Source organism: Rhineura floridana, chromosome 3, assembly GCF_030035675.1.
Source record: "Rhineura floridana isolate rRhiFlo1 chromosome 3, rRhiFlo1.hap2, whole genome shotgun sequence".
In the NCBI taxonomy this organism is placed as follows: Eukaryota; Metazoa; Chordata; class Lepidosauria; order Squamata; family Rhineuridae; genus Rhineura; species Rhineura floridana.
This window is the reverse complement of record NC_084482.1, coordinates 229622492-229692819: the sequence shown is the minus strand read 5'-3', so window position 1 is coordinate 229692819 and position 70328 is coordinate 229622492. Positions and strand designations below refer to the sequence as shown.

At 48.2% G+C, this 70328-nt stretch overlaps 2 protein-coding genes across 5 annotated transcripts; one reads left to right on the top strand and one right to left on the bottom strand.

The window, feature by feature from the left end:
• Nucleotides 1-13908: 13908 nt before the first annotated feature.
• LOC133381890 (H-2 class II histocompatibility antigen, E-S beta chain-like) lies at nt 13909-45733 on the bottom strand. Of its 2 annotated transcripts, XR_009761745.1 has the most exons (7): nt 45591-45733; nt 31627-31908; nt 17051-17329; nt 16771-16881; nt 16387-16669; nt 16051-16074; nt 13909-15185 (listed from the first exon to the last, which is right to left on the bottom strand). XR_009761745.1 is itself a non-coding variant. In XM_061621456.1 (6 exons), the coding sequence occupies exons 1-6, from the start codon at nt 45694-45696 to the stop codon at nt 15172-15174; spliced, it is 816 nt and encodes a 271-aa protein (XP_061477440.1). In that variant the 5' UTR covers nt 45697-45733; the 3' UTR covers nt 13909-15171. The 2 variants fall into 2 exon arrangements, 1 of the variants encoding a protein (XP_061477440.1); XM_061621456.1 differs by lacking the exon at nt 16387-16669.
• LOC133381889 (HLA class II histocompatibility antigen, DR alpha chain-like) lies at nt 32757-53773 on the top strand. 3 transcript variants are annotated; one of them, XM_061621453.1, is made up of 6 exons: nt 32757-32815; nt 46818-46921; nt 48565-48822; nt 51636-51920; nt 52272-52422; nt 52802-53773. In XM_061621453.1, the coding sequence occupies exons 1-6, from the start codon at nt 32772-32774 to the stop codon at nt 52803-52805; spliced, it is 846 nt and encodes a 281-aa protein (XP_061477437.1). In that variant the 5' UTR covers nt 32757-32771; the 3' UTR covers nt 52806-53773. The 3 variants fall into 3 exon arrangements, with proteins under 3 accessions (XP_061477437.1, XP_061477439.1, XP_061477438.1); XM_061621455.1 differs by lacking the exon at nt 32757-32815 and adding an exon at nt 38987-39061; XM_061621454.1 differs by lacking the exon at nt 32757-32815 and adding an exon at nt 45841-45927.
• Nucleotides 53774-70328: the final 16555 nt, after the last annotated feature.

Genomic DNA, 70328 nt, shown 5'->3' with positions numbered 1-70328 from the left:
GGCGTTACATTATTAAACCAGAAATATGTATTTAAATAAAAAAATACAGAAACTGTTCTAAAAACCTAAATGGGATGTGTGCTATTGATTTTAAAGTATGCAAGGGCAGCCCTAGAAAACACAACACCCTGACCGAGGAGTGCTTTCGGTGCCACAACCCCCGTGGTCAGGTTTGCAGCACCACACAGAGGGTTTATGGGGCCCAGAACACGCATGATGTTGAGGACTCTGCTGTTGCCCCTCCAAGGGCCCCACGTATGAATTGCTGCATGCACGGGCTACACGTGAGAATTCTCACCCACAGCTCCTCCTTGCCTTGGATCAGGCAGAATGAGAGGCGTGCTTTGTTTTATCTCTTACATTGGGGATGAGGGATCAGGGATCAGGTTCTGCTTCTCCCGAGTACCTCCTCCAACTCCAGACCCGTTCTGGCACAGCTGCTTCCTGCTTCCTGGGATTCAGCCTTGCAGGTTGTCTGCTGCTGGCCTCCTCCACTACCCACTCGCTTGGGATTCCTCCCTCAAGCCTGGCCTCCCACCACTCCTATGCCTTTCCCTGGGGTAACCAGGGTGCCAAACTGCCAAGAGGATTTCCTGGGAATGGTCCACTGGATGTGGATCACACCCTCTGCTGCACTCACAGATGATGACACCACTATACATCCCCTTTACGTCATGAGCAAATGTGCACCCTCTTTTGCAGATAGAGCCCAAAGATCAATCGGGATCACACACAAGTAACAAGATGCCTGACAAATACAGTATCAAACTCGTGAAGCTTTCCCATAATTTTAGTTCCGGACTAGGAAAGGCTTACTCTGTTTAATATCTACCTGCCACTCAGCTGTTAAAGGCATGACAGCCCTGCTCCCCTTCAGCGCCAACCAGAACCCATGCAAAGAGCTCCAATTTCGTGAGCTATACATGAGTTATGTATTGCTTTGTATCTTAGCTGGGGGATTGTTTTATCCTCTTGAAATGGTAACCCCGGGACCTCCTGGTGAAGTGTGGATAAGAAACACTCGTGAGAATTCTGCTTTCAGGTACCATCTTCAAGCACACTTAGGAAGCAGCAGGATTCAACCCTCTCATCTCTTTATTGAGCATTTGTTCTGATTTCTTCATGGGCAGGTAATGCGACCACAAGGGAGCAGTCCTCCTGATTTGCTTGCAGGATGTTCACAGGTCTTAGGAGTGCACTGTCGGTGCTCACCACAGTAACACGAGAGTCCCAGAAGGAAGGCATTAGGCAGGAGATCTGTCTCTGGCTGGAGTCTGTCACTTCAGATTGCAGGAGGGAAGTAGCAGAGGGGGATGTTCCTCCATACAAGTCTGCACAAAAAGTCCCTGCACAGAGAAATCTAACAGGTAAAGGAAAGCAGGGTTCCCTCGAAGCCTTTTTTTAAAAATGCCTGGCATTTTTATTTGGAATATGGAGAAGGGTCACCGGCCAGAAAGGGGCTTCCCACCTCCCCGCGCTCTCCGTGCGAACCAGCTGAGGAGCTACAGCCAGTGGCGTGACTACGAGGGTGCGGGGAGTGCGCACCATGAGGGGGGTGACACCCAGAGCCGCCTGCCCCGTCGCTCGGGGCGAGGGAGGCGCGCCGGCGTTCCCAGGCCTGCTTCCCCTCCAGGCGCGCCGGTCCTCGCTCGGCTGCAGCGGGCTAGCAGACCTCCCTCGGCGGCGGCGCAACGGCTTCTGCCCTGACGCCCACCGACCGCCTTGGCCACCCTCCCCTCCAGGGCTTCCTCCGATGAGAGCGCGGGCGGAGAGCGGGTGTGCGGGGGAAGGAGAGGGGTCGCCAGAGGAGCCGCTGCCTTCTCCACGTGCGCCCTGCTGCCCGCCTGGCCCCGCGCCCGCCTCCCGCCCCCATCATCGCCTCTCGCGCACCGCGTGGCCAAGCGTCGTCCAAAACGTCCTTTTTTAAAAAAGAGAAAAGCTCTACAAAGATCTTAAACGGCAATTCCAACACAGAGACAGGCTGGCATAAAGTCTCTATTTAAAAGGCTTGTTGAAATAGGAAGGTCTTCAGTTGGTGGCAAAAAGATAACAAGAGATGGCGCCTGTCTGATATGCAGTCGGGTTGAGTTCTATGGGAGGGAGTGTAGGATCCCGCAGCCCTGTGGCTCTCAGGGGGGAAGCCCAAGGCGACCAGTTCATTTTGTTTATTGCAGGTTGCATCCCACTCTCCTTTCCAAGCAGCTCAGGATCACACGCACGAGGTTCTTCTCTCCCACCGGCTCCCCCCCTATTTTATCCTCACAACAACCCCGCAAAGTAGGTTAGCCTGAGAGACACAAAGAGTGACTGAGGGACTAACCGACCCAAGGTCACCAAGCCAAGCTGAGTGCCCAACTTTGAAACCATGGATACTTAATACTGTGCATCCGGGCGAAGGTGAATCTGTCACTCTGAATACGGACATCTCTGCCTCCATATTTGTGGCTCCCTCTGTTTCCGGTGCTCAGAGGTGAGCGCGGCACCATCCTCACGCAACAGGGAGATATTCGCAGGCTCAGGGAAACCCCAAAGTTTGGAGAAGTACAAAAATATTTTTGGGGTGGGTGATTTAAAGAGGTTCCCACCTACCCACCCACCAGCCCAAGGAGGACTGTGGGTGCTCAGTGGCTGCAGAACAGGGCTGGGGCAGGGAAAAGGGGATGGAATGGAGCATCCGGAAGAGAAGCACTTCACACTGCAACATTTTGTTGCCAGCTCCCTGGCTTTCATTTTCACAGTCGGTATAAACATTTCCCAAGGGAGTTTACCAGATCATAGAGACAGCAAAGGTGCATCACACTAATTAGCTCCTCAGCACCAAAGGCCCTAGAAAGTCCTCTCTGGTGTTCTTAAAAATAGTTCATTTTTAGTGTATTTTTAAAATTCCAAACCGCCTGGTGTGCATCTGTAGAAAGGCGGTCTATGAGTCAAGGGGTTGTAAGGAGGGAGCTTAGCTGGACAGGGAGCTCTGCTGGAGTGTGGTGTGCCGAAGGTGAGGACAAAAGCAAGGGGCGAGAAGAGGGGGTACCTGTCTCGTCCTAGATAAGGGTGGGGTAGCTAAAGGATGTGGACTGCAGGATGCACAGAGACTGTGTGGGGTAGTGGTTAGAGTGGTGGGCCAGGACCCCTACATTCTTCTCCACTTGGGGAATAAAACTAGAGTCTTCCTGTTTATGCTGGAAGCAAGATTGATTTTAATACACATGAGCTCAGACTGCTTAATAAAACAACATCTCACTCTTCTGAAGTGCATTTCCATGTGCGATGACTTAGCAACAACAATGTAAGTTGGTGGCAGAAGAATTTGGAAAGGGGTTCAGGAAAAGACAGATGAAGTAAATCTTTTCCTGTTAGATCTAATTTTTTTAACAGCCCTATGATTGCCAGTTTATGGTTTTAATTTGATGAAGGACTATTTACATTCTGTTTAACAGCTCTTGTTGCAACAATTCCACAGGTTTTAGATTCATCTCCCCTCCCCATTTATTTCATTTTCCCACATGTAATTAATGACTTGGACATTTTTCCAGATTCTGTCATCCAGTGGTGAAGAACTTGCCAATTGCCTGTTGTTGTTTTATTCCTCTCTGTAAAAATGTTTCAGAAAATGATGATTAAGACTAGCTTGCTAAATCTCTTGAGTGACATATATTGTAAATCAGAAGAGCATTTCAGGTATGGCTTTCCAGAGACGAGGAGTAGTTTGAGAAACACTAGAATGCAGAACTAATCCTCAACCTTGGCCAGGATTGACAACTAACTAAAAAAGCTACCTGGCCTGCTCTTATTTGCAACTGTTGAGAAACAATGGAAATATCTCAATATGTGTAGCCTGGAGAAGAGACTGTTAAAGGGAGATGTGACAGTTAGTTGTCTTCAAGGGCTGTGATGTAGAAGATGGAGCATGTCCTCTGTCACTCAAGAGGACAGGAGTAGAGGCAATGTGTGGAAATTGCAAGGAAACTGACTGCATCTAAACCTTGGGACTGCTATGGGGAACCTCCCATCATCCGTGGCCATGGGTTGTGCTTGCTGAGGCTAATAGGGGTTGGAGTCCAGGGATATCTGCAGGGACAAAGGAGCGCCTTTCAGCATAAATTTCCAAGGGGGCCCGAGGCGCTTTGCTATTGGGCAGGGACGGATTTGGGCCCTCTCTGACCATTGGCCATTCTGGCTGGGGCTCATGGGAGCTGGGGGTCTGACAACATCCGGAGAACCACAGACCTCTCCTGTCCTGTTGCAGGGAACAGCATGTATTTCCAAAATGGATGAAAGTGTATGTCAGAAATGGTTCACTTCTAGCACATGAGTTGTGACTTTTGTTTACGAAATGGATGTTTTTGGAACTGTCCCCTTTCCAAGGTGTAAATTTCATAGAATCATAGGATGGCAGAGAGTTGGGAGGGCCTTACAAGTCGGAATCTGGCTTCCTGCAACTCGAGCCCATTATTCTCCTTCTCCATGTCCCAATGCATAGGGAGGCACGGAGAATGATAACTAGAGCTAGGGCCTTCTCAGTGGTGGCCTCCGAACTATGGAACGCCCTCCCTGACGAAATACGCCTGGCGCCTTCTCTGTTATCTTTTCGGCGCCAGGTAAAGACCTACCTCTTCGCCCAGGCATTTTAAATATTTTTAAAAATTGAATTTAAAATTGAAAATTTTTAATTATGTTTTATTGTGTATTGTATTTACATTCACTTGTATTTTAACTTGTTTTAGTATGTTGTACACCGCCCTGGGAGCTTATTGCTACAGGGCGGTCTAAAAATGCAATGCAATAAAATAAAAATAAATAAAATTATGTGTCCTGCACTCTGGGACGATCGAGAAGAGATCCCAGCCCACCTTTCAACTACTTGAAGAATGCTATCATAACTTGTACGGGAGGAGGTCCATGGGGGTGACACCATGAGTTACCGCACCAGGTGGCACCAACCCTAATGATGCCACTGAAGAGACAGAGGGTCTCTGAGCACTTAAATGCTCAGGAATCATCTGTAATCTTTTTACAGGAAACATATAAAGCTGGTTGTAATAATAGACTGCTTTTCCATTCATATCTTGGTCAGCAATTTGTGACGAAGCAGTCTTCCCACTCTCAATATTGGCAAGCTCTGTGGATTTTCAGTTACCTGCTATCTGTAGAGACCCTGATGGAAGATATAGTATTGCTAGTGGATTGTTGGAGGGGAGGTTATTCACAGTGGCATCACTATATGCTCCAAATACACGTCCATTCTCTTTTTTATGTAGAATTCTTTAAAAATTAACCAAATTTGCAAAAGAAACCAGTGTTATTACAGGGGGAGATTTGAACATGGTCTGCGATGCTAATATAGATCTATCCACAAGGGGGCAGAGTGGACCTATAAGAGAGAGAAATCAATTATTACAACTAATAACAAGATTTAATTTGTCTGATGCCTGGAGACAGGCCAACCTGGGGGTCAGTGATGATTCATAATTTTCTTCAAGGTATAAATCTCTTTCCCGGCTGGATCATATATTAATATCTGCCCCCCTGCTCTCAAATTTGTGGTCAGCAGACATAATGCCAAGGACAGTGTCACACCATGCAGTGGTTGTAGTGGTACTTTGACGTTTGCAATTCACTCCCGCTCATCCAATCTGGAGGTTAAATCCAAATTTAATGGCCTCTCAAGACTCAGTTCAAAATATAACAACAGCATTAAAGGAATATTTTGAAGTTAACATAACTCCAGATATAGCACTTACCACAGTTTGGGATCCTATGAAAGCAAAATCAGAGGAGTATGCATAGCAGAAGAAGCAAAGGAGAAGACAAATGGCAGATCCTATTAGGTCTCAATTATTAAAAGATATATTGAGTCTGGCACAGTGTTATAAACAAAGGGGTTCTAGAAGGATCTTGCATATATTAGAGCTCAAACGTGAAGAACTTGAAGCCTTGGAAATTAATAAAATTACAATTTCTTCACTGTATGTTTGACAACGGTATTATGAAGCAGAGAATAAACATTCTAAACTATTATCAAATGCATTAAAAAGAAACAAAATTTAAATAAAAATATATTCTTTAACAAACAAATCAGGCAAAGTGATACGTGGTTGGGAAAAGATTACTTTAAGATTAAATTTTTACAAAGAATTATATAACTCTACAAATCCATTAAAATACAGTATAATGGATTATTTATCAGGATTTGTTAAAAAAAATTAAACCCTGATCAGCTGTCCCCCTTGAACTCTCCTATCTCTGGGTTTGGGAGTATATTTCATAAAAAATTTAGAGATACCTTGATCCCCAATTTTGTTCGATTATTTAATGCAATTTGGACTAAGGGTCAAATACCAAACACATGGCATGAATGACAAAAAAATGTAATACCCAACCCAGGGAAAGAGCACCCAAGTGGAAGCAAATTGTCCGACTACCCTCTTGAACCACGATCACAATTTTCTTACGTCCATTCAGGCCTTTAGGTTAAACAGAATAGCTTTGCATATCGTCCATTTAGACCAAACAGGTTTTATACCTGGAAGGCATATTTCAGACCCTATGCGCAGAGTTTTAAATGTGGCCTATCACTCTGTACAACATGATCATCCCCTTGCTTTGTTATCATTAGATGTTTTTAGAGGGTTTGATTGTTTGGAATGGCCATATTTATTACATGTCTTACACCGCTTTGAATTAGGAAAATAAGTATTGCGGCAGTTACCACATTATATTCTGAAAACGAAGCAATTGTTCATACGATTAATATCAATGCTTCACCAATTTGTATAGGAAGAGGAACAAAACAGGGCTGCCCATTGTCACTGTTGCTCTTCGCCCTCTCCCTGGAACCTTTGGCGGATAGATTATGTGCAAATCCGAATATAACTGGATACTGGGAAGAGGACGAGGAACACCTTATCAATATGTATGCAGATGATATGATATTGATGTTGGGCGCACTTCAGGACTCCATGGTAGCACTTAAAAGGGAATTGGATACCTTCACACAAATACCAGGATTAAAGGTGAATTTTGAAAAATCTACTATTATGTTCCATAGATGTCATCCTAAGATTCAACTGAAAGTCTGTAATTTTTTTTAATTACGCATGTGCAGGACATCATTTAAATACCTGGGGATTCAGATTCTCAGGAAACTCTGAGTTGTTTTAACTGAATTATTAATCATTAATTAGGAATCTGAAAAGAGATATTAATGAATGGAGTAAATTAAACTTATCAATCTTAGGGAGAATTGTGGCTCTTCAAATGAAAATCATACCTAGATTTTTATACTCATTTCAAACTCCCCCTGTCACTCCCCATCAGGATGTCTTTCGGAAATGGCAAAAGATTTTAAACTCATTTGTGTTTCAAAAAATAAATAAATCCTAGAATAGCAATGAAAGTATTTTACAGGAAATCAGATGGAGAAGGCTTGGGGCTGCTGTACCTGCAAACGTATTATGAGGCATTCCAGCTTCAGCAATTGGCCTTTATGATTATTAAATCAAATAAAAGTTAGATATTGTTTGAAGAAAAGATGTTGGCTAATAGACACTTATTGGGATTTCCTTTTCTGCCCCACAGGAAATCAGTAATAGCTCAGATAAACAACCCTTTTACTCGCTGGCGTTTCTTGTGTGGCAGAGATGGCGGTCTAAATTTGCCCCTACGTTCTCACCATTGATCCCGATAAATTCATATCCTGGTTTGACTGACAGCACCCTGCAGGGTGAAATTAAGCAATGGGAAACAAGTGGATATTATGGAATAAAAGATATCCCAGACTGGAATCTAAATTGGTTCCAAGAAAAACAAATGGTACACTTTCTTCAGGATGCTAATCTTAAATGAGATCCTACATGGCCACTTGCACAATTTGAAATGGTGGTCCTGAATCAGGGTTTGACAAGAAGGGGATAGAAAGCTTTTAAATAAAATCTTAGTGGATACTCAAACAGGACCTTCTCTTTTTCCCAAACAAATGGGAGGATGATATTAAAATATTAATAGAGGATAGAAAGTGGGAGGCATTATGGATGTCGAAATCATTTGAGTCGGTCTCCGCTAATTTGAAAGAAATGAGTGAAAAGTACATCATAGATGGTACAGAACTCCAGTTCAGATTGCTCCATTTACATCTGTAATGAATCCTGCCTGTCAGGAAAATGGTACATATTTTCATCTCTGGTGCACCTGCCCCCGAATTCAGATTTTTGGGGGGGGAAGTCCACAGAGAACTTCTATAAATTACAGGGGGAAAGTTGGTATGTTCTGCTGAGTAATTTCTCTTATCGATATTTGAAGATCAGAATGTGAATATTAAATTTAAAGAATTGATATCTTTACTGCTTGTGGCGGCACGTCAGACTGTGGTTCAAAGATGGAAAGAATTAAAAGACTTGAGCATATTGGCATGGATAAACAATGTATGGAAGATTGCCTTACTAGGGAACATTGCTTGTTCACTTCACCTCTCTCGAGGATTGGAAAAGACAGACAACTTCAATGCTATATGGTGGAACTTTATTACATATGCCTCAGAACATGATTTACAAGGACATTTGTTGGCCGCAGCAAAAGTTATATGGTTAAGCTAAGAACTCTTCCTTTTCATGGAATGGTGAATCATGGAATTAGTTCTGCCCTTCTCAGGGGGATTGAGGGTGGGAGGGAGGAGGGGTAGTTTATATTTTGAAGGGGGTTGTTAAAACATAAAACATATAATGTATAGGGCTACTACGACGTAAGGTGAATTATGTTGTAATGTTTTAAATGGAAAGGTTGGTATATGTAAAGTGTAAAGAATTGTTCTTTAATAAAACCCTATTATGAAAAGAATCATTTGCACCATTGGGTGGAGGTCTAAAACTGTTGCAGCTAAGGCTCTAGCCACGTTACACTTTTCAAAACCATTTTGAAATGGAACCAGACTGAAAGGAATGAAAGGATATCTTCTTCAACTTTTTAACCATCTAGGGAAGAAATGCCCCCCAGGCACGCACACACACACAATTTTCCAGCTCCCCATTGCCTGGGCTGAGTTAGTAAGGGGTCTCATTCGGCTTCCTGGGCCTTGGGGAGCCAGCTCACTCCCCTCTCTGCTTCTTCCCAGGTGCTGCCCTGGACCAGGTTGGGCTGCTGCACAGCTGAGGCCCAAAGGCCCAGGGACACTCACCAGATGCATTAATAGCCCCCAACCCCTACAGGGGCTGCTTGAGCTTTATAGGGGAGGCGGATATCAGTGTTGCCAACGAGAACTGTTTTTCTCACCAGACCCACGCCCCAAATCCACCAGAATATGACCTTGACCCACTGGACACCATGTTTGATAACACATTTGACACCGTTGTGAGGAATTGCTTAACAAGGTACATAAGAGAATTTTTAAGTCCTAGCAGTCATTGGTGTGTTGTATTTAGGTTTGGAACTGCAGGTAGAAATGTGTATGTGTGGCTTTTAGATCTGAGAGATGTATAGAGATTTTGCATTCCTAGTTTTTTTTAAGTGTGTGTGTGTGTGTGTTTGGTTGGCTACTCTGAGAACAGGATGCTGGACTAGGTGGGCCTTTGCCCAGGTGCATCACTAGGGTGGTGTGGTGGGTGCGGGCCACACCGGGTGACACCACAAGATGGGGGTGATACCACGAGCTGCCCCCCCACCCTAGGCACCACCGCTGGGAAGCAGCAGGCACAGCCAAGGAGGAGAGAGAGAGATCAGGAGCGAGCATGGTGACTGCCCTCTTCCCTCAGCGCCCGCCCTGCCACCTCACTTGCTGGCTCCTTGGCACTCCCTCCAGCTAGATCTGCTCTCAAATTGAGTGAAATATATCTGGGAATGTCATTTGGGGGTGAGTGTTGCTGTTGCCCTTGAGGCCTGCTTTCAGGCTTCCCAGTGGGGCCTCTGGTTGGCCACTGAGGGCACGATGCTGGGCTCTTGACCTGACCAAGCAGCCAGGCTCCTGTGATGTCAGGAGAGGGGTTGGTCTAGGGCTGGCAACAGATTTTTGGGGGGCTGTGAGCCCAGGGCCAGTAATGCCCCCCACGAACACCTGCCTCCAAGAAGGCCAAGGCCCGCCCTTTCTCTGCCCCTGCTTTGACATCAAGGCTGCTCACCCCCTTCCACCCCCTGGATACACTTCAGCAGTGGACAGGTGGTGGCTCTTTTGAAGGGGGGCTCACCATTTGGGGAACGAAACGAAGCTCATTAGAAGAGAACCTCCTTGGATGTAGAAGGGCCAGGTTCGATTGCCGACATTTCTGGGAAAGACCCCCTGCCTGGAATCTTGGAGAGCTGCTGCCAATCAGGGCAGATGGGGGTTGGAGGAAAGATGGCCACCTAACAAGATGTACTTTTGGAGCTCCTCAGTTTGATCGTAAGAAACAACCTTACCCTTTATATTATCCTTGCCCCAGCCACCCAGTTGATGCTTAAAACAGCTCATATCTGTCTGGCGATGAGCCCAAGAATGTAAAAGACTCCCAAGCTTTGATGTTCCTGAACAGAGTGCTTTTTGATAAGCAAACCCCACTAACTGCAGTAGAGTCCCTATTTGTTTTGGCTATTTAGGCTCTTTTATCATCTTTGTATTATTCTGACTGAGTGTGGGCTGGCCCGTAAGTTTGCCCCAAGTTGTTCCCAGTTGGCAAAAGAATTGGAATTTACCCTTATATTTATATTCTGAACTTTAAAACCTGTTAATGATAAAGGCCACGGAAAGCTGAATGTAATCTATTGTGTCGCATCAACAGGATCAGCAGACTTAAAGTGGCAGGGTTGAGCTATTTTAATTAACTCTTGGGTTCCCAACCAGCAACTCTCTAGGATCCTCTCACCACCAAATGTGATGGTACTTACTAGGGAGGGATATAAACAACTTGGACTGGCTCCTGTACAGGAGGATATCCCAACAGTTAGCAAAAGACATGATCAATGCAAGATTACAGACTTCTATGGTGTAAGGCAGAATGCCCGGCTTGATACGAACCTCTTGGATGTGAGGCCGATAGAATAAAATGGAATTTGTTTAGATTGGTCCTTGGGTCCATACTGCCCAATGGATCCCCTGATTGGGGATGCTATGAGGGCAGGTGAGTGCACCTTGGCAGAAGAACCATACAACCACAGACTCTAGGCAGGAGTCTCAACTTGCCCAGCCACAATTATGTGGGAACTTTGCGAATACCTATTTATCCTGCCCTGTAGAGAATGTGAAAGTAAATAATATGGATAACAGCACTCTTCCCTCAGCTCAGTCCCCCCTGCCCGCACTTAATCAATCCTCAAAGCATACAGGAGTTCTTTACGAGGACTCTGAGCCTGATATGGTGGCCAAACTCCTTAACGCGCAACTCGAGCTAATCAAAAATTTGTTTTTAAACTGGATGGATGATTTGACGCAAATCAAGAATCTACTCATCGAATGTGTGACCCATCTGTCACTACTAACGGCTCCTGCTCAGCCATGCTTGGGAGGATCCCTTCAGTCTCCTTGCAGTGATGTGTTTAACCCAGAGTTGGAATCCAAGCTTGGGATTAACAGGGATTCTAGTTCCCCGTGAGATCTTCACCCTTCAACGGAAAACCTGGCATGTGAAATACAACTGTCGGATGTAAGGAGCCCCAGCCTAGCAAGTTCTCACCATTCCCATACAAAGTGTAAAAAAAAGCCATGATCTCCTTAAAAAAGGTCCTTAAATGGAAGAACATCAAGACTGAAACTAAGAGATAAACCAACCAAAGGGGGAAAAAAACCAACATCAAAGCACCTGGTAACTCCAGGAAGGGATCTAAAATGAATTTCAAAAAACTTTTCAAGGTATTGGACTCAAAAGAGAATGGACAAGTAACATCAGCCACAGTACGACAAGTAACTAAAAATAATAGGAATAAAACAAAATTTAAGAAGATTGAACGAAAACAGACCCTCACGATGCAAAGCGTTGAAGCTATATGCTTAGACGAGATAGCATCAGTCCCCCCGGAGCACCTGACAAATCTGAATCCATTAACTAGGGGTGTTGTCTCCCCAACTGGATTTGAGGCTAGCAAGAACTCAGAGAACTCCGAGCTAATACCCACAGATAAAGTGAAGTGGCACCTTCTTTTACAGGACCGGATCTTAGTATTTTTCAACTAGCCTAAACTACGTGGCTGGTTGTCACAGAGGAACTATGGTGCGGCCGCATTTGGAATACTGTGCACAGTTCTGGTCGCCTCATCTCAAAAAGGATATTATAGAGTTGGAAAAGGTTCAGAAGAGGGCAACCAGAATGATCAAGGGGATGGAGCGACTCCCTTACGAGGAAAGGTTGCAGCATTTGGGGCTTTTTAGTTTAGAGAAAAGGCGGGTCAGAGGAGCCATGATAGAAGTGTATAAAATTATGCATGGCATTGAGAAAGTGGATAGAGAAAAGTTCTTCTCCCTCTCTCATAATACTAGAACTCGTGGACATTCAAAGAAGCTGAATGTTGGAAGATTCAGGACAGACAAAAGGAAGTACTTCTTTACTCAGCGCATAGTTAAACTATGGAATTTGCTCCCACAAGATGCAGTAATGGCCACCAGCTTGGATGGCTTTAAAAGAAGATTAGACAAATTCATGGAGGACAGGGCTATCAATGACTACTAGCCATGATGGCTGTGCTCTGCCACCCTAGTCAGAGGCAGCATGCTTCTGAAAACCAGTTGCCGGAAGCCTCAGGAGGGGAGAGTGTTCTTGCACTCGGGTCCTGCTTGCGGGCTTCCCCCAGGCACCTGGTTGGCCACTGTGACAACAGGATGCTGGACTAGATGGGCCACTGACCTGATCCAGCAGGCTCTTCTTATGTCCTTATGTTCTTAACAGCTGCAGTGACAGGCAGCCATTCAATGGGTGAAGATTTAGTGCAATTTGTATGCTGGGTGAAAGCTTAACCTGTTGAATATATATAAATATATAGAGAGAGAAAGAATGGGGGGGGCAACTATGCTTTTGCCCTGGGCCCCACACATGCTAAGGCCAGGCCTGCCGACTCCGACTCCACAACTCGGACTCCACATCCCTGCTCCGCACTTCCCTCAGAAGTGGCACACGGAGAAGGGCCTCCGATGAAGAACAGAGTCCAGGTTGGTTCATGTGGGGCGGGGCAGTCCTTCAGGTATTGGGGTCCTGTACCAATCAAGGCTTAATAGGTCAAAACCAGCTCTTTAAACTGAGCCTGGAAACTAATTTGTAGCCAGAGCAAAGGTCCTGGTCCTCTCTTTGTGGGGCTGCACCTTACGTTGGGTCCAGCAGCCGTGGCTTGTGCAAAAGGCCACGCTTTGCTTGCTGGCTGGAGGCACCAGCTGCAGACATGTCACACCACAACTCCGAGATCCACACCCACAGGCTGCGAATTGGCTACCAGCCCCGAGGGCCAAGTTCTCTTGCTGGCCCAGAAAGTCCTCAACAAGTTGGGACGTGGTTGCACAAAGGGGTCCTTTTGCCCATAGAAGCAGATCTCCCAATGGGGACAAATGGGGGCAGGGCCTTTTCTGTTGTGGCACCTACTTGGTGGAAACATCCAACCACACAATCAAAGTAAGGCTGAGTTTTTAATGCCTCCTGGAAAGATGTTTGTTCACTCTCAGGCCTTTGCTGGGCACTGATGCATTGAGCAGCCCATGGAGAGACTGTCCAACTGCTATGATCCGTGCCGTATTGATTGACTTTTAATGGCATGTTGTGCTGCCTTGGCATTTTGAATGAAGGGTGGCATGAAATTGTTTGACAGAAGTAACCAATCAAAGCTGGGAAGACACTATAGGTATGACAGAAAGTAACATTTATACAGATAGAGAAGTTGTATCGAAATGGGCAGATTTAGTCCCCACTACTGATAAAAGTGGCACTCCTTTGAGCCCTAACTTTTAGGGAAGAAAACGGTTTAAAGACTGAGGGAGGTTCAAAATATTTTTATTGGTACAACTCAGAAGAAATCATGTCAAGGCTGTGAAATCTGCTGCTAGACTGAAGTGGGTCAGGGGCAGAGTGGTTAGTGGTTGCCATAAAATAGCTGGATATTTACAGAGCAATTAACAAATTACCAGCTGTCAGCAGAGGGGGGAGGAGGAGGTCTGTCTCTGGAAATTGGGCTCATCCTCGGGGTCTGGGGGAGGAATGCAGAGTCCTTCCCCCACAATCATCTAGAAAGTGGGAGCTTCAGACTTGCAGCATTTGTCCAGGAGTGGGTGGCCAGACATTGACTCCGGATCCGAAGGGGAGGGAGGCGGCCAGGCAGAAAGAGGGCTGACCCACAAGCGTCCCCTGGCCCCCCTCAGATGCTGCCGATCAGTGCAGACATTAAAGTAAAGGCAACATCGAACTAGGCTGATCGTGAGGCAATTTCCTTGTAACCCAGAGAACTGGTGGCAGCCGTATCAGTCCGCAAGAGCAGCCAAGCCTTTTGCAGCCCTTGAAAGTGAACTTTTTGCAACTCAAGGGCCGCTTCCCTTCTGGGTAACCTTCCAGGGGCCAGATGCTAGAGGTGGGCGTGGCCAGAGGCAAAAGTGGGTGGAGCACAGAATGCAAATTTAACCTTTGAATAGGAGGATGGTTTGCCCCTCCCCCTCCCTCCTCCAAAGAAAGAGTAGCCATTATCAGGGAGGGGGAGGGGGCTCCAGCCAGGCAGAAGTTCTCAGGGAGGGGGCAAAGCGAGGCTAGTGAGGGGTGTGGCCTGGGGACGGGGGACGGTGGCTAAAGGAGAGCTTCACGGGGCAAACAGAGAGGTCTGGAGGGCCGCATTTGACCTCCCACCCCAGGCCTGAAATTCCCCTTCCCTGCTTTAAAGACCAAGTCCTTATGGGATCGAGTAGATCCTTTGTTGTTTTAAGGGACAGTTCAGGCCCCACCCCCAGCAGGGAGTGCACGAGACTCTAGATCTAGAAGACATGTGCCAGAAAGATCAGCCAGGCTTACAGAGCTGGAAGAAAACACCAAATAGGACCCCCCTTTCCCTTCTCCCCCCCTAAAGGAGACATGAAAGGCGGAAGACATGTGGGGCTCTGGAGGGAGTGGCTTTGTCTCTGCGAAGGGTCTTCTCCAGCCCCTCTTGTCACCTCCAAAATCTGCGTCTTCAGAGCAAGGACAGGCAGACAGTCGCCGAGGGAGGGGACAGAAAAGTGCTCCTCCACATCGGGGGATCCCCACGGAGCAGCGAAGTCTAACTGATGAGCGCTGGAGGCCAAGGAGAGAGAGAAAGAGAGATACTAATCAATTGTGGGGTGAGGAGGGAGGACAATCCCTGCCGGGCTTTGGTGCAACCCTCAGATGTGGGGCCAAAAGAGAATGTCAAGAGGCTGAGTGTGCGTGAGGGGGGCAGGGAGGGGGTCAAGATCCTTGCCGTGATCCCCTTTTCCCAAAACAACTCCTGGAGCAACAAAAGAGTAGTTTGCTTATTTACTGTAAAATATGGATCTGACGCTTTCCCAGGAAAAGTCTGTCCAAATCACAGAAGAAAAACTAGGGAGTTTAAAAGAAAATCAGTACTGTACAAGACAAAAAACAAAAACAGCTTAATTCAGGGATAGCCAACCTGGTGCCCTCCTCCTCTTGCTGGACTACAACTCCCATCATCCCTCCCCACTGGCCATGTGACTGTGTGTGTGGGGGGTCCCTAATCCACCTGAGGCAAGATGTGGGGAGTGTCCGGTGAGGCACTGAGCTGGCAAGGAAGGTGGAATGGGGGGCTTGACTGGCTTCCCAGCAGAGAAGAGGAGTGAGAGGGGGCAGAAGAAGGTCCTTCTCCAGATGGACCGCAAAGGGGGCAGGAAACCTGCCTTCCCCTGAGGGCCGAATACCCGCCCTGGACTCTGCACTGGCCCCTGCGAAGGAGCTCTGCCCGATACCCTCCGGGGTGGGAAACTCTCCTGCAGACCCACTTCCAGGAGGGAAATGTGGAGAGTGTGTGTGGGGGGATTGGTTTTTCAATTGAAGCCCCCTCCTGCCCCATCTAGAGTCTGTGGGTGAAAAAGCAAAGCCCCCCCCAGGAGCTGGGGAAAGGGAGGGAGGGTGAGGGGGGAAGAGCCAAGATAAAAGTTACCTGCAGGCTGAGGGATGGATCGCCCTGGGGGGAGAGGAGAGAAAGACTCAGTCAGGATGGAATAGCCCCCGCCCCCGAGAACACCCTCCCCACCCCAGATCAAAACAACACCCTCAAGGGACAACTGTTTTGTACAAAATAAAGCTCTCCCACTTCCGTCCTGTTACAGAGTGTGAAAGAGGACGAAATGGAGAACATCCGTGATGTGGAGGGTGAGCAGGATAGAACCATGTCTCCCCAAATGACAAAAACTAGAGCGGGGGCCATCTTGCCCTCTCACCTCCCCACCCCCACCCAATGCCCACAATCACACGGATCCCTCCCATTTCCCTTCACCTGCACCCTTTGGACCAGCTGTGGGTAACACAACGGCCCTTCGCTCTGCACGGAGGGAGCATTGGTCAGCTGCTGCAGTGAGATTTTTGGTCAAGTGGGCAGGAAAATGGACCTGAAGAGTTCATCACATGGACCCTGAGAGAGAAAGGCATCCAGAACCGGAAGGAGCGTTCTGTTATTCCCAAATATAAAAGGACTGAACGAGTGTCAAGAGATGCAGGATGTGATTCTGACTCTGTTTAGGCTGAACTCTGCGCACGTCTTAGACACCAAGAGGGACCTCCTAGGAGTGGAGAAGGAGCAAGGACAGGAGGGGAGTCTAGAGCCAAGCCCAGTTCCCCCCAGATTCAGGACCCCCCATCAGCCCCCCACCTCCCTCATCACCTTTCTTCTTCTTCAGGTAGAGGGTGAGTCCGGTTGCCACAAAGACCAGCCCCAGCACCATCCCCACAATCCCCGTCCACATCTTGCTCTTGGCGGAGTCCAACTGTGGCTCTGGAGACACAAAGGAAAGAGAGCCTTGACTGAGGAAAGGCAGGCCTGGGATCAGACCACAAGGGGAGCATCCTTAACCCTCATGGAGGCCTTGGCCCCGGAATGCCCCTTTCCAAAAGAGTCTGCCTCCACTCCAGGAGATAAGGAAGATGGATCAGGGCTGTCCTACCCCACTGCACGGTGATGGGGCCCTCGAAGCTGGTGTGGTCCACCTGACAGGCATAGACATCTCCGCGTTCTGGCTGCGTCTCCAGCATCACCTGGATCTGGAAGGTCCAGTCCCCATTCCGGGTGACGTCTGTGGTCCACACTCTGGTCTCCTCCTTCCTGTTCCTGAACCACTTGATCTCGATCTTTGGAGGGAAAAAGCTGGCCACGGTGCAAATCAGCAAAGTGTTGTGCAATGAGGAGTCATCCTCTGTGGGTGTGATCTTCACCTTGGGCTGGACTGTTGGAGGGGGAGAGAGAGAGAATATTTGTGAGGAGGCTTCAGAGACTGACAGAGGGGTAGACCTGCAGACTTCAAGGTAGGGAGGGAGGGAGGGAGGGAGGGAGGGGGGGAGGGAGGAATAGTGACAGCATCTTCCATCCATCATCCCCAGTAGACACTCAGTGAATCCTTCCCTCCTAACACCATAACCAACCTGTTTGTTCTCTGTAAGATTTTTTTTCGGGGGAGGCAGAAGGGATTATCATGCCCCAGCTTCCCTTGGTGGCCAGACTAAGAGTCAGATAATATGTGATGCTCACTTGTCTATAGCTTTTCTGGAATTTTTAAAATATCTACACACAAACACACACACAAACACAACTCATCCATGTGGAGGAGGCTGCAGTTTCAAGCAGAAGACTGCTGAGGGAGGGGCTTAAGTCTTTCTCTTTGCTGTTGTTTTTAACTGTCTCCTGTGGCCACTTGTATGATTACTGTATTGTATTGTCTGTTGTTTACTTGTACATTGCTGTGAGAGCCAATGCCAAAGTGTTGTCTTGAAATATTTGTCCCTCTCTATAATAGACATATTAAACTGTTGTCACGCTGTAGTGATAATTCAGCCTCTAGGGGGTGCTCTCACTTCCCCTCCTCTTCTCCCCGCACCCATTGAGCAGTCTGTTCTGTTGGTAGGTGGCAGGGAAGGGCAAGGAAAGAGCTGATGTGGTTGGGGGTGGAATGGGGGGAGGTTTCTTTTCTGAACAGAAGAGAGGAGCAGCTTCAGAAATGGGGTTGCGAAGGTGAAAAGGGGACTTAGTAGTTGTGTGGGGTGAATATCTAGGGGACTACCATGGGGGAACTGGGGGTGGGGAAACTGCCTGGACAGCCTCTATAAATGCACAGGATCGAGGGTCCTCATGTTCTCCCTTTTGTCCGGAGGCTGTTCAGATCCCTTATACATCCAACATGCTCATTTAAGCTTGCATGTTTAGGGACAGCAGTCATATGAATAGGCAGGCTACTGGTTGGAGATCCCTCTCAAGGATCCTTGGGATTTGGGAGATACCAGGAAAAATATTGGGGCATAAACAGTGGAGTAGTTTAAACATTTATTTCTTAAACACTTTTAGCTAAATGTATATAGTTGGCCGTACCACATAAGTCAGAACCATACAAGTTATATTGTGATATTTGTGAATCAAATGTTACATCACAATTAGTCAAAATCAAATAAGTTACATTTCTGTATCAGTACTTCATTATATCCAGAAAAAACTGAATTGTCTCACCCAATATGTGAGATGAACCTCAGACCTGCAACCAGTATCTTCGACCAGGCTAAAAAGCCCTGGTGAAATGCCTTGGATTTCTTGCCTTTTTATAGCCCTCTGTGTTATCTGAAAGTATCATCTTTGCTTGCTACGTGGGCTACTCCAGTCAAGCCTCAGAGAAGTGTTAGTTGAATCTTGTCCCCCTGGTGGGGTAGCAAGAGTAGATTGGTTGTGCTGGCTGCATGCTTAGATTCCTCCTGCTAGAGGCGATCACTCGGCCGCCATCTAGAGGAAACACCTTCCCAACAGTCTTTTCTAAAAGTCAGCTGAACACACCCCGAGGAGCTTCACCCAGCTGAGGCTGGCTTTATTCCCGGCTTCCTTTATCTCTTATTTATTTTTACACTTGGCAGATTGCTTAGAAAGTGAAATGCAAGCCAAGATATTGGGGGGGGGAAGAACCCAAGTCTTGTCTAGGTGAATAAACCCTAGACTGCATTTTAGATCAGGAAGGGCATATGCTATATGGTATATACTGACTCATGGCAGGGGCATCATTAGGCAGGGGCGGGGGGTGCAGACCGCACCTGGGTGGCACCGAGAGGGGGGTGACACCCAGAGCCGCGCCTAGCTCTCCTTTTCCTGGTGGCACCCACCACCAGGGCCAGTTTTAAAGGGCGGCCATGTTGGGCTCTGGCCCGAAGGCCCCGGAGCTACAGGAGCCCCTGAGGGGCCCTTCGGTCCCCTTCTGTGATCTGTGGACCCCCTGCACCCCTGCGCAGCCCCCCTACCTGTCTACAGTAGTCTTTACCATTGCCCTTAATTAAGATGGCGGCCACAGTTTCCCTAAGATACTGAACCCGCTGCCGCCATCTTAGTTGATGGCAGAGATGAGCGTTTGTAGCAAGCACATGTGCCATCAACAAAGATGGCGGCGGAGGCTTCATTCCCCTTAGGGAAACTGCGGCCACCATCTTTATTAAGGGCAATGGTAAAGACTACTGTAGAGAGGTAGGGGGCTGCACGGGGGTGCAGGGGGGTTGCACGTATGTGCATGCTCACACCCCCACCCACAGGGGGCCAGGGCAAGCTGATGCGCAAAGCCCCCCGCATGCCTGGAGCCAGCCCTGGGTGACACCATGAGTTATCACACCGGGTGACACCAACCCTGGTGACGCCACTGACTCATGGCTTCCTCCAAAGAATCCTCAGAGGTGTAGTTAGTGCTGAGAGTTGCTAGGAGAGGCTCTGTTCCCCTCACAGAGCTTCAGTCAAAGCAGCTGACTGTTAAACCGCTCTGGCCACTGAAGCTCTGTCAGGGGCATAGGAGACTCCTCTCAGCACCCTTTACAAACTACACTTCCCAGGATTCCTTGGGGAAAGCCATGACTGGATCAAGTGAAATCACAAGCCCAGCAGCTGTGAGTTTGGCTTTTAGGACACTGAGAGTTGGTTCTTACCGAGCATGCCTGACATTATCATTGAGTTCAATGTAAAATTTCTTAAATTATTTAAAGTTCAGATAGGTTTTTTTTTTTTTTAACTTTAAAACTGCAGAACATGAAAATCAGAGTATGGGACAAGGTCAGTAAGAGCATTACAAGTACTCCGTGAACATGGCTGATTTTTAATTAATTTCAACAGATTATGAGAAACCTGACAGAAAAAAAGTCTAAAAGGGGTCTGGTTTCCCCCCTCTCTTTTTACACTTTGAACTCTTGATTCTCTCTGACTGTTTTGTGTATTGCCATGAAAATTTAGAGAGTTGTTAAGCAAGTGTTTCTGAGTTCAGAACTAGAAGTTTTGTAAGGTTTTGTTTTGAAGTGAACTTATTATTTATTTTTTTATTACATTTATATCCCACCTTTCTTTTCATGATAGAAACCCAAGGCGGCTTATATACAGTTCCCAGGCAGTCTCCCATCCAGGCACTGACCAGACCTGACCCTGTCCTCCTCTGTGCCTGAGGACTGGAAAGTGGCAAATGTAATGCCAATCTTCAAAAAGGGATCCAGAGGGGATCCCGGAAATTACAGGCCAGTTAGCTTCACTTCTGTCCCTGGAAAACTGGTAGAAAGTATGATTAAAGCTAGATTAACTAAGCACATAGAAGAACAAGCCTTGCTGAAGCAGAGCCAGCATGGCTTCTGCAAGGGAAAGTCCTGTCTCAGTAACCTATTAGAATTCTTTGAGAGTGTCAACAAGCATATAGATAGAGGTGATCCAGTGGACATAGTGTACTTAGACTTTCAAAAAGCGTTTGACAAGGTACCTCACCAAAGGCTTCTGAGGAAGCTTAGCAGTCATGGAATAAGAGGAGAGGTCCTCTTGTGGATAAGGAATTGGTTAAGAAGCAGAAAGCAGAGAGTAGGAATAAACGGACAGTTCTCCCAATGGAGGGCTGTAGAAAATGGAGTCCCTCAAGGATCGGTATTGGGACCTGTACTTTTCAACTTGTTCATTAATGACCTAGAATTAGGAGTGAGCAGTGAAGTGGCCAAGTTTGCTGATGACACTAAATTGTTCAGGGTTGTTAAAAGAAAAAGGGATTGCGAAGAGCTCCAAAAAGACCTCTCCAAACTGAGTGAATGGGTGGAAAAATGGCAAATGCAATTCAATATAAACAAGTGTAAAATTATGCATATTGGAGCAAAAAATCTGAATTACACATATACGCTCATGGGGTCTGAACTGGCGGTGACCGACCAGGAGAGAGACCTCGGGGTTGTAGTGGACAGCACGATGAAAATGTCGACCCAGTGTGCGGCAGCTGTGAAAAAGGCAAATTCCATGCTAGCAATAATTAGGAAAGGTATTGAAAATAAAACAGCCGATATCATCATGCCGTTGTATAAATCTATGGTGCGGCCGCATTTGGAATACTGTGTACAGTTCTGGTCGCCTCATCTCAAAAAGCATATTATAGAGTTGGAAAAGGTTCAGAAGAGGGCAACCAGAATGATCAAGGGGATGGAGCGACTCCCTTACGAGGAAAGGTTGCAGCATTTGGGGCTTTTTAGTTTAGAGAAAAGGCGGGTCAGAGGAGACATGATAGAAGTGTATAAAATTATGCATGGCATTGAGAAAGTGGATAGAGAAAAGTTCTTCTCCCTCTCTCATAATACTAGAACTCGTGGACATTCCAAGAAGCTGAATGTTGGAAGATTCAGGACAGACAAAAGGAAGTACTTCTTTACTCAGCGCATAGTTAAACTATGGAATTTGCTCCCACAAGATGCAGTAATGGCCACCAGCTTGGATGGCTTTAAAAGAAGATTAGACAAATTCATGGAGGACAGGGCTATCAATGGCTACTAGCCATGATGGCTGTGCTCTGCCACCCTAGTCAGAGGCAGCATGCTTCTGAAAACCAGTTGCCGGAAGCCTCAGGAGGGGAGAGTGTTCTTGCACTCGGGTCCTGCTTGCGGGCTTCCCCCAGGCACCTGGCTGGCCACTGTGAGAACAGGATGCTGGACTAGATGGGCCACTGGCCTGATCCAGCAGGCTCTTCTTATGTTCTTATGTTCTTATGCTTAGCTTCACCAGTGTGCTGGTCTCATGTGCCTTCAGACCATATCCTGGGAGCTTATGGGAAGCATCAGAATGGCATGGGGGTATTTCCAATTTAACTTTGCGGAATGCAAAAAATCCACACTGGCTATAGTATACAGCCACTCTCATGGCTGTATAAAAGAAAGCTTGCTAGATCAGGCCAAAGATTCATTCTTATGCATATAAACATGCAAATGAAAAGCACTTTGGGGACCAATTTATTGGGCCGAAATATGGCACATATATTTTCTTAACATTAAATAAACAAAAACTGGTCCAGCACCTTCTTCTCACTGCAGAGACCAACTAGATGCCCCAACTGGAAGTAGGACAGGAATGCAAAAGCCTCATCTCCTGCTCAGGTTTCCCAGCGAGTGGGATTCAGAGATGCCTCTGATCATGGAGGAAATACAATCAGCCATCTTGACTGGCAGCTTTTACCTCTTTTCAGCAGCTGCTAAAATCATTTTTCTTTAGGCAAGCCTATCCAGGCATGTAGAAGCTATTGTGTTTTCAAATCTGTTTTTAACTCATTGTTGGTTTCATTATTTTGAATGTTTTTAAATACCTGTCTTTAACTGTTTAAATTCTTTCTGTAAACTGCTTTGATATTTTTTACAATAAAGCGGTATATAAATGTTGTCAATAAAATACTGTTCATAAATACACTTTGGAGTCACTGTGGCCCTTGAGTTCCTCTTCACACTTTTAGGAATAAAACTGTTAAAACTGGAGGGAGAAATAGCAATAATTTAAGATATGCAGATGACACCATACTACCGGCAGAAACCAGTAACAATTTGAAATGAATGCTGATGAAAGTTAAAGAGGAAAGCACAAAAGAAGGACTACAGCTGAACGTCAAGAAGACTAAAGTAATGACAACAGAAGATTATGTAACTTTAAAGTGGACAATGAGAACATTGAACTTGCCAAGGATTATCAATACCTCGGCACAGTCATTAACCAAAATGGAGACAATAGTCAAGAAATCAGAACAAGGCTAGGACTGAGGAGGGCAACTGCGAGAGAACTAGAAAGGGCCTCAAATGCAAAGATGTATCACTGATGGATGTGAAAGTTGGACAGTGAAAAAAGTGGATAAGAGAAAAATCAACTCCTTTGAAATGTGGTGTTGGAGGAGAGCTTTGCACATATCATGGACTGCAAAAAAGACCAATAATTGGGTGTCAGAACAAATTAAACCAGAACTGTCACTAGAAGCTAAAATGATGAGACTGAGTTTCTCATACTTTGGACACATCACGAGAAGACATGATTCACTAGAAAAGAGAATAATGCTGGGGAAAACAGAAGAGAGCAGAAAAAGAGGAAGGCCATACAAGAGATGGATTGATTCCATAAAGGAAGCCACAGACCTGAACTTACAAGACCTGAGCAGGGTGGTCCATAAGTCTGATCAACTTGGAGGCACATAACAACAACCAACAATGATCTGGATACAGGTGTGGTGGTTAGTTTTGCCAACAGCAACAGCACATGTTTTTACCCCCACTTTAGTCAGGCCCAAAGTTGGCAGAAATACACCTGGTTTATGTTGCAGGCTCCTGAGATACATATGGGAGCCTATAGCTGGGCAGTGGGGGCAGCTGAGTGGGTGGGGGCGAAGGTGTTGACCATTGAACCGCACTGTCACTGAGTTTGTTTTCCATCAAGTCTGAAAAACTGTAGCCAGGGGGAGTTATGTCTTTGCCCAGTCTGGGAACGGACAGCCAAGGCCGTTGCTATGGTAACCATCGCGATAGACTGGGAAAAGTTCTAGCAGCTATCTGTGTTAAGCTGAGTCTTCTGTATCATGCCTCTGAACTGAGAGGTTGTCTTCTGTGTTTACCTTTGGAGAGAGATGTACCAGAAGGGGGGTGACTAAAGAAACTCTACATGTATTTACTCTTAAGCCTTTGGCCGTAATGTCTTAATAAAGACTCTTAACATGATCTAATGCTCTGAAGAAGTTTCTTGCTCAACTTAACTCCAACGTAATGTATGCTGTTTCACGCAACAACACACACACGTCAACAGAAGGGGGGTTCTGAGAAAGAGGAGGGGATAAATAAAATGGAAGGGAAATTGTGAGACAATATGGTGAGTAATTTGGGTTTTGCTGGTGGTGGTATAATTAAATGGCAGTTTATTATTTTTTTAAATGTTTGATTTTTGCTGTGTAACATTAAATGTTAGAGGATTAGGGAATATTATTAAGAGACGGAGGATCTTCCCACTCTCAATATTGGCAAGCTCTGTTGATTTTCAGTTACAAGCTATCTGTAGAGACCCTGATGGAAGATGTATTTTTGCTAGAGGATTGTTGGAGGGGAGGTTATTCACAGTGGCATCACTGGATGCTCCAAATACATGTCCAATCTCTTTTTCATGTAAGATTCTTTAAAAAATTAACCAAATTTGCAAAAGAAACCAGTGTTATGATAGGGGGAGGTTTGAACATGGTCTGCGATGCAAATATACATCTATCTACAAGGGGGCAGAGAGGGCCTGTAAGAGAGAGAAATCAATTATTACAACTATTAACACGATTTTATTTGTCTGATGCCTGAAGACAGGCCAACCCAGGGATCAGTGATGATTAGGGTTGCCAGGTCGGAACCATCCAAAACCCTGAGAAAATGGGGGCGGGCCCTAGTGATGTCACAGGGCGGGCCCTAGTGACATCATTAAACATGATACATTGTATCAACCACCATTGCTTGGAGCATACCATTCAAAAAAAATTCTCTGGAGATTAAAATAGAAATCTTACCTAAAATAGGGTGTTCCTAGGTCCATCTGAAGTGACAAGGTCATTCTTTCTCACAAGCTTAGGGTGATGCAAAATGGAAATGGATTGCCTTCAAGTTGATCCCAGATAGGGTCTTCATGGTAAGCAGTATTCAGACAGAGGTGGTTTACTATTGCCTTCCTCTGAGTCTGAGAGGCAGTGACTGGCCCAAGGTCACCCAGTGAGCTTCATGGCTGTGTGGGGATTCAAACCCTGGTCTGCCAGGTCACAGTTCAACGCCTTTAGGGAACATTTAATTAACTTATTTTGTAGATCCCAAACTTTCTTGTAGACCTGTAGGAGTTTCATAGGCACTAATGCAGGGGCCTAGTGGGTAATCCAGCCCTGCACACAAGTATGCCACAATGCTGCTGGAGGAGCCCTGTTGGATCAGAGTAAAGGCCCTTCATATCACAAGCTATATGGCTCTGTGTAACATTTGATTGGAATCACAAGTGGGGACAGCGGTGCTACTCTGGGTTCCTGCTTGTGGGCTTCCCACAGGCATCTAGGTGGTCACTGTGCAAACAAGACACTGGATTAAATGGGCCTTTGGCTGATCCAGCAGGGCTGTCCTTATGTTCTTCAAACCCAGCATCCAATCCTGGACAGTCAAATGCATCCTGTAAGGTCACAACCAGACAGCAAGGCGATAGACCAGGGATTTGCAAGCTCACCACCACCACTACTTGAACATTACTGTGGGTCTTGGCAGACCACTTAATGACTTTTTTGCCTGCTGAAGCAATTGAATGGTTTTCAATTGCATCAAGATGAAACGTCTTATAAAAGATTATACAAAATAAAAATATTTTATAATGCTTGGGAAAATAGCAGGAAGTAGAAAAATAGGAAGGCCAAACAAGACATGGATTGATTCCATAAAGGAAGCCATACGATTCCATAAAGTCATGCCTACCAAGATCCTACTGTGCGTGCTTCTTGGATGTTCTGGACCTCATCACGGCCATCTACAGCAAGATAAAGGTGGAGGGACAGGCACATCAGCGCTGAGAATTGTTCAGCCCACAGCAGCCCCACCTCTCTCTGAGGTTATGCAGCCCATTGCTCTCTCTGCCCCCCTCTGAGGTTATGCAGCCCTCTCCCTGAGGTTCTTCAGCCCCTCTCTGAGGTTATGCAGCCCTCTCCCTGAGGTTGCAGCCATGTTAAGGACAAGGGAGGGCATTCTAGGCAAAACAGACAAAAAATTGGGTGTCAGAACAAATTAAACCAGAACTATCACTAGAAGCTAAAATGATGAAACTGAGGTTCTCATACTTTGGACACATCATGAGAAGACATGATTCACTAGAAAAGGCAATAATGCTGGGAAAAACAGCAGGGAGTAGAGAAAGAGGAAGGCCAAACAAGAGATGGATTGATACCATAAAGGAACCCACAGACCTGAACTTACAAGATCTGAACAGGGTGGCTCATGACAGATGCTCTTGGAGGTCACTGATTCATAGGGTCGCCATAAGTTATAATCGACTTGAAGGCACATAACAACAACAACATTTCAATTAAGAAAACTCCTGTTGAGATTATGATGGTGGTGATGATCTAACATTTTAACAGTGAAATCCTGTATATGTCTACTTATCTGGTGCCAGGATTGTTCTTGGTCATTTTTTGTCAGGACAATTGCATTACACCCCTTGGTATTTGACAACCACAGTTTTGAGATAGGGTCAGCTACCACATGCTGAGACTGTTCTATGAATGCCAGCACTGTGCATATTCCCAGTTTGAATTAGCTTTTTGCATGCTACTCATACAGGGTTAAAAAAATCATTGCACAAAAAGCGGTATGCAATACTGGAATCCAGACAACTTTCTTAGCAGACAGATGTGCAGCTTAACATGTGGAAGTCAACACTCATATCAAAAGTTAAAGGCTGCAGGCTTTGGACCAGGGGATGGGGAACCTGTGGCCCTCCAGGAGTTGGCAGGACTACAGCTCCCTAAGCATTGGCTATACGGGCTGGAACTGATGGGAATTAGAGTCCAGCACCATCTGGAGGGCTACAGGTTCTCCACCCTTGCTTTGGGCCACTGAGCCTACATCCAGCAGTAGTGTGGGTGACACCCTGCTGTATAATCTGGGTAGAATAGATCCACGTTCATTCCAAAGGGCCGTGGCTTCTTTCATACGTACCAATCTACAATCTATGAACCCATCCTAACTTTTTCTTCTTCTAGTTATTCTTTAATTAATAAAGAACCTGGACCATAGAAGGAGAATTATGTATGCAGAATTATGTATGCTAAATAACCAAACATATGTCATTTTATTTAATTTGCAACATTTATATTGCACCACAGAATTTGTATTTCTTTGGCACAGACATTGAGTTCACTTAGAGACAAATCTTGACATTTTGAGTGCAGAGGATATGCAAAGTGCTTTTTATGTTCTGTGTCAGCTGCCTACAGTTGCGGTTGCTAGGAGACAGCATCCGAGCGGCCTGCCAGCCTCAGCAGGAGTGGAGGCTGGCCAGGGCCGGCACCTTCTTAGACGCTGAGAAGGCTCCCCTGCTCCGGAAAGGATGGCTGGCTGCTTCACCCCTCATGCTGTGGGCGCCACTGGGCGGCAGTGGCCGCGATGGGCCTCCCCAGCCAGAGACTGCTGAGCCCCATTGCGGCCGCTGCCACCCAGCGACGCCCACAGCATGAGGGGTGAAGTGGCCGGCCATCCTTTCCGGAGCAGGGGAACTGGCTCCAGGGCAGTGCTAAGAAGGAGCCAGCCCAGCCTGGCCTCCACTGCCACCACCTCTTCACAGCTCCTGCTGAGGCTGCCAGGCCGCTCGGATGCCGTCTTCTAGCAACTGCTTCCCGCGGGGCTGCTGCTGGGGGGGGTCACTGCAGGGGCGCCGGCTGGATGAAGGTGCCCACGTCGTGGCAGATGTGGGCCAGGAGGCTGCCCTCAGTCGGCCAGGCACCTGTGGGCTCCACGTCCAGCACCCTCACCTGCGGTCGGCGGTGGGGCTGCTGCTGCAGCTGTGTGCTGCTCGCCAGCGGGCAGGGGCTGCTGCTGGGGGGGTCCCTGCAGGGGTGGTGGCTAGACGTGCTGGGCCTTGCTCAAGCACAGGAACAACTACGGCAGATCAAGTCCTCCTGTCTCTGCAGACCCTGCCTGACTGAGATCGGGCGGGAAGGCGGCCAGCCACAGCCCAAGGTATGCGTGTGTCAATCACGCATGCGTGCCTGAGGGGGATGTTCAAAAGCTGGAGATCAACGTCTTCACACAAAGTATGGCCGGAGGCCGGAGACAGCCCCCTTTTGCCGGAGACTCCGGCAGAAAACTGGAGATCTGGCAACCCTAGTAATGATTCATATTTTTCTTCAAGGTATAAATCTCTTTCCCGGCTGGATCATGTATTAATATCTGCCCCCTGCTCTCACATTTGTGGTCAGCAGACATAATGCCAAGGACAGGGTCACACCATGCAGTGGTTGTAGTGGTACTTTGATGTTTGCAATTCACTCCTGCTCATCCAATCTGGAGGTTAAATCCAAATTTAATGGCCTCTCAAGACTCAGTTCAAAATATAACAGCATTAAATGAACATTTTGAAGTCAACATAACTCCAGATACAGCACTTACCACAGTTTGGGATCCTACGAGAGCAACAATCAGAGGAGTATGCATAGCAGAAGAAGCAAAGAAGAAGCAAAATTGCCGATCCTATTAGTTCTCAATTATTAAAAGATATATTGAGTCTGGAACAGCGTTATAAACAAAGGGGTTCTAGAAGGATCTTGCATATATTAGAGATCCAACGTAAAGAACCTGAAGACTTGGAAATGAATAAAATGGCCACTTCTTTACTGTATGTTTGACAACAGTATTATGAGGCACGGAATAAACATTCTAAACTATTATCTAATGCATTAAAAAGAAACAAAATTTAAATAAAAATATATTCTTTAACAAACAAATCAGGCAAAGTGATATGTGATTGGGAAAAGATTAATTTACAATTTGTGGGCCTGCCCCCGAATTCAGATTTTTGGGGGGGAGGTCCACAGAGAATTCTCAAAATTACAGGGGAAAAGATTGTATGTTCTGCTGAGTTATTTCTATTATCCATATTTGAAGATCAGAATGTGAATATTAAATTTAAGAATTGATATCTTCACTGCTTCTGGCGGCACATGAGACGGTGGTTCAAAGATGGAAAGAATTAAAAGACTTGAACAGATTGGCATGGATAAACAATGTATGGAAGATTGCCTTACTAGGGAACATTGCTTGTTCATGTCACCTCTCTCGAGGATTGGAAAAGACAGACAACTTCAATGCTATATGGTGGAACTTTATTACATACATCTCAGAACATGATTTACAAGGACATTTGTCGGCCGCAGCAAAAGTTATATGGTTAAGCTAAGAACTCTTCCTTTTCATGGAATGGTGAATCATGGAATTAGTTCTGCCCTTCTCAGGGGGATTGAGGGTGGGAGGGAGGAGGGTAGTTTATATTTTGAAGGGGGTTGTTAAAACATGAAACATATAATGTATAGGGCTACTACGACGTAAGGTGAATTATGTTGTAATGTTTTAAATGGAAAGGTTGGTATATGTAAAGTGTAAAGAGTTGTTCTTTAATAAAACCCTATTATGAAAAGAATCATTTGCACAGGTGGGTGGAGGTCAAAAACTGTTGCACACACCCAATATTCCAGCTCCCCATTGCCTGGGTTAGTAAGGGGTCTCCTTCCAGCTCACTCCCCTCTCTGCATCTTCCCAGGTGCTGCCCTGGACCAGGCTGAGGCCCAGAGGCCCAGCCACACCCACCAGACGCACTCATGCTAACAGGCTGCGTCTGTGTCAGAATTGCTTTTAAGGGTTTTTAAAAATGTTTTTAACATTGTTTTGTCTTAATGTATTTTAAGGTCTTTTTATGATGTTTTGAAGTGTTTTTAGTGTTTCTGTTGGCCACCCTGGGCTCCTGCTGGAAGGGAGGGCGGGGTATAAATAAAATAATCAATAAAATGAATAATACCCCCCAACACCTACAGAGGGAGATCAGTGTTGCCAACGAGAACTGTTTTTCTCACCAGACCCACGCCCCAAATCCACCAGAATCTGACCTTGACCCACTGGACACCATGTTTGATAACACATTTGACACCCTTGTGAGGAATTGCTTAACAAGGTGGATGACAGAAGTTTAAAGTCCTAGCAGTCATTGGTGTGTTGTATTTAAGTTTGGAACTGCAGGTAGAAATGTGTGTGTGTGGCTTTTAGATCTGAGAGAAGTATGGAGATTTTGCATTCCTAGGTGGGGTGTGTGGGGGGTTGGCTACTCTGAGAACAGGATGCTGGACTAGGTGGGCCTTTGCCTGATCCAGCAGGCCCTTCCTGTGATGATGATAAGATGTACTGTTTATACAAAGGTCCCTCATTGGTGAGGCAGGTGCACTCTGCGCATGCTCAGGCCATTTATTGCTGAGGCTTATAGTTCCTAATCATGTCTCCTTTGGTGGTGGCTTAGCCTGCCTCACACTTTGATTGGGTAGAATAGGGCTGCACATTTTCCTTCTCAGTCAGTCAACTGGCAAGAACCTCTTCGTTCTCTATACCTTTACAAAACAAGCACACCAGAGGATCAGGAGACTTGACTTAGGTAAGTAAATTGGGTAATTTACTCTGGTCTCCTTTCAGTCAAAGAGGCAGACAGCTAGCCGTGGCTTACAGCGGAAAGGAAATAATAGACAAGTAGCACTTTAGAAACTATGCACAGAAAATGAAACACAATGAAAAATACAATATCCAAAAGTAGAATTTTGGCAAGACAGTTTCATGAAATACATAATAGCGGGGGGGGGGGGGAATGAAATGGAAGAATTTGTGAAAAACAGCAGATGCTGACCATAAAACGCTTGACATCCACCAGATTTCCCACTAGCCACTAAAATTTGCCACCAGTCATGTGCGTGAAAACACTACATTTTAGTGGGGAAATCATTAAATTGACTCCAACGGGAGAGATGCTCTGCAGTGCAGATCAAAAGAGGTCCTTCCCGCCTCGCCTTCCTCCAACTGCAAACCCTTTGAACTCATCCCTTTGCTATGTTTACGGAGGAGAACTTCAGGGGCCACATCCTGTCCCATTCTGGCCCTCATCCCTCCTGCCCCCTTTGCCTCCCCTCTGCTCTGCTCCAGACAAACTTCTCACACTCAAACTTCTTATTAGCAAAATGCAAAAGTTTGTGTCCTCCTTCTGCCGGGGTGACTTTGCCCTGCCCCTCTCTTTGGATGCCTAAACTGCATTTCAGAAAGCAAACCTGAAGTTTGAAGTTACTGTAATGCTAGAAATTTGGGGACGGAAGGAAAATTTCAATTGGCAGGCAGAATTATCATTTGGGGGCAGAATTATCATATGGGGGCAATGCCCTCATTTGCCCCCTGTCGGTTCTCCCCTTTCTTGCCTCCCCTTCCCTCACACCCCTCCCCTTCCCATTCTTCATTTGGTTCCATGTGTGGAGGGAGGGGGCAGAGCCAAGGGGGGTGGGGCAGAGGAGTTCCTGCAAGAGTCTGCTGTGGGGAAAGCCTTCGCCCCCCACTTTTGGGTCTCCCCAGCCCCCTTCTAGTCTCACTCAGCGGCCTGCTTGCATGAAGGGCGTGCCGACCTTTCCCCAGTTTCGCGGGCAGAAGAAGCGCCAGATGTCCCCCACCTCCCTCCACTTACTCTTCCTGCGGGAGGAGAAGCCCTCGTAGATGCCGTAGTTGTGCCGGCAGAAGTGCTCCACGTTGGCCCTATAGCGGCTCAGGACGTTCTTGTCCTTGTTCCAGGCTTCGGCTTGACGCTTCCCCAGCTCGGCCACGGCCACGAACCTCCTTTGGTCACTGTCGAAGTAGAGGAGCTCCTGCCGGCCCCAGAAGTCCCTCTGCAGGAGGCGGATGCGTTGGAGCGTCCCGTTGGAGGAGGCGGAGAAGTGGCACTCGGACTTCCTCTGGAAGAGGAAATGCTCTGGGGGGGGAGAGATGAGAAGGGGGTCAGGCGGGGGCAGAGGCAGCTGTTCTCCCCGGCGAGGCGGAGGAAGGGCCGGAGGGGCGAGGCGAGGGCCGGCCGGAGGGGCACGACCGGGGGTGGCTGAGTCCCTCGGAGGTCCTTCCGCACCCCCTCTAGAAAAGTCTCTTTTCCAGCAAGTGAGGAGAGCCCGTCGGGATCCAGGACTGGGGGGGGGAGGAGGCAGAGCAGCGCTTCCTTTCTTTCCTTTCTTAAAAAAAAATATATTAAATTCCGGTTTTTACCTTTGCCTACAATGAGTGCTCCCCAACAAGGCAAAAAAGGAGAAATGTAAAGGGAACAAAAGTACAAAACCTTCTAGAAGAAGATTGATTGCTGTCACACGACTTGGGTTAGGAAAAACTCATGTTGCGGAAACCTCGAGGGGGGAAGTATGGAAAAAATGGAATGATTTTTTTTAAAACTTTGATTTTTCTCAGGCTGCCATCCACGGTGGGGATTTGCCGTTTTCCCCTTTTGGAGCGATACGTATTTTCGCCCCTGGGAGCAAAGTTGCTAGAAATGGGGCCTCCACTTTTATAACTCCCCCGCGGAGAATCGCTCAGAGATTTCTTGACATTGTTTTCCCTCTCATTTCCTTTATGAAATTGTTTTCCAGAAGGGTTTTACTTTGGCACAGCTCCAGAAAACATGAACAATGTCTTCTACATCTCCAACAGTACAACTTTTGATAAAACCTTTTGCTTAGCCTGGGTGGTGTTAAGCACTATTGGTCAATTGCTTTAAAGAACTTTCCTTTCAGATTCGGACTTGGTAATGCAATTCGGATGTTCCTAAATAGCCAACTGTGCTCTTCTTCTGATATGGGCAAATTAAATTTCTCTAAATATGAACTCCATTTCCTTTGGTATGTTGGGTGTAACTGTTGTATTTTCAGTAAGGAAAGAATCTGAAATATTTTACCAACAGCTGTCCTTTTCTCTGGCTAAAGAAAGAAAATTTCAAAGATAGTAGATGAACGTGGAACTCTGTAGCTTGTGTTGATCTCCTCTGTGTCTTACTTGTAAAAACTGAAAAAATGGAGGTCTCTCGTTATTCAAAATTGCAACCCTGTTTTCATAGGAAATCATAGATCCTTGTTTAAACCAGTTGCTTCAGTAAAGCATTTCCCCCCTATAGGTGATGAGCAATTGTTTGTTGTACTTGATTATTTACAAATTTATTTCTCAAAATTGAGGTCAAAGGGGAGAAACCAGGAGGTAACTTTTGTACGCCATTGAGCCATTATTTAAATATTGTGTTTGTAGTTGTGAGGAAATGTTATTTGCTGATCATTGTTTTTGGCTTAATCCATAATATTGCCTATAGTTTTTTACCCTACAGTTCTTGCTCAGCTTTTAATAATATATTCACTAACAGATTATGAGAACTCTGAGAGAAAAAAGTCCAAAAGGGCTCTCAGGTTTCGCTCTCTCTTTTTAGACTTTGAACTGTCTATTCTCTCTGACTGTTTTGTGTATCGCCATGAAAATTGAGAGGGTTGCTTAGCAAGTGTTTCTGTGTTCAGGGCTATAAGTCTTGTAAGGTTTTGTTTTGAAATGAGCTTATGGGAAGCATCAGAATGGCACGGGGGTATTTTCATTTTCACATTGCGGAATGTGAAAAGTCCACGCTGGCTATAGGATACGGCCACTCTTGTGGCTGCATAATTATCTCTATCTTCAAACCATTCTGACATCAAAGGCAATTTAACTGCTTGATAATACCTAGTTATATTAGGTATTCCCAGTCTTCCATTACTAGTTTTTTGATACACATTCTCATTCACTGTCTTACTTGGCTTATGTGACCAAATAAATTTCAGTATTCTTTTGATTGTAATAGGAGTAATTTTATTACTTCTGAGGAGTAATTGCAATGTTTCCAGCATTACTTTGGGGCATTACTGGGGGGGAGCAGGGGAAGTCTTCTCCTCCTGTGATTCATGGATGAAAACAATGTTCCTGAAATTGGGCTTTTGCACACCATCGCTTTTCCCTCGTGCTCTGTGGGTGTTTCGGAGGCAACAAGGGAGGAGGTGTGGAGCAAGACAGGTGGAGTGGAGAAAACAATTGTTTAAGAAATGGACGGTGGTGGAGAAGGATGGCGTGGAGGGAGAAAGGAGCTGGAGGGCAAGGATGTGGATGGAGAAGGAGAAGGAGGCAGCAGTGGAATGGAGGTAAAGAACTGTGGAGCTGAGAGATGAAGATGAGTGAGTGCATGTGCGTGTGTCAACACTGTGTTTGCACTTAGCCCATGAACTGGCCTCTGCCTCCCTCCCTGGTAGGGTTGACAGGTCTCCGGTTTTCTGCCAGAGTCTCCGGCAAAAGGCGGCCATCTCCGGCCTCTGGCTAGACTTTATTTAAACTGGTGGATCTCCAGCTTTTCATTGGCCCCCTCAGCCACGCATGCATGTTTTACACATGCATACATTGGGCTGTGGCTGGCCGCCTTCCCGCCCTTTATCAGTCAGGCAGGCAGGGTCCAGGAGTCAGGACTGCAGAAAGAGGACTTGAGCAGCCGCCGCCCCTGCAGTGAGGGATCCCTCCAGCTGCCAGCAGCAGCCCCTGCCCGCTCCCCCCACCCACAGAAGTACAAGTGAGGTGTGAGGGTGATGGGTGGAGGCGAGCGGTGGCAGTGGAGGCCAGGCTGGGCTGGCCCCCTCTTATCCCCGGCCTGGAGCCAGTTCCCCTGGGGCTCAGCAGTCTCTGGTTGGGGAGGCCCATCGCTGCCACTGCCACACCGCCCAGCGGCGCCCACAACAGGAGGGGTGAAGCCGCCGGCCGTCCTTTCTGGGGCAGGGGGGCTAAGAAGGAGCCGGCCCAGCCTGCACTCCACGGCTCCTGCTGAAGCTGCCCGACCAGGCTGCGTAGGCCCCGTCTCCTAGCAACCGCTGCCAACATGGGGCCCACGCGGCCTGTCATCTTCAGCAGGAGCCGTGGAGGGCAGGCTGGGCCGGCTCCTTCTTAGCCCCGGAGCCAGTTCTCCTGCTCCTGAAAGGATGGCTGGCAGCTTCACCCCTCCTGCTGTGGGTGCCGCTGGGTGGCAGCGGCCGCGATGGGGCTTGCTCAGCAGTCTCGGGCTGGGGGGGGCATCGCAGCCGCTGCCGCCCAGTGGCGCCCACAGCAGGAGGGGTGAAGCTGCTGACTGTCCTTCTTGGAGCAGGGGAACTGGCTCCAGGGCTAAGAAGGAGCCGGTCCGGCCTGCCCTCCACGGCTCCGCCTATCAGCCTCAGCAGTAATCAATTCCTTTCAGAGCAACTATTAATTGTAATGGTAATGTATTCCTTTTTGGGGCCATGTAACAGTAATTGTAATTTATTCCCTTTTAAAAGTCATCTTCCAAGCTCTGGTTTTCCCAAACACAACAGTTGCCATGTTTCCCATTTTTAAAGATCCTCTTCAGTCTCCGTAGTCAGGCTTTGAGAGTTGCCTCCTGAATTGTTTCAAGGTTAGAATGTAGCCAAATACCTAAATGTCTGATTGGTTTGTTTTCCCATTGTAAACCAGTACCTCTTGGCTGTTCTTCTATTTTCCTCTTAAATATATTAATTCCACAGCACTTGGATTTAGTTGTATTTATATCCAGAAGCTTCACCGTATGTTGAAACGGTTTGTGGTCTCTTTAAGGGGAATGGTTTGGGTGTAACACAGAGAGAAGGCTAAAGGGAAATCTTTTTACGTCACTCCCATTGAATAGTATGCGAAGTGAAAGCAACTAGGTTTTCCTGCCTTTTTCTCTCTTTTTCCCTTTTCCTCACAGTTTGTAGAAGCAGAGCTTAGTTTTGCTGTAAGCCAAGCCTGTCAATCAATATAATCAATGTTAAAGAAGTCAAGCCTCCAAGAACCATAAGAACATAAGAACATAAGAAGAGCCTGCTGGATCAGGCCAGTGGCCCATCTAGTCCAGCATCCTGCTCTCACAGTGGCCAACCAGGTGCCTGGGGGAAGCCCGCAAGCAGGACCCGAGTGCAAGAACACTCTCCCCTCCTGAGGCTTCCGGCAACTGGTTTTCAGAAGCATGCTGCCTCTGACTAGGGTGGAGAGCACAGCCATCATAGCTAGTAGCCATTGATAGCCCTGTCCTCCATGAATTTGTCTAATCTTCTTTTAAAGCCATCCAAGCTGGTGACCATTACTGCATCTTGTGGGAGCAAATTCCATAGTTTAACTATGCGCTGAGTAAAGAAGTACTTCCTTTTGTCTGCCCTGAATCTTCCAACATTCAGCTTCTTTGAATGTCCACGAGTTCTAGTATTATGAGAGAGGGAGAAGAACTTTTCTCTATCCACTTTCTCAATGCCATGCATAATTTTATACACTTCTATCATGTCTCCTCTGACCTGCCTTTTCTCTAAACTAAAAAGCCCCAAATGCTGCAACCTTTCCTCGTAAGTGAGTCGCTCCATCCCCTTGATCATTCTGGTTGCCCTCTTCTGAACCTTTTCCAACTCTAGAATATCCTTTTTGAGATGAGGCGACCAGAACTGTACACAGTATTCCAAATGCGGCCGCACCATAGATTTATACAACGGCATTATGATATCGGCTGTTTTATTTTCAATACCTTTCCTAATTATCGCTAGCATGGAATTTGCCTTTTTCACAGCTGCCGCACACTGGGTCGACATTTTCATCGTGCTGTCCACTACAACCCCGAGGTCTCTCTCCAGGTCGGTCACCGCCAGTTCAGACCCCATGAGCGTATATGTGTAATTCAGATTTTTTGCTCCAATATGCATAATTTTACACTTGTTTATATTGAATTGCATTTGCCATTTTTCCGCCCATTCACTCAGTTTGGAGAGGTCTTTTTGGAGCTCTTCGCAATCCCTTTTTCTTTTAACAACCCTGAACAATTTAGTGTCATCAGCAAACTTGGCCACTTCACTGCTCACTCCTAATTCTAGGTCATTAATGAACAAGTTGAAAAGTACAGGTCCCAATACCGATCCTTGAGGGACTCCACTTTCTACAGCCCTCCATTGGGAGAACTGTCCGTTTATTCCTACTCTCTGCTTTCTGCTTCTTAACCAATTCCTTATCCACAAGAGGACCTCTCCTCTTATTCCATGACTGCTAAGCTTCCTCAGAAGCCTTTGCTGAGGTACCTTGTCAAACACTTTTTGAAAGTCTAAGTACACTATGTCCACTGGATCACCTCTATCTATATGCTTGTTGACACTCTCAAAGAATTCTAATAGGTTACTGAGACAGGACTTTCCCTTGCAGAAGCCATGCTGGCTCTGCTTCAGCAAGGCTTGTTCTTCTATGTGCTTAGTTAATCTAGCTTTAATCATACTTTCTACCAGTTTTCCAGGGACAGAAGTTAAGCTAACTGGCCTGTAATTTCCGGGATCCCCTCTGGATCCCTTTTTGAAGATTGGCGTTACATTTGCCACTTTCCAGTCCTCAGGCACGGAGGAGGACCCAAGGGACAAGTTACATATTTTAGTTAGCAGATCAGCAATTTCACCTTTGAGTTCTTTGAGAACTCTCGGGTGGATGCCATCCGGGCCCGGTGATTTGTCAGTTTTTATATTGTCCATTAAGCCTAGAACTTCCTCTCTCGTTACCACTATTTGTCTCAGTTCCTCAGAATCCCTTCCTGCAAATGTTAGTTCAGGTTCAGGGATCTGCCCTATATCTTCCACTGTGAAGACAGATGCAAAGAATTCATTTAGCTTCTCTGCAATCTCCTTATCGTTCTTTAGTACACCTTTGACTCCCTTATCATCCAAGGGTCCAATCGTCTCCCTAGATGGTCTCCTGCTTTGAATGTATTTATAGAATTTTTTGTTGTTGGTTTTTATGTTCTTAGCAATGTGCTCCTCAAATTCTTTTTTAGCATCCCTTATTGTCTTCTTGCATTTCTTTTGCCAGAGTTTGTGTTCTTTTTTATTTTCTTCATTCTGACAAGACTTCCATTTTTTGAAGGAAGACTTTTTGCCTCTAAGAGCTTCCTTGACTTTGCTCGTTAACCATGCTGGCATCCATCATTCCTGTTAGGGAGACTTTAGCTGTTGCAATATTTTTGGTGCCAAAACTTGGGAGGGAAAGATTCAAAGAGAAGAAGACAGACTGTGCAGTAAGGTCCAGAAGAACAAGGGGACATGGCTGAGGCTTTGGAAAGGTAAAGGCGCAAGAGCAGGGGTGTAGTGGTCTGGGGTCTTGAGGGGTCTTAGACCTTTACTTTTTTGGGAGCAGAGTCTCTATGTCTGCAGCGCCCTGCGATCCACCTGGCAGGAAAGGGCAGTGGGTTAGTCGTTCAGAAGAGTCTTCTCACATGCTTGCTTGTCCTTTCCTGCTGATTGGAGCCAATCGGAGTGAAAGGTGGTGTTTCACCGACTGAGATGACTCTTCTCAGTAGGAAACACACTCCCCTTTTATACTGATTGACTCGTAGGGACATCTGTTTGGGAGAATGCATGCACAGGAAGGACTGAGGAGCATGGAGGTGATGACAAGGAGCAAGCGAGTAAGTGGGAGGAGGTGTGGCATGGCTATCATGAAGGGACCCCACACATCTGGATTTGCCACTACACTACTGTGCAAGAGGGCTATAACTAGAACATTGACAATAAAACTGTTACAAAAGACAGAATCTGGACGACAGAAAACTGATGCAGATGTGGCTCTGCTTGAGGAAAGCTTAAATCAGCTTCCAGCAAAGGAGAGATTCTAAATGAGCTTTACCAAGAGCTGGTTCACACAGAGCTGTAGTGTGGGTCTGGTGCTACTCATTGCCCCTTTTAATTTGCATGGATCACACGATGCCTTGAAGGCAATCAGCAGCTAGATCTCAGTGTACCCCTTTAAGTCCATAGTATGTCAATGTTCTTTTAATTGAACAAGGGAAGGTAAAAACGACTTCAGTTCTGTATCTCTAGTGGTTTGTAAGTGCTTTACTCAGATGCTTCCCCTCTCCACGCCCATTCCCTCCTCCTCCCTTTCCTCATGTCACTTCCTGATTGGCTGCTTTCTCACGTCCTGCAAGCCTGCGTGGTCATTAGGAAGCTGTGCATTTGATGCTTTCCCTTCAGTGTGAATGAAAAGCACCGTGGTTGCAGCTGGCTTTGAGCCCCCTCTGTGGACTGTGCAGAAAGAAAATGAAGGTAAAAGCAGAGTTTTAAATATCATGTTTTGCTGCCATTTGGTCCATCCCAAGACATAGAAACTGGGATACATTTTTAGTGCTTTTGTTTGCCACCCAGGAGGAATGGTGGGATATAAATCAAATAATAAATAAATGAATGAATAAATAAAATAACTGATCTTGATGAATTAGAGAAAGAGGTGGAAACAGCACAGGGCTACAAAGACCGCATCATAGCTGGGAAAGCTCATCCAATTCAAGGGATTAACACTGAAGATGCAAGAAGTCCCTCTTCAGCAACAAGGGCAGATCCACGGCCACTGAGGGTCAAGCTCCCCAAACGGATGACTGAAAGATTTTATGGGGACATTAGCTGCTGGTGGGGATTTTGGAGCCAGTATGGAACCTCCATTCACCAGAGCACCAGGCTGGCAAAGGAGGACAAGTTTAATTACCTAAAACCCTTCCTAGGTGGGGCAGCAACCAGAGCAATTGCTGGCATGCAGCTATCAGAGGGAAATTAAGATGCATCTGTGAAAGTCCTGAGGGAAAGCTTTGGCACAAAGATTATTAATGCCCACATGGACAAGCTGCCAAGCCTGAAGCCAGTAAAAGGTCAACTGGCATCTTGGCTTTACGCCACCTCTGTGAGGCCTGTGAGACTCAAGTACGCAGTGGGGAGTCCATGGGGGCTGTCTCCGATACCTGTGGAGTCTGCTGCGTCCTACACTGATGGAAATGATTCCTGAAGATACAGCGCTGGAGTTCAGCAGCATTAGGGATAATAATAGTGATGAATGGAAGATACCAGAACTCCTGACGTTCCTCTAAAGGGAAACTGAGAGCCGAGAGCTTAACTCAGTCCTGACTAAGACTGCAGTTAAACCACGTGAGAGCGATACCTCCCTCAAGTATAGCCAGAAGTCAAGAGCAGAAGAAAGGATTGGTCTCTGTGCCATCTGCTGTAGCACTGAGCACAATACCTCCAGAAGCAGCTGCATATTCTGCAATGCTCCTGACCGCAGGGCAGATGACTGTTCAGCTCTGACACTTGGAGGAGGAAAGGAGAAGCTGAAGAAACAAGGCCGATGCTCCATATGTCTGGGGGTAAGACAGGCCAAATTCTGAAAAGCAAAGGGAATTGTTTGCTCTGGTTGTGGAAAAGGCCATCACAAGTCCATTTGTTCTCAAGAAGCAAAGGAGAACCCACCAACAAGACCACTCCTGGCGACACTGTTATGCCATCAGTCGCTCCATCTCCAGTGGACTTAAAGCCACAGAACACAGTATTACTGCAAGCTGAAAGCACATTTCTATGAGAAGACATCTCCAGGGCATTAAAGCTCCCGGTGGTGTGAGAAGGGACCCTAACTATCCACTCCTTTGCCATAAAGACACCAGTGAGTGCCAAAAGATGGAGAGTTAAGGTGGTATAGCACAGTGGGGAGGAGAGCCTGGCAGGGAGTCCAGACTCTGTGAGTTCAAATCCTGCTCATTTCTCCTGGATGTCAAGGGCCAGCTAAATATGAGCCCCACAGGGAGTGGCTCAGGGGTTAAGTGCCCTGCCACCTGTGCAGCTGTGGGGAAGCTGCATAGTCCCAAGGAGCCCAGTTGCCCCCCAGCTGGCAGTTGCGGGCAAGGAAGTGAACATAGGAACATAAGAACATAAGAAGAGCCTGCTGGATCAGGCCAGTGGCCCATCTAGTCCAGCATCCTGTTCTCACAGTGGCCAACCAGTGGCTGGCTTGTGCAGCTGTGGAAAGCTGAGCAGGCCCTAGCCAGCTGGGGAGGACTAGCCTCAGAGGGAGGCAATTGTAAACCCCCTCGGAATACTGCTTATCATGAACGCCCTATTCATAGGGTAGCCATAAGTCGGAATTGACTTGAAGGCAGTTCCATTCCATTCATTCATTCATGCAAGGCCTCTGGGGAGAAAAGGTTGAACTGGAGGCCCTGGAAATGCCACAAGTATGAGCGCCATGGTCAGGGTCCCAGGAGATGGCCTGTGCCAAGAATTAGAAAGAAGAGGCCTCCAGATGGCAGATGCAACCTCTCCCAAGGAAATCCAAGGGCCAGAGTTAGAAGTACTGATTGGAGGAGATTATCATTGACAGGCAGTGACAGGCTGAGTGGAACGTCTCGAAAATGAACTGGTGTTACTTGAGATTGTATTTGAATGGGCTGTTCAGGGTCCCACTACAACCCGCGTAGGCACCAGTACCACAGAGGCCGGAGTACTGAAAGTCATAATGGAGGAAGAATCCCTCATCTCCAAACAGCTGAGAGCCTTCTGGGAACTAGAATCAATTAGCATAATGGAAGAGCTGGAGGAGAAGACAAAGTGTGACAAAGAGATGCTCCAAGGGTTTGAAACTTCCATAAAATACAAGGAAGGGAGATATGAAGATCACCTGCCTTGGAAGTCAGATCAACCTGACTTACTAAACAACAACCTTGTAGTTCAGAGAAGATTCAAACAGTTAGCTAGGAAGTTCAGAACTGATCTTCTGCTCTTTAAGAGGCACAACAATGTCATTGAAGAGCATCTTCAGAAGGGCATAGCTGAAGAAGTCACCCATAGGTCTGCACTTGAGACGGGCAAGGTGGTCTACTATCTTCCTCTTTGTGCAGTCATCCGGGAGGATGAGGCTACCACAAAAGAGTAGTGTTTGATGCCTCATCCCATGAAAGAGGGTGTCCGTCACTTAATGACTGTTTACTAACTGGACCCAATCTGAACCCAGATTTGTTTGGTCTTCTAATCAGGTTCCATCAGTACAAGGTAGCTCTCAATGCAGAGATTGCAAAGGCTTTTCTTCAGACCTTAATAGCAAGTGAAAATCAGGATGCAGTAAGATTTTTGTAGATGGAAGAACCACTAAACTTTGATCAAGAACCAGAACTAAAGATCCTGAGAATGACTCGAGTGTTATTTGGTTTATTGCTTTCTGCTTGCTGCTACCATAAGACCTCATTTGAAACAATATCAGAAGGAACATCCAAACATCTGCCAGATGCTTGATTAATGCCTGTATGTTGGTGACTCATTGCCATGAAGGCCAGAGAATTGCTTTCAACACCTGGAATGGACCTCCGGAAGTGGAAGACCAGTTCTAAGGAACTGCAAACATTTTGGCAGAACAAGGAGAATGAACCCAACTTACAGCTGGAAGAACAAACTTTAGGACTTTCATCATTAAAGGTTTTAGGTCTGACATGGAAGACCGAGGCAGATGAGTTCATATTTGAGATTCATAACCTGCTATCCTATTTCAGTGACTCATACAACTACTGGAGATGAACTCAGTAAAAGGTGGAAATACCGACAGACATCCATGAATCCGTTTTGGAAAAGATGGCGACAAGAATATCTACTGGACGTATGATCAGTTCATCGCAATGAAAGCTGAACTCACAGTAAATGACATAGTTTTGATTCATGAGGATAAAATGCGCAAATACAGGTGGAAGATTGGTAGAATTGAAGAAACGTTCCAAGGACGTGACAATAGAGTCTGTGCATGTGCAGTTTGACTTCCATCTCGAGCGATTCTGAGAATGCCAATGCAACTATTATATCCATTAGAACTTGAAGAAGAGGATGAGCTTGCATGAAGTTCATTGGGCCAGAGGATGCTGAAATTGTTTGTGGTCTCTTTAAGGGGAATGTTTTGGGTGTAACACAAAGAGAAGCCTCAAGGGGTATCTTTTTATGAAACTCCCATTGAATAGTATGAGAAGTGAAAGCAACTAGGTTTCCCCGCCTCTTTCTCTCTCCTTTTTCCTCACAGTTTGTAGAAGCAGAGCTTAGTTTTGTTATAAGCCAAGTCTGTCAATCAATCAATATAATCAGTGTCAAAGAAGTCAAGCCTCCAAGGACCAGTTTTCCTGTTAAGACGGCCTTAGCAGCTTTTAGAATACTGTATACCTGTAACCTATCAAAAGTATTTTGAAGGGCTGGTTCTGGTTGTGTTAAAGCTAATGCTATATCATCTGCATATAACACTATATTAAATTCCTCACCGCCATTTTAGGATTTTGTTATTTGCTGATTATTTCTTATTAAAATTGCTAAAGGTTCCAAAAAATAGTGAATAATAATGGTGAGAGTGGACAGCCTTGGTGAATATCTCGCTCCTGCAAGATAGGTGTTGATACTTGATTGTTAACAAATACTTTTGCAGTGAGTTTTTGATATAATAAATCTATCCAAGATTTGGAAGTTCCTCCCAAGTTCTTTTTTTGAAGAGCTCTAACCAGAAATGACCATTCCACCCTATCAAATGCTTTCTCTGCATCTAAAAACATAAATACATTCTATGCAATCAACTAGTTTTTTGACAGTATGTTGTAATTTCCTGTTTTTTCTGAATCCTGTTTGGTCTGGTTTAATATAATTTGGTATGATGCTATTAAGCACTTTTGCTATAATGGAAGTCCAAATGTTTGCACCTTGGGTCAGAAGCGACATTGGCTGATAGGCAAGCCAGGGTCTTTATCTGGTGGTTTTGTTATAACTTCTGATACGTTTGTCTCTAGGCTTCTTAGGTCTTGTTCTGTGACTTTGGGCATGTGAGAGGAAAGAGGAAATTTCCATTACAGGAAAGCTCTTTCTAACTCGGGTCTTATTTTACATGTTAGTTTTCAAGAAATTAAGAAAATCAGCCTGCACTCCATTACCCCCATGGAGAGATAGTGTAGCACAGTGGTTAGAGAGCTGAATAGCGACCTGGGAGTCCCAGGTTCCAATCTTCCACACTAAGTGGTCTTGAGGGCCTGCAACGCCTCTCAGCCTAACCTACCCCACAGGGTTGTTGTGATGACAACATGGGGGAGGGGCAGACCCATATACAACCCCTTCAGCTCTTGGGAGGAAAGTGGGGGGTATTAACATAAACATATATCAATATAGGAGGGGGGATGCTGTCGCTGAGAGAGTGTGGCTTGCGTCAAGGTAGTCCAGAGTAAGAGGTAGCAGGTGAGTCTGGTTTGGAACCCCCCAACCCCAAATTTCCCAGGCAGGACATACTCCGGTTCCAGCAAAGGTCATTCTGCTCAGATGCCCCCCCCAGGAGATTTGGAGGGGCAACAGCATCTGGCCTTGCTTCCCCCCACCCTTTTTGCTTCTCTCCCAACCCACTTCAAGGCTTCCTCAGAGATAGGTCAAGGGGAACCATTTGATGGGGGTGGACCAGACACATAGGTGGGGCAGGGGACCCCTGATCCCCTAAAATGTTTCTGGCTGCCCTAAATATTTTTCCAAAAAATAAATAATGAAATTTATTTCAGAAAATAATTCTGGACACTACATTTTTGTGTGCCCCATGAACCTTTAGGCTGGCTCCATGCCTGGGGGTAACAAAGACTGCCTCATAAAGGGGTGGGTTTCCTTCCTTTACAGCTTTTGAAGTGGAGGCTGGATTCCCCCTCCCCCTGGGACGCTGGAGCAGTGGATTCCCTGCAGTATCTGTGGGTTGGACTGGATGACCTTTGAAGTCCCTTTCAGGACTGAAAGAGGAATAAAAGTGACCCTCTCTCTTCCAGGGCAGCTTCTGAGTAAAGGGGGGAGCTTTAAGCCTGCGGTTGATGATTGTAAATAAGGCCTGTGGGGTGACTGTGGAAGTCTGGAGAAAGATGTGGGGCAGCCCGGAGGGGGAGGGACAAGTGGGTTGGGTGGGAATGTGAGCCTGCAGGGACATCGCTCAGGGACTGGAGCACGTGGTCTGCATGCAGAGGGTCCTTGGTTCAGAGGCATCTCTGGGAAGGAGGACCCTTCTCTGCCGTAGACCCTGGACAGCCACCCCTGCCAGTCCATGCAGGCAGTCCTGAGCTGGGCAGGCAGATGGCTTGACTCCTATGACCCCAAGGGAATGTGGGGGGGGCTTAGGTGATTAGGGGTGGGATTCCGGGGTGGGGAAATAGGGGCGGAGTCTGCCTAAAGGTTCACTGGGGCAGGGTTTTTTGGTAATAAACTTAGTTGCTTTTTCTGGAAAACAATAGCAGGGAAGGGGCACCGTAGGCCTCCTCCCCCGCTATGGGTCAGGGGGAGGTTGATGAAGGGAGTCAGGTTCAGGTCCCTTGAAGTGGGGAGGGCGCTGCCCCACTTTCACTCATTACTGAGAAGGGGCAAGAGGAAGACGTTGGGAGATTACAGAGATTCATTTTATGGAGTTGCTAATTTGTTACGGCGCATCTCTTTGTGGGACCCTTTGGCCGCGAAGGGAGGATCGCTCTGCCCTCGGCTCTCCTGTCCTGGGGGGGTCTTGGGGGCTTTTTAACGGGGCAATATTGGGGCTTACTGGTAAGCCGCCTTGGAAGGATTTATAGCCTGAATGGCGAGATATAAATAATTGCAATAAATGAGCAAATAAACAAATAACTCTCCTTCCCACCCCAAAATAAACCGAGCTGCTGTTTCTGAGTGGGAGGAGGACGCTGCCCCCCTCCTCCTCCAGCCCCAGCAGGAGCCCCTTTGCTGCTGCCCCACTGATGGGGGGGTCTCTGGAAGGACTTTCTCTTACTCCCCCCCACCTGGGATCTCTGCTCACCTGGCGGCTCCTCCACGCCCAGCACCTCCGGAGGGGAGACCAGCACCGCCAGCACTGCCGCCCCAAGGAGGACCCCCAAGTCCAGTGCGCAGGAGCCCCCCATCATCTCGCAGCCGACTCCGCTGCGGGACTTTCTCCGCTCAGCCCCGGGAGAAACTCTGCCCAAGCCCCGCCCCTCCACTCTGGGGATTGGGCAGGGACCAATGGGGCTCCGATCCAAGGCGGCGTCATCGGTCGCCAGGCAGGGGAGACCAGAAAACGTCCCTTTCAGGCACTTGTCAAGAAAAGGGCAAAACTGAGTTTTATTTGCGCTCTCTGCTCTTCCTACATTTGCGAGGTGAGCAATTTCCCCCTTAGCTTATTCTGATGCATTCGTTATTATTTATTCCGCGTTCATAAATACGTCACTGGGAGCCTTCCAGACAACCTGACTGAAGGGTGGGCTAACCGGAGGCTGTGACCCATTTGCTAAGCGCCCCCTTATCGGAGCCCCCCCCCAGAGATCCCCTCCCAGCCTCCACTCCAGGAGCCACTTCGGGGTGGGGGGGTGGGGGGTGCTTTTGCTCTGCCCTGTTCGTAAGACCTGCGTGGTTTACTCTCGAGGGGCAATGTGTGGCTTTTTTGGGGGGGGATGAAGTTTCATTTTTCTGTTTCTTTTTGTAAATATATATTTGTTTGCTCGATACGTTAAATAATTTTCTTTGCTCTATTTATATTTTGGTGGCCTCTGGCTTTAACCAATAAAGTTTTATTCACGCATGCAGAAATCCATAAGAGTAAGGACGATTCGGGTGAGCGCTTTGCTCAGAGGGTAGAACCAGCCCCCAGCCCACCAGTCCAAAGAAACAACTCCCCGTCCAGTCTTCCTGCTTTCAGTCTGAAGCCCGTTCCCTGGAGGAACCCCCCTTGAACGAGAGGGCAGAACCAGAGTTCCCCCTATAATCTCCCCCCATAACTTCCCCATCCTCTGGATTTCTTTCTATCTCCCGGTGAGGCTCCTGCCCGGGGAGTTTCACCCGGCAACAGGCTGGTCATCACCAGGGCGCTTCCTCATTGGCTGAGGTTCTGAGGCGCGCCTTCACTCTGCCAAGGCCACCCCCGGGCACCGCCGCCCCACAGCCACTTTGGGGGTGGACAGGCAGGTGGAGGGTGCAGCTGAAATCCCTTCTTTGACTCACTCCGGAGACTCCTCGCTCCCTCAACCATTTCCATCCCTCCCTCCCCTAGCCCGGGAAGAAGAGCTGCCGCGATGATGGGCACAAGAGGAGCCCTTTGCCTCTGGGGGTGCCTCTGGGCCGTCCTCACCCTGCCGCGGGCCGGAGCCCTCACAGGTCAGGCAGGGGGCGCGGGGGTATGCCAGGGAAGGGGGCATGGGAGGGAGTTCTGCCTCTGGGGGTCCCTTGGGCAGAGGGAGGAAGGATCGAGGAAAGACTGCAGGGGGCAGAAGAGGAGAGAGAAACAGGACCTCCTCCCCCCAAAGAGTCCCGGGAAGAAGCGAGGAGGCACGATCTGCTCCCTTAACTGAGGAGGGGTGTCTCTTTTAAGCCAAAAAGGACAAGGTAAAAGGGAGGTGCAAATGGGACCCCCACCCCCGGCTTGGCTTCACAAAGAATCTGGACTTGCGCCTCTGGCCTCGCTGCCAGTTCCAAGGCTGGAAGGCACGTCGGAGCAGAACAGCCTTCCGCGAGGGCGCGGCCACCCCAGAGACCTGCGCGCTCTGGAAGCCCCACCTGAGTCCAACAAAAGGCGCCCCCCCCACAGACCCATCGTGAGGCCCCCCAAGTTAGGGTGATCTCCCCCCTCCAGCACCCCAAATGGGGCCAGAAGTTCAGATGGACCCCAAGTCTCTGAGGCTACAGTCCTGATTACTCGCTTGCCTGGCAGGAAGCCCCGTTGACCTCAACGGCGCTTGCTCTTGAGTAGACAGGCGCAGTTGAGGGAAGTTTGTTACATGGACCAAGGCAGCCTGGAGGCGATTTAGAGCAGAGTGAAGAGGCTTCAGGGTTCCACTGTCTACATTTTCACCTGGTCCAAAATGTGCTCAAAATGTGAATGCCATCTGGCCCAGCAGCCTGTTCTCACGGTGGCCAACCAGGGGCCCTCATGGAAGCCCAAAAGCAAGCAGGACCCCAGTGCGGGAGCAGCACTCTCCCCCCTCAGGTTGCCCTCCACAGGTATTTGGAAACAAACAGGCTCACCGTAGCCATCGTGGCTAGGAGCCATTGGTGGCCCTCTCCATGAATTTGTCTAATCCGCTTTTAAAGCCATCCAAATTGGTGGCCCTCACTGCTGGACTCTCCCTCCTCCACGGAGCTCAGGGTAGAGTTACTCCCCTTTTATCCTACTCACAACAACCCTGTGAGGTAGGTTAGGCACTTCGGGACGTTGGCTGCACTCTCCCCTCATCAGGTTTCCCTCCGCACGTATTTGAAAGAAACAGTCTCTGACTGTGGAGGTAGAGCATAGCCATTGTGGCCAGTAGCCATTAGTGGCCTTTTCCTCCACGAATCTCTCCAGTCCTCTTAAATCCATCCAAATTGGTGGTCATCACTGCCTCTTAAGGGAGCAAATTCCATACTTTAACTTATTCCACATTTCATTGCTGGACTCTCCCTCCTCCAAGACCTCAGGGTAGAGTAACCCCCCTTTTATCCTACTCACAACAACCCTGAGAGGTAGGTTAGACACCTGGGGATGTTGACTGGTCTCTCCAATGATCCATCTAAGTCCACTTTTCTAACTGCCACGTTGGTCCTGCACTCAGAGTCGCCCTGCCTCGCCTTCTGGGGCTGTTACGGCTCTGAAATGAGATTAATCTAAAAATATATAAAGGGGATGTGGGGGTGTATGAGAGCAGAAGAAAGGGGCCACCAGTCCTCCTTTCCCTGCAACTGGAGATGTTCTGGGCCATTTGAATGAGGGTCCCCCAGAGCCCTCCCTCCCCTGCTCATTCTCTCTCCCACCACCCCTGCAGTGGAGGACACGCTGGTGGAGCTGGACTTCTTCCAGGAGAGCTTCCCTTCGGAGCAGAAGTCCGGCGAGTTCCTGCTGGAGTTCAATGACGAGGAGATCCTGCACGTGGACTGGGCCCAGAAGCAGAACGTCTGGAGGCTGCCGGACTTCCAGCGCTTCACTGACTTTGAGGTGCAGGGGGCCCTGGCCAACATTGCTGTCATGAAGAACAACATGCAGGTCCTCATCCAGCGCAGCAACCGCACCCGCGCCCAGAACGGTACAGCAGGGGGGGGTGACCCAGAGGGATGGGAGGGATGAACCGGTGTGGGGTATCCTTGTGGCTTCTGTGGCAAAACCCTTCTGCCTTTTCCTCTGCCTCTGAAAGTCTTCCTGAGGGAATCAGCCCATCGCAGGGGTGTAGACGTCCAGGGCCACAGGGTCATAGACCTCTTCCTTTTTTGAGAACGGGGCCTACAGGGCAAGCACAAGGCATGGCTTGAGCGCCAGCCTGCCCCAGGTCTGCAGAGCTGTAAGGCCAAACACCTCCTCCGATACAAGCGGTATGAGGCTTAAATAAGACCCCCCACCCCAACTGCCTGTCGCATCATTGTGAATGCCACATGCGCTGTGCGCACAAGTCGGCCTTCACCCATGATGACAGCGGGGGAGTCTTCCCCTTAGGGACTCCCCAGCCACCTTCTTGGGTGATAGCAGACATGTGTGCAGTGCATGGTGCATTGGCACTGATGCAATTATAAGACAGGTAGGTGGGGCGGGAGGGTTTATTTAAGCCCCACACTGTCTGCCTTGGAGGATGGGGGCTCCTGGGAGCTCCCCCTTCATGATCCATGGCAGCTGAATGCTGCAACCTGACACTGCTGTGGATCATGGAGTAGGACCCTCACTGTCCCACCCTAAGGAGGGGCCCCTCTGGGCCACAGGGCCCCTCGGCCAGGGCCCAACCTGACCACTTCTTGGCGCTGGCCCTGCCTACCTACAAGCCAATCAGCATGAAAGGGGAGCAAGTCAAGTGAGAAGACTCTTCTCAGGGGTGAACGTCATGCTCCCTTGTCCTTTCTTGCTGATTGGAGGCAATCAGAGTGCAAGGAGGTGAGGCAGTCACTGAGAAAACTCTTCACAGTAGCTAACAAACGCCTCTCCTTTCATGCTGATTGGCTTCTAGGGTAAGTGAGAAGTGAGCTTCGTGGCAAAGTACCTTGGTCTCCAAAATCCTAGTCCCACTTTAAGCTTCATTTCAGAATTCTTAAAATCAAAAGGTTTCTGGCAACATTTAGCCCCCATGGAGAGAGATTTGGGGTGAGGGCTGGAGAACCTGAGCTCACAGCTGTTTTATTCTGGTTCCAAAGCTCTGGAACTGCAGAAGAGACGATGAATCCTGGGGGTGAGTCTGTCACGGGACATGGCGTGACTGTTGTGAAGAGACCCTACACTTCTGAGCTGGCCCCTACCCCACTGAGCCCGTGCTTTACATGTTGCTGTGTGGAATTGTGTGCTTAATTTTGTTTAAAGCAGCACCACAGCAGCAGAGTAACAGCAGATGTTGAAATGCGAGTGTGCCAGCGTGTGCGTGCATTTACCTAAGAAAACAGGTTTTTACCCTGCATCAGCATCACTGGGACTGGAGACTTATTAAAATAAGAAAAGCTACTTTATTTCTAGAAATACGTAGTAGATAGAAAGGCATACCTAGTTCTAGCTAATGAAGTTGGAGGCATAACTCCCAGGTGTAGGAGTCAGCCCCATGCTTGGACAGAGCAGAGACAAAGGGATGTCTCCTCTCTCCCGGACAGTCAGAGAAGGAAGGAGTGGGAAGGGCGGAAGGAGGAGAGGCAGGTAAGCTTCCCTAAAGTCAGTCAGGGCATCACAGGTAAAGGTAATCCAGCCTCTCCATCTGGAGGACCCCAACTCTATCTCCCTTCTGCAACATAGACAAAAGAACAAACCAGGAGTTCCTCTTGTCCATCTTCCAACATTGCACAGACAGACTAAAGGGGAAGGAAGCCCCTCTCCCCAAAGACACACACTTGCTGCTGAATCAGCTCTTGTTACTGAGGGGAGGAACCCAGGGCAACCCTCCCTCCTTCGGAGCAAGAGGTCCCTCCAAGGGGGAGTCCAGCAGCCCCCCAGCCTCTGCCCCCTTTGCCTGAGAGAGTCTCCTGGGCCAGGAAGTGCCAGGGGGGGCATAGCCCCCTCCTCAAAGGCCTGGCTCCGGAATTACTGCTGCCCTGAGGCAAGACTGAAGTCTTGTGTGGGTTTGCACAGGAGAGTGCAGAAGGTCTCACACTCGCAACACAGATACGCACAGATACAGAAACCTCTCACCGACCTAGTACTTCTGGTTGCTGATGGGGAGGAGTATAGCACTCCAGATATGCTCAGAGGCATTCACTCACCTGCACACACAGTGAAATATTAGCCACAGCTAACGTGGGATGTATGAGCGTGCATGTGTCTGTCTGTCTCTCTGTGTCAGGGGGAGAGAGTTCTGGACCCACCTCCCATCAGGGCTGAATGACAGGCTCTGGCACCTTAGCCCTCCTGGGTTGGGCCTCACCTGCATGGGCTAAGTTGGAGGCCATCATTTCTGCAGAGATATTCCTGGGTCTCCATGCGGAAGAGGACTGTCAGGTTGTGGACATAGACACGGGGTGGAGGGTGGAGTTGCTTAGAGAAACATCTTTCATGCCAGAGACTGCCTGAAAAAGTGGTGGATTCTCCTAGAGTTACACGTTTTGAAGCAGAGGCTGAATGGCCATCCACCAGGGAGACTGCAGGAGGGGACTACCTGCATTGACAGGGGGTAGGACTAGATGACCTCTGAGGTGCCTTTCAGTAGGGCCTCCCCTCTGGCTCAGCTAAAGCTACTCAGCTAGGGAAGGACGTAGAAGGGAGTTCCACAGCGTGGCTCCCTGGGAGAGGCATCAAGGATCAGGAATGGCCGGCCTCGGAGGGGATGCCGCTTCTGACCAGGGACTTCCAAGGTCAGGTGACATGGTGACCACTCAAAAAGGAATGAGTCTCTGGAGGACACACAGCATTGATCTCTAGCCTTGCCCTCTCCTTCCTCAGTGGCTCCTTCGACAACCGTGTACCCGGAAGACCCCATGGAACTGGGGGACCCCAACGTCCTCATCTGCTTCGTGGACCGCTTCTCTCCCCCGGTGCTGAACATCACCTGGCTGAAGAACAACGAGGTGGTCTCGCAGGGCGTGGAGGAGACGGACTTCTACCCCAGCGTGGACAACACCTTCCGCAAGTTCTCCTACCTCCCCTTCATCCCGGAGCAGGGGGACTTCTACGTCTGCCAAGTGGAGCACTGGGGACTCCCCGAGGGGAGGACGGAGAAGATATGGCGTAAGTGCACAGCGGCATCATCAAAAAATCCAGATTCTGAGCTCATAAGAAGCAGGATCTGGAGATAATTTATGCAAATGAGGGACTCTTGCACTCTGACATAATTTATTCTGCTTCTGCCACCTGTGGGGCACAGTAAGGTGCTCAGTCCCCTTCTGGGGTTTCAGGAGGTAGATGGTGCCTCTCATTTGAATTTTCAAAGTGTATCTTAAAGCTTAGAAACTTGTGTTTTTTCCTGTTTTTGAGAAATTAGATATGGGATTTGCTTATGGGCTGCATTTGGGAGGGCTGAGAGAACAAGTAGACACAGAGCCCATTTTTACCCCTCTCCTGTCTCTTCCCACCCTCCAGATTCCAAGGCTCCATCTCCCATCCCTGAGACGATGGAGAATGTGCTCTGTGCCCTGGGCTTGGCCGTTGGCATTCTGGGCATCGTCGCTGGCACCATCCTCTTCTTCAAGGCCATGAGGATGAACGAGGGCAGCGTTCGCAGGGGCCGCAGGTGAGTTAAATCCATTGCATTTTTTAAATTCCAGTGAGGCCAACATTTTGGGGGAGGGCTTTGCTTTGCCAGAGCAGGGAGGGGTCTCAGTTCTGGCCTTTCGGTCCGTTGGGTCACACCTGAGCCAGGTATCAAAAAGGGGCACTTTACTAGTTTCGAGACAGGGACCTGAGCCCAATCCTGTCTCCATATCACCTGGAGCCTTAGTCTGATCACAGGCATCCCTACAACAGCATGTATGACAACAGTGTGCTCTGGTTTTAAGTGCGCACAATTAAAAAGCCAGTGCAAATATTGCCAGGATAGTGACCATCTGCTGGCCCCGAGGGAGGAGACGAAGGCTCCCAGCTGACCAGCCCTCTCTCGCCTTCCCTTTCAGATGATCCAGGGGCAGAGGGCCGCTTCCCTTCCTGGCAGCCGCTTCCAAAGGCCCCTGGGCTCATGGCCTCCCCCAAGACTTTCTGCTGCCGCCAATCAGTTGGAAGAATCTGCTACAGGGTCCCTCTCTGGCTCACTTGGCCAGCTCTGCAAACTTTTCTTTCCTGACAGCCGTAAGACCTAGAAAGTTATGAGTTGTTACAAGGAAATATTATTGTTTTAGGATGCTCAATTTCACAGAATGCCCTCCCCCGTGAGGACCATGGCCCAGGAAGGGTTCATGATTCCCTGCCTTTTTAGCTGCAGGGGGACTGCAGGAGAGACCCTCTGCCCAGGGGTGGGGGGTTTAGGGGCTGCAGAGTGTCCTGGGCAAATTTCTTTACTGAGATTTGGGATGCTCCTTCTGCGTCTCTTTTCCAAAGCTCCCCAGTCTGGGGGGAGGAGGTGGACTTGCAGGCAGAAGTTGCCTCTCGCCTCCTATCAGCGTGTGAAGTTCAGGTGGGCAGCTCTTCTTTGCTGATCTTCGGGGGGGGGGCTTCCTACCTTGCACTGAGGGCATCTCAAGGCTAAATGAGACCCGGTGCCAACAGCTGAAGCAATTCATTCCGCCCCCTGCCCCAATAATTCACTTCCATCTCCACTTTTTGGAGAGACTCTTACTCAGTTCTTGAGGATTGCACTGCAGCGTGATACTTCCCTCAGGTGTCTGACTTGTCACCATCTTCACTGAGTCACCCTCATCACGAAGGATTTCTCCAGCTTGCTTGGTGAGCTTCCAGCTGCAAAGAGGCCCCAAAATGTTACTCTCATGCACATAAAGGACCCTCAAGGCCACGTCTGCCTGACTGGGGAGAGGGGAGGACCTTTGTCTTCTTCCACACAATCTTCCAGACGGCATTTGCAATCCAAACTCTCCTTTCAATACATGCTCCCCGCTTTCCAAAAACAATGAATAAATTTTACGTTTTGGTGATTTCTTTCCACTGGTTTTTATCTTCCTTTAAGCTCTGGGTATTTTCATCTCTTTACACAGCATAAAGGCAAACAGTTCAGGAAACATGTTGCTCTGTAGGCAGAGTCCCTGCCTGGTGCCACCTTGTTCATGGGGCCAAATTCGGGGTGGGATGAAAAGGGGGGGATGGAGGGCTGGTGCCTTCATGCCCTGCTTTGGGCTTCTTGGTCTGCCCACTGCTGGGAAAGAGACATCAGAGCACAGGGACCCTCTTCTGTCTGATCTGGGAGGGGGGCTCTTCTTATTTTCAGTGCCTACGGTGGGTTGTGTGAAGCTCCAAACACCAGTCCCAGAGGAGCTGTGAGTTGGGGCACAAATCATCCATCATTGGCCACAGAGGAGAGAAATAGAAACTCCCTCTCCTAAAATGCATCAGTAGAGCAAAGCACCAGCGCTTCCCCAGATTGGAGTGGAAGCATGCAGAGAGACAGAGACACCTCCAAATCCAGAGTGGATTAAAGAAAGGCTTCTGCCAGAGGGAACAACCCTCCGAGGAGATGAAGTGTGTCTGCATTTCAGATCGCACAAGGCCAGGGTGCAGCCCAGAGCCAGGCCAGACCTCCATGAGGAGCTGCCTATGTGGCCTGGGATGTGCCCTGAAACCCTCAGGGAAGGCGTCACTCTTGCCTGGCACCTTTCCTTGGTCTTGTCCTTCTTCAGGGTTAACTATTCTCCCTGTCCCAAACACCACGAGAGCGAGAGTCTCCAGGTAATACGTGTGTGTGTGTGTGGGTGGGTGCCTATGCATCTTTTGCAGCAACAATGCTTGTGCACAAACACTAATGTGATGCACAATGCCCAGGCTGCTCTGTCACACCTTGCAGGTGCTGAGGTCTCTCTCAACTCTCTCAAACTGCTGGCAATACAGTGTAGGACAATTGTGACTTTTTTCCAGATGAGAGCAAACATTCTTCTGGATTTGAAACATGGGATTCAACACATTATGGGGGGGAGGCACAGGGGTGTTGCCTGTGCAAGACTCTGGGGCACAACACCGCAGGCCCTGATGGCCACAGGGCTGGCTTGCAAGTTTTGAAGTGAGTGAAGTAACACACATTATACCTACGTGGACCAAGTTTCCATGCAAATCTATATTTGCAGCAACATTGATGTTAAAGGTGGTCCAAAATGGTATTTAACTCCTGTTTCTATTTGATTTATTTTATTATTTAATTGATATCCCACCCTTCCTCCCAGCAGTTTTTTGTTTTAAGATGCCTTCAAGTTGATTTTGACTTATGGCGACCCCATGAATCAGTGACCTCCAAGAGCATCTGTCATGAACCACCCTGTTCAGATCTTGTAAGTTCAGGTCTGTGGCTTCCTTTATGGAATCAATCCATCTCTAGTTTGGCCTTCCTCTTTTTCTACTCCCTTCTGTTTTTTCCAGCATCATTGTCTTTCCTAGTGAATCATATAATGAGAAGGGGAAGTCTGTCAGATATAAACTGGGGGGGTGGGGTGGGCTAAGCTTCGCAAAGCTGTTCTGCACCTTTTCTCTCCCTCTTGCCTGGAGAAATGCTCCCCTATCCTGCAACAGCCTGGGATAGTCCGTGATGAGAGCAACAAGTGTTGGTTGTTGCAAATGTTAGGCCTTCCCTGCCCAGCAACTGATGACCAGGCAGCCTCAGAGCCTGTGATTACCAGCTGTCAGCAGAGGGGGGGAGGTCTGTTTCTGGAAACTGGGCTCATCCTCAGGGTCTGGGGGAGGAATGCAGAGTCCTTCCCCCACAATCATCTAGGAAGTGGGAGCTGCAGACTTGCAGCACTTTTCGAGGAGTGGGTGGCCAGACATGGACTCTGGATCCGAAGGGAGGGGAGGCACCAAGGCAGAAAGAGGGCTGACCCACAAGCACCTCCTGGCCCTCCTCAGACTGAAGACCCCCCAACTCACCCCTTGGTCCCAAACTGGGGCTGAATCACTTTCAGAGGGGTGGGGTGTCTAAAGGAGGAGGTTCCTGAGAGAGAAAGCCCTTTCCATGATTTTGGCCAACTGCCTTCTGGATGAGTAGGAAGAGTCCAGGTCTAATTTGCAACAGAGAAAAGTGAATGTTTATTTTGTCCAGGGAGGGGCTTTCCTGATGGCGCTTGTTGGAATTAAGCAAGGAAACGAAGTCAAGGTTTCTGACCAGCCTTCTGGGTTAACAAGGCACCTCCTGGAGGTGGGAGTGACGTTTGTGTTGTGCGAATGTGTTGCTCTTTGGCCAGGTCTGCTGCCGTTACAGCCGATGGCAAAAAGAGAGTCTCTCAGCTGAGAGAGAGAGAGGAGAGAGAGATGCCTACTGCAGCTCAAGGACAGAGTCTCTGCTTGGCTTGAAGGAGGATCAGTCCAGCTCAGTCCCCAGCAGTTGTACAAAGGGCAAGAAAGACTCCCTCTCTGAAACCCCAGAGAGACACTGCTGGTCAGTGCAAACATTATAGTAGAGGCAACATTGAACTAGGCTGACCATAAGGCAACTTCCTTGTAACCCCGGTGAGCTGGTGGCAGCCGTATCAGTCCACAGGAGCAGCCGAGACTTTTGCAGCCCTTGAAAGTGAACGCTTTGGAGCCCAAGGGCCACTTTCCCTTCTGGGTAACCTTCCAGGGGCCAGATGCTAGAGGTGGGTGGGGCCAGAGGCAGAGCAGAGAATGCAAATTGAACCTTTGAATAGGAGGCTGGTGTCTGCATGACCTCACAGACACGCCCCCTCCAAGGAAGGAAGAGCCATTATGAGGGGGGAGCGGAGGCTCCAGCCAGGCAAAACTTTTCAGGGAGGGGCAAAGTGAGGCTAGTGAGGGGTGTGGCCTGTTGGCATATATGAGGTTCAACTCCAACTTGTGGGTTGAGGCTGCATGGGGTTAAAAAGGGTAGCTAGAGAGGAGACCTCTTGGTTGCTAGGCTATACCTGTCCTTTGATCCCCTGCTGTCTCTTCCTTCCTGCTAGACTGATATGCAAAGGAGGTTGATCCCAGTTCCTTCCCGCCTTCCCAGTTGTCTTCTTCTTCTTCTTTCTCGAGAGGGGAGCAGACCTCTTTCCTTTGTCTCTCCTCTCAACCAGCATGAGGGCCAGCACTGGGACCAGAGCCGGTTGCTCCACCTTAGCTAGTTAGTCAGATGTAAGGACTCTTTCCTATCAAGCATGTACTTCCAGAATCAAGTAGTTATTTCTTATTTTAAAGCTTAAAGTCTCTGACTAATTTGCAGGGAAGGTAGAATCTTAGCAAAGATTCAAACACACCCACGTAAGCTTGCTCAAAACCTTTGCTCTGCTACTCAACTCAATAGACTTCCGACATGGCCTGGGGAGGGGGGATGGTGGCTTGAGGAGAGCATCAAGGGCCAGACAGAGAGGTCTGGAGGGCTCTATTTGACCTCCCCACCAAACCCTGAAATTCCTCATCCCTGCTTTAAAGACTAACTCAGTCCTTATGGAATTGAGGAGATCCTTTGTTGTTTTAAGGGACAGTTCAGGCCCCACCCCCAGCAGGGAGATTCAGCGCACGAGAGGCAACAGATCTAGGAGATCAGCCAGGATTACACAGTCAGAAAAAAAGCAAAAACAAACCAAATGGGACCCCCCTTTCCCTTCCCCCCCAAAAGGAGACATGAAAGGCAGAAGACATGTGGGGCTCTGGAGGGAGAGGCTTTGTCTCTGCCAAGGGCCTTCTCCAGCCCCTCCATGGCATCCAAAAGTCTGCATCTTCTGAGCAAGGACAGGCCGACACTCTTGAGGGGGAGAGGTGCTTCTCCTCCACATCAGAGGATCCCAATGGAGCACCGAAGTCTAGCTGATGAGCGCTGGTGGTCGAGAAGAGAGAGAGAGAGGAATTCATCAATGGGGGAGAGGAGGGAGGATAACCCCTGCCAGACTTTGAACCCTCGGACATGGTGGCGGGTCAAAATCCTTACCGTGATTCTCTCTCTTTCCCCAAACCTCTTCCCCGAGCAACAAAAAATTGGTTTTACTTATTTATTGTAAAATATGGATATGCCCCTTTCCCACGAAAAGTCTGTCCAAATCAAACAATAAAAACTAAGAGTATAAAAAAATCACTACTGCACAAGACAAAAAACAAAAACAGCTTAATTCAGGGATAGCCAACCTGGTGCCCTCCGCCTCTTGCTGGACTACAACTTTCATCATCCCTCCCCACTGGCCATGTGGCTGCTAGGAGTTGTAGCTGACAACATCTGTGTGTGGGGGTCCCTAACCCACCTTGAGTGAGGCAAGATGTGGGGAGTGTCAGGTGAGGCATTGATCTGGCAAGGGAAGTGGAATGGTGCCTTGACTGGTGAAAGGGGCAGAAGAAGGTCCTTCTCCAGATGGACCGCAAAGGGGGCAGAAAAACCGCCTTATCCTGAGGGCCGAATAGACTCTGCACTGCCCCTGCGAAGGAGATCTGCCGGACACCCTCGGGAGTGGGAAGGTCTCCTGCAGACCCACTTCCAGGAGGGAAAAGTGGAGAGTGTGTGTGGGGGGGATTGGTTTGTCAAGTGAAGTCCCCTTCCACCCCCATCTACAGAATCTGTGGGTGAAAAAGCAAAGCCCTCCCAGCAGCTGGAGAAAGGGAGGGAGAGAGTGGAAGAGCCGAGAGACAAGTTACCTGCAGGCTGAGGAACAGATCGCCCTGGGGGGGGAGGAGAGAAAGACTCAGTCAGGATGGAATATCCCCCCCCCAAGAGCCCTCCCCTGGGAACACCCTTCCCGCCCCAGATCAAAACAACCCAATCAAGGGACAACCATTTTGTACAAAATAAAGCTCTCCCACTTGCGTCCACTTATGCAGTCTAAAACGTCAAGAAATGGAGGACATCCGTGATGTGGAGGGTGCGCAGGATAGAACCATGTCTCCCCAATTGACAAAAACTAGAGTGGGGGACATCTTGCCCTTGTTGGAATGTATGAGGTTCAACTCCAACTTGGTGGGTTGAGGCTGCATGGGGTTAATAAGGGTAGCTAGGGAGAGCTAGACCTCTTGCTGGTTGAGGCCATACCTATCCCTTTGATCCCAGTTCCTTCCCCCCTTTCTCAGTGTTCTCTTTCTCTCAAGAGGGGAGCAGACATCTTCTCTTTGTCTCTCCTCTCAACCAGGATGAGGGCGAGTACTGGGACCAGTGCTCGTAGCTCTAGCCTAGCCAGTTAAGCTAGATATAGAACTCTTTCCTATCAAGCATGTACTTCCAGAATAAAGTAGTTGTTTCTTATTTTAAAGCTTAAAGTCTCTGTCTGACGAATTTGCAGGGAAGGTAGAATCTTAGCAAAGATTCAAACACACACACACTAAGCTCGCTCAATACTCTCCATTCCGCAGCACATACACAACTCTGCTACGCATCTCAATAGAGAGCAAATTCCGACAAGTTACAGGCCCAGCCATGCAAATGGAGATTTGAGGAATTAAAGGAGCTGTTGTGTTTGAATCAAAGAAGCCATTAGAGACCTTCAGAGTTTTTAGTCAGTGAAAAGTTGAGGCTCTTACTTCAGGATGGCCAGCCTGATGGAGTGGCTAGGTCTCCAGAGACTGGAACCTGGAGGATGGAAACTGTGGGAATTTCACATGCAGAAACATCTGAGGCAACAGAAGCTGTTGGAAGTAATTACAGGATCGGAACCAGGAGAAGGTGCTTCTTGGGAGGAACAAAGAATTTGGACTGAGAAGGAAACGGTACAAGACCTCATCACTAAATGTGTGAGTAATGCGCAGATTCCGTTGATTACGAATTCTAAAAATGCCAGAGAGATGTGGAAAACTCTGGAATCCCATCATAATCCCAAAAGCCAGGGACATTTAATTGCAATGTTAAGAAGCCTTATTAATTTGCAAATGAAGGATGATTGTTTTGAGGAACATTAGACTAAATTTATGGTGTTAATCCAAGGGATAGAAGAGGCGGGAACACAGCTGGACCAAAATGTACAGGTTGCATTATTTCTGGACTCCCTTCCAAAATATATGGAGACTTCCATACTTATACTGCAAGAACAAAACAAAACTCTAAACGAGATGATTTCAGAAGTGAGCGAGCAGTTCTCTCAGAAAGCAGCTACGGAAAAGGGACAGCTCTCCTCTTTCCTAAGCAAAGAAGCTGCTGGACAGGCAGTCAGATGCAGCTTTCAGGAACAAAGGGAATCCAAAGGGGTGAAAGCCAAGCGTTGCTATCTATGCAATTCAGCAAAACACCTCAAAGACCAATGTGAGAAGAAAGGGAAGCCTGAAAGAAAGAAAGAATTTAAAGGGACAGAAAAGAAAAGTGCAAAGAGCTTTCAAGTAACTCATGTTGAAAAATGTTACAATGAAAATAAATTCTATATTGACAGTGGGGCAAATGCTCATTAATGAAAGAGAAAAAAATTGTTTGAAGATTTAACCCCATATGAAGGCACAGTTCCATTGGCTGACTCGAGAGTCCTGCCCATAAAGGCGCGGGGAGATGCTAAGCTGTTTTGCCAGACTCTAAGCGGCACTGAGGAAATTTATCTCAGGAATGCGCTCTGGACCCCAGGGATCTCAAACAACCTAGTCTCTGTTAGTGAAGCGACAAATAATGGATGCAAAGTGTTATTTGAACAAGATTCCTGCACAATTTCTAGAGATGGTGAAATTTTATGCACAGCTACCAAAAGAAAGGGCATGTATGAAGTGGATCAGGAAGGTCCACAAGCTAATGCTCAGTGGTTCACAGATGGAAAGAATTAAAAGACTTGAGCGTATTGGCATGGATAAACAATGTATGGAACATTGCCTTACTAGGGAACGTTACTTGTTCACTTCACCTCTCTCGAGGATTGGAAAAGACAGACAACTTCAATGCTATATGGTGGAACTTTATTACATACATCTCAGAACATGATTTACAAGGACATTTGTCGGTCGCAGCAAAACTTATATGGTTAAGCTAAGAACTCTTCCTTTTCATGGAATGGTGAATCATGGAATTAGTTCTGCCCTTCTCAGGGGGATTGAGGGTGGGAGGGAGGAGGGTAGTTTATATTTTGAAGGGGGTTGTTAAAACATAAAACATATAATGTATAGGGCTACTACGACGTAAGGTGAATTATGTTGTAATGTTTTAAATGGAAAGGTTGGTATATGTAAAGTGTAAAGAGTTGTTCTTTAATAAAACCCTATTATGAAAAAAAATCATTTGCACCATTGGGTGGAGGTCTAAAACTGTTGCATCTAAGGCTCTAGCCACGTTACACTTTTCAAAACCATTTTGAAATGGAACCAGACTGAAAGGAATGAAAGGATATCTTCTTCAACTTTTTAACCATCTAGGGAAGAAATGCCCCCCAGGCACGCACACACACACAATTTTCCAGCTCCCCATTGCCTGGGCTGAGTTAGTAAGGGGTCACATTCGGCTTCCTGGGCCTTGGGGAGCCAGCTCACTCCCCTCTCTGCTTCTTCCCGGCTGCTGCCCTGGACCAGGCTGGGCTGCTGCACAGCTGAGGCCCAAAGGCCCAGGGACACCCACCAGATGCATTAATAGCACCCAACCCCTACAGGGGCTGCTTGAGCTTTATAGGGGAGGCGGATATCAGTGTTGCCAACGAGAACTGTTTTTCTCACCAGACCCACGCCCCAAATCCACCAGAATCTGACCTTGACCCACTGGACACCATGTTTGATAACACATTTGACACCCTTGTGAGGAATTGCTTAACAAGGTGGATGACAGAATTTTTAAGTCGTAGCAGTCATTGGTGTGTTGTATTTAAGTTTGGAACTGCAGGTAGAAATGTGTGTGTGTGGCTTTTAGATCTGAGAGAAGTACGGAGATTTTGCATTCCTAGGTGGGGTGTGTGTGGGTGGGGTTGGCTACTCTGAGAACAGGATGCTGAACTAGGTGGGCCTTTGCCTGATCCAGCAGGCTCTTCCTGTGATGATGATAAGATGTACTGTTTATACAAAGGTCCCTCATTGGTGAGGCAGGTGCACTCTGTGCATGCTCAGGCCATTTATTTCTGAGGCTTATAGTTCCTAATCATGTCTCCTTTGGTGGCGCTTAGCCTGCCTCACACTTTGATTGGGTAGAATAGGGGCTGCACGTTTTCCTTCTCAGTCAGTCAACAGGAAGAACCTCCTCGTTCTTTATACCTTTAAAAAACAAGCACACCAGAGGATCAGGAGACTTGACTTAGAAAACTTCTCTGTCACTGGCTCTGTGTGTTGCGTTGGGTAATTTACTCTGGTCTCCTTTCAGTCAAAGAGGCAGCCAGCTAGCCGTGGCTTACAGCAGAAAGGAAATAATAGTCAACTAGCACTTTAGAAACTATGCACAGAAAAAGAAACGCAAACAATGGAAAATACAATATCCAAAAGTAGATTTTTTTTAAAGGGTAGATTTTGGCAAGACAGTTTCATGATATACATAATGGAGGGGGGTGGAATGAAACTGAAGTATTTGTAAAAACCACCATATTCTGACCATAAAACATCTGACATCCACTAGATTTCCCACTAGCCACTAAAATTCCCCACCAGACCTGGGCCTAAAGACAGTAGATTTTAGTGGGGAAATCATTAAATTGACTCCAATGGGAGAGATGCTCTGCAGTGAAGAACACAAGTGATCCTTCCCACCTCTCCTTCCTCCAACTGCAAACACTTCCAACTCTTCCCTTTGCTGTGTTTACAGAGGAGAACTTTAGTGGCCACATCCCGTCTCATTCTGGTCCTCATCCCTCCTGCCCCCTTTGCCTCCCCTCGATTCCCAGGCCCTGGTCAAGGCGAACTTTATAAACTCAAACTTCTTATTAGCAAAATACAAGACTTTGCATTCACCTTCCCTGGGGTGACATGGCCCTGCCCCTCTCTTGGGATGCCTAAAGTACATTTCTGAAAGCAAACCTGAAGTTTGAAGTTCCTGCAGTGCTAGAAATTGGGGGACCAAAGGAAAATTTCATTTGGGGGCAAAATTATCCCCCCTGCCATTCTTCATCGGGTTGCAGCTGTGGAGAGAGGGGGCAGAGCCAAAAGGGGTGGGATGGGGTGGGGGGAGCTCCAGCAAGAGTCTGCGGTGCTGGGTAAAGCCTCCCCTCCCCCCCACTTTAGGGCCTCCCCCTCCCCCCTCCTGCACTCAGCACCCGGCTTGGATGAAGGGCGCGGATCCCCCAGTTGCGCTGGCGGCAGAAGCGCCAGGCGCCCCCCCGCCTGCTCCAGCCCCCCACTTGCTCTTCCTCCCGGAGGAGAAGTCCTCGTGGATGCCGTAGTGGAACCGGCAACGCCCCACCTTGGCCATCGCGCCCCGCAGCCGGTCCTTCTCCTTGTTGTACCAGTTCGACGTTGCGCTCGCTCAGCTGGGCCCCGAAGTCCCCGCGGGCGCAGTCGAGTGGAAGAGCTCCTGCCGGTCCCAGAAGTGCCTCTGCAGGGGGGGACAGGGCGGAGCGTCAGTTGGGGAGAGGGGGCTCCTTCCCCCACGCCCTCCCTGCCCCAGGGGCCGCTGCCCTGCGAGAGAGAGGGGCCCCCTACTCCCTTGGCTTCCCCAAGCCGGAGCAGCCGCCCCGACCCGCCTTTCATGTCCTCCCAGAGGCAGAGGAAAGGGGCGGGGGGAGGCAAATGCCTGCAGGGCACGTGACCCCCAGGGCCCCTCAGGCCCCCCATTCCCTCCAGCCCCCTCGAGACTGAGAGCATCCCAGGACTCGAGGGCAGCTATGGGGGTGGGGGGAAAAGTGTCTTTCTCTCCCCCTCCGCAAAAGGGTCTTCCAGCCCTTTCTGACTCTGCTCTTGTTTTGCATACTAGTTTTCAGAAAATAGCCCTGCACTCCCGTGCCCCCCACTGTGTGGCCTAGTGGTTAGAGTGCTGCGCTGGAACCTGGCAGAGCGGGGTTCAAATCCCCTCCACGCGAACCTCGCTGGGCAGTCTTCAGGGCCTGTCACCGCCTCTCAGCTTCGCCTACCTCATAGGACCCTCGTGATGATAAAATGGGGAGGGGGAGACCCATGCACACCACCTCGAGCTTCTGGCAGGAAAGGGGGTGCATTCCTGTAGAAATATATATTGGCGAGGGGAGTGAGGTCTCCCCAGGATTCTTTGGAGGGAGCCAAGGCTGTTTCAAGGATCATGATCCTACACTACAGGGATAGTGCAGAGCGCTTCAGAAAGTGAAGTCTCCCCTTCCTGTAGACGTTTTTAAGCGAGACTGGATGCCCCCCCCCCGTGGATTCATCACCATGACTCGGAGTTGGAGTAGATGACCTTTGAGGTCCCACCCAGGGATAGTTAATAATAGTTAATGGTTTTATTCACCCTTCAATCACCTGGCAATGAAAGAAGGGATAATAATAATAATAATAATAATTCTGCAGAAACAGAGAGGGAGGCTGGTGAAGACCCCCTCAGGGCCTGCTTCAATTGCACTCCCCCCCTATAAAACCCAGGGCTATCCACCATCAGCTGTCCTGATGCCTTTTTAAAAAGATGTTTATATTGTGGGTTTTGAAAAATGGAATTAAGTGTTACTTGTAAGGCTTGGTATCCTGAGAGGCGGGATAACTGTAATAAAGAAAGAAATAAAGTCTCCTTCCCACCCCCCAAAAGCCTGAGCAGCCATTTCTGTGTGTGTGTCACGTGCCTTCAGTGACCTCCAAGTGCATCTATCGTGAACCCCCCGGTTCAGATCTTGTAAGTTCAGGTCTGTGGCTTCCTTTATGGAATCACTCCATCGCTTGTTTAGCCTTCCTCTTTTTCTACTCCTTTCTGTTTTTGCCAGCATTGTTGTCTTCTCTAGTGAATCAGGTCTTCTCACGATGTGTCCAAAGTAAGTTGCCCCCCTTCTCCCATCTCCCCTGCTTGCCCCATCAGGAGCCCCCTTTGCTACTGCCCCATTGATGACAGGGGCACTCTGGAAGGACTTCCCTCTTACTCCCCCCCAACCTGGGATCTCTGCTCACCTGGAGGCTCCTCACCCAGCACCTTCGGGGTGGAGACCAGCACCGCCAGCACTGCTGCCCCAAGGAGGACCCCCAAGTCCAATGCATAGGAGCCCCCCATCATCTCGCAGGCTCCAGAGTGGGACTTACTCCGCTCAGCTCCAGGAGAACTCCTGCCCAAGCCCCGCCCCTCCCCTCCCGTCCAATGGGGCTCCGATCCGAGGCAGCGTCATCGGTCACCAAGCAGGGGAGTCCCGAGAATGTCCCGTTCAGGCACTTGTAAAGTGAAGGGGCAAAATTGAGATTTATTTAAGATCTTTCTGCTCTTCCGAGATTTGCGGGGGGGTGTGTGTGTGCTTGGCTCATTCTGACGTGTTCCTTAGTTTTATTTTCCTGCGTGTGAATAAATGCTCCACTGCGAGTCATCCTGACAACCTGACGGAAGGGAGGGCTGGGAATCCTAATCACTTTCTGTGACCCCGGTGAGGCGGAGGACGGCTCCCCTCCCCTGCATTTGCTAAACTGCTCCTTAGGGGAGCCCACCACCCCCGGGACAGAAGTTCTCCACCGCCCCCGGAGCATCTTTGCTCAGGCTGGCAAAAACGCGAGCCACTTGGGAGGATGGGAGGGCTTTGCTCTGCCCTCTTTTTAAGACGCGGATGGGGTACTCTAGAAGGGCTTGCGGAGGAGGGGCAGCGTGGTTATTTTTCTGTTTCTTTTCGCGAATGTTTCTGTTTGACAGATGAAAAACTGGAAATGGACTGCCTTCAAGTGATCCCGACTTATGGGGATCCCATGAAGAGGGTTTTCATGGCAAGCGGTGTTCAGAGGGGATTTACCATTGCCTTCCTCTGAGGCTGAGAGGCAGTGACTGGCCCAAGGTCGCCCACTGAGCTTCCTCGCTGTGTCGGGATTAACCCTGGCAATGAAAGAAGGGATAATAATAATAATAATGATAATAATAATGATTCTGCAGAAACAGAGAGGGAGGCTGGTGAAGACCCCCTCAGGGCCTGCTTCAATTGCACTCCCCCCCAATAAAACTCAGGGCTATCCACCATCAGCTGTCCTGATGCCTTTTTTAAAAGATGTTTATATTGTGGGTTTTGAAAAATGGAATTAAGTGTTACTTGTAAGGCTTGGTATCCTGAGAGGCGGGATAATTGCAATAAATAAAGAAATAAAGTCTCCTTCCCACCCCCCAAAAGCCTGAGCAGCCATTTCTATATGTGAGTCATGTGCCTTCAGTGACCTCCAAGTGCATCTATCGTGAACCCCCCTGTTAAGATCTTGTAAGTTCAGGTCTGTGGCTTCCTTTATGGAATCAATCCATCGCTTGTTTGGCCTTCCTCTTTTTCTGCTCCCTTCTGTTTTTCCCAGCATTATTGTCTTTTCTAGTGAATCAGGTCTTCTCATGATATGTCCAAAATAAGTTGCTCCCCTTCTCCTGTCTCCCCTGCTTGCCCCATCAGGAGCCCCCTTTGCTGCTGCCCCATTGATGATGAGGCACTCTGGAAGGACTTCCCTCTTACTTCCCCCAGCCTGGGATGTCTGCTCACCTGGAGGCTCCTCCACACCCAGCACCTCTGGGGAGGAGACCAGCACCGCCAGCACTGCTGCCCCAAGGAGGACCCCCAAGTCCAATGCATAGGAGCCTCCCATCATCTTGCAGCCTCCGGAGTGGGACTTAGGGCTCATCCAGACGACTGCAAAATGTGTGACACGCCCGCTATGTGTGTTCATTATTTTTCGGTTGTCCAAATGACATCTCGCGCTGTTAAGCATTTTCACGGGTTAAATCCGCTCCTTGCAATGCCAGCAAAACCGCGATTTGCTGTTTAAAATCGGGAATCATCCGCTGTGCCTTCAGGAGGTAGGATGCAATACCGCGGACTTTACAGTTGATGGGCAGTTCTTGGGCGTTTCCCCTTGCCCCTTCTCCTCATTCCAGCCAATCACGTATCTGCACATTTGCGCTTGTGCGAGAATAAGCCCGGGAAAATTGAACCAATCATCGCAATGGTGGGGTGTTGGGGGGGTCTGCATTTTATTTTTTGCCAGCCTGCAAACTGGGCGGCTGCTCTGGGTGAGATCTGCAATGCACAGCAAGCGAGAAAGGGGGATTGGTCGGTTTCAGCCTGCCTCTGGAAAGCTTTGTCACTTTCATTCTACTTGCTGGGGGTTTTGCTTCAAATCAGAAAAGTATACATTTGTTTAGGTGTAATATCACAAATACAAACTTAGAAAGGGGCTTCTGGTCAGATTCAAGCCTGCTCCAGAAAGCTTTGTCAATTTCATTCTCATGGGAAGGAAAGGGAGAAGGAGGGGGGTTTTACAGTTTCTTGCTTTTTTGGAGAAATAAGTGCAATTGCCAGCGTGTGTATCTTCTTAAATATCAATAAAGGCAGAAAATCATACATTCATTTAAGCGTAATATCGCAAATACAAACAAGGCAGGCGTGAAACCAACCAGCAGCCTTTCCTTCCCAGGTGAGAACTCCTTTACAGCCATACTGTGTTTCGTTGCAAAGGGAACGAGAGGAGCATACGTACTTTTTTTTGCTCACCAATTGGTTGATAGGGGGAGGTTTTAGAGGTGGTGCTTGCAGCTTGGAACTCCTGCATGTGCAGGTGTAAAAAAGCGTTTTTTTTTCAATAGGAAAGAGCGAACTAAAAGGCAAAGTGAGGACTGTCAGATGACAAACCGAATATGGAAACCATGGATTATCCCGCTCCGTTTGGATAAGCCCTTACTCCGCTCAGCTCCGGGAGAACCCCTGCCCAAGCCCCGCCCCTTCCGCAGACGTCCAATGGGGCTCTGATCCAAGGCAGCGTCATCGGTCACCAAGCAGGGGAGTCCCGAGAATGTCCTGTTCAGGCACTTGTAAAGTGAAGGGGCAATATTGAGATTTATTTAAGATCTTTCTGCTCTTCCGAGATTTGCGAGGAGGGGTTGTGTGCTTGGCTTATTCTGACGTGTTCCTTAGTTTTATTTTTTGCTGCGTGTGAATAAATGCTTCACTGCGAGTCATCCTGACAATCTGACGGAAGGGAGGGCTGGGAATCCTAATCACTTTCTGTGAGCCTGGTGAGGCGGAAGACGGCTCCCCTCCCCTGCATTTGCCAACCACCCCCGGGACAGATTCCCTCCCTGCCTCCCTCAGTCCCTCCTGGGCGGGACATGCACCAGGCAGAGATGTTAGTTCTCCACCGCCCCAGGAGCATCTTTGCTCAGGCTGGCAAAAGCGCGAGCCACTTGGGGGGATGGGAGGGCTTTGCTCTGCCCTCTTTTTAAGACGCGGATGGGGTACTCTAGAAGGGCTTGCGGAGGAGGGGCAGCGTGGTTATTTTTCTGTTTCTTTTCACGAATGTTTCTGTTCGACAGATGAAAAACTGGAAATGGACTGCCTTCAAGTGATCCCGACTTCTGGGGATCCCATGAATAGGGTTTTCATGGCAAGCGGTGTTCAGAGGGGATTTACCATTGCCTTCCTCTGAGGCTGAGAGGCAGTGACTGGCCCAAGGTCGCCCAGTGAGCTTCATGGCTGTGTCGGGATTCGAACCCTGGTCTCCCAGGTCCTAGTCCAACACTCTAACCAGCACACCACACTGGCCCTCTCACCTCTCTTTAAACAGAATATATTTTCAATTTGGATGAGGGGGGAATTATCCTGCCATTTCTCCCCCACACCCCATGTATAAAACTTTATCGTTTAAAGCAGTGGTTCTCAAACTTTCTTTTTTTGCGGTGCACTGTAAAACATAAAAACAAATTCTGGCGCACTTTGTGTACAAAATTACATACTTTCACAATATTTGCGGCACACCTAGTCACCTCTTGCGGCACACCAGTGTGCCGCGGTGCACCGTTTGAGAATCACTGGTTTAAAGCCAGAGGCTACTAAAGTATAAATACAGGAAACAATCAATTTATTTAACTTAGCTGGCAAACGGTGTGGTGCCCATGTGGTGTAGTGGTTAGAGCGTTGGACTACGACCAGGGAGACCAGGCTTTGTGTTGGAAGTGGGGCAAGAGCATCTCCTGTTTTGTTCTTTTGTTTAAGCTCCAAAAGGGAGATAGAGCGAGGGTCCTTCAGATGGAGAGGCTTGTTTACCTTTACCTGGGATGCTCTGACTGACTTCCTTCCCTTGTTAGACTGATACGTCTGAAGGGAAGCTGACCTGCCCCTCCTCCTTCTGCCCTTTCCTCTCTTCTCTTTCCCAACTGATACCTGAAAGACCATCTTACCCCTGATATACCTACCCAGCCGATCACTGCGCTCTGCAGGTGGGGGCCTCCTGCAGATACCATCTTATCAGGAGGTCCATTCTGCACAAGATAGAAAACGGACCTTTAGTGTGGCAGCACCTACCCTGTGGAATTCCCTCCCCTTGAATATTAGACAGGCGCCATCTCTGTTATCTTTTTGGCACCTTTTGAAGACCTTCTTTCAACAAGCCTTTTAAGTTGAGACCTTATCCCAGTCTGCATCTGTGTTGGAACTGCTTTTTTATATATTTTTAAACCTTTTTTTTGGTAATGTTTTTAACCTTTTTATAAAAAACATTTTTTTAAAAAAGCTTTCAAAACTTTTTTAAAGATGTTTTGTTTAAATTTTAAATTATTCTAAATTGTTTTTACGATGTTTTCAAGTGTTTTTAGTGCTTTTGTTTGTCCTCATGGGCTCTGGCTGGGAGGAAGGGCAGGATATAAATCAAATAAATAAACAAAAGCCTGGGTAGAAAGGTTTTTGCCTGGTGCCCCAAAAATAGATCATGATGGTGCCAGGTGTACCTTCCTTGGGAGAGCATTCCACGAGCAGGGAGCCACCACTGGAAACTCCATGGGGCAGTGGAGGCTGACTTACAGCAATAAGATTAAAACCAATCACAAAGAACAAACCCATTAAAACAACAAACACAATGCAATCCAAAAACAGATCAATACAAGTCAAGGCTGGTCTTCCCAGACCTGCTCCATTAAAAGAGACCACCCAGACCTGAAGCCCTTCAAATCAAGGGCCAAAAGCCAGGGTGAAAAGGAGATTTTTGCCTGGTGCCCAAAAATAGGTCATGATGGCGCCTGGTGTAGCTTCCCGGGGAGAGCATTCCACAAGCAGGGAGCCACCACTGGAAAGGCCCGTTCTGATCTCACTACCCTCCACACCAGGGCTGTGGAGTAGATATGCTAAGCCTTCGACTCTGACTCCTCTATTTTTCTACTGTCCGACTCCGACTCAACCCAAAATTGCTCCCAACTCCTGGAAACCACTGTAAATGTCTTTTTAAATTGGAAGCTCTCGTACGAGCATTTTTATCGCTGCCTAAATATGCGCTGATCTTGGCATCACAGCATCTCTCTTCATCTGGGTCCTGTGTCATACACTGACACACAAAATATTTTCCATCTTGAGTTCTGGTGAAATGCTCAACTACAGCTGACATCATGGGAAGCTCCTATGACATTTTGAATTGATATTTTAAAAAATTTGTCAATCAAAATTTATTTTGAAGCCGGATTTGGAGTCGGTACATTTCTACTGACTCCAACTCCACCCAAAATTGCTTCCGACTCCCTGAGGCGCCCCTAGGCACCAGGAAGCGAGGAAGTTGCCCCAGGCCCTGTGCTTTGGGCCCCCCGCGTACGGTTGCCAGGTC

Excerpts from the sequence above, each read along its gene's own strand:
- LOC133381889 (XM_061621453.1), top strand. The coding sequence starts at position 32,772 with ATGGGCAAATTAAATTTCTCTAAATATGAACTCCATTTCCTTTG. Across the intron at positions 32,816-46,817 it reads TATGAACTCCATTTCCTTTG|CCCGGGAAGAAGAGCTGCCG; the intron begins GTATGTTGGGTG and ends TCCCTCCCCTAG. Across the intron at positions 51,921-52,271 it reads GAGGACGGAGAAGATATGGC|ATTCCAAGGCTCCATCTCCC; the intron begins GTAAGTGCACAG and ends CCCACCCTCCAG.
- LOC133381890 (XM_061621456.1), bottom strand. The coding sequence starts at position 45,696 with ATGATGGGGGGCTCCTGCGCACTGGACTTGGGGGTCCTCCTTGGGGCG. Across the intron at positions 17,330-31,626 it reads CTTCTCCTCCCGCAGGAAGA|TCCAGCCCAAGGTGAAGATC; the intron begins GTAAGTGGAGGG and ends CCCCTCCAACAG. Across the intron at positions 16,882-17,050 it reads CCCCATCACCGTGCAGTGGG|AGCCACAGTTGGACTCCGCC; the intron begins GTAGGACAGCCC and ends TTGTGTCTCCAG.